Source organism: Podarcis filfolensis (genome assembly GCF_964270895.1).
Source record: "Podarcis filfolensis genome assembly, chromosome: 8".
In the NCBI taxonomy this organism is placed as follows: Eukaryota; Metazoa; Chordata; class Lepidosauria; order Squamata; family Lacertidae; genus Podarcis; species Podarcis filfolensis.
Genome location: NC_139611.1, coordinates 55,986,704 through 56,054,473, shown reverse-complemented (window position 1 = coordinate 56,054,473; position 67,770 = coordinate 55,986,704). Strand labels below are relative to the sequence as shown.

Below are 67,770 nucleotides of genomic sequence, written 5' to 3'. Positions count from 1 at the left end.
TGTGAGCATCATATAGTGAAGATGGGCTAGGCACCCAATTCAGAAGCATGGCTGAGTAATCACACCACTGTGGTGTGTAGTGTGTTACAGTGTGGTATAGTGGTTAGTGTGTTGGACTAGGACTTGGGAGACCAGAGTTTGAATCCCCACTCAGCCATGAAGCTCACCAGGTGGCCTTGGGCCAGTCACTGCCTCTCAGCCTCACCTACCTCAGAGAGTTGTTGTGGGGATTAAGTGAGGAGGGGGAGGACAATGTACATGTCACCTTGAGCTCCTTGGAGAAAAAAGTATGTTATTATTATTATTTATTTTATTATTTATTAAATTTATATACCACCCTATACCCACATGTTTCAGGGCAGCTACAACATAAAATCACAAATAAAAACACGAAATACATTATAGAAATAAAAACAAAAACAACCCAATAACCCCCCCACACACACACACATTTTAAAAGGGCATTGGATGTCAATCAACCAAAGGCCTGGTTAAAGAGCAACATTTTTGCCCGGTGCCTAAAGGTGTGTAATGAACCAGCCGAACCTCCCTGGGGAGAGCATCCTACAAATGAGGATATAAACACAATAAATAAATAAATTTTCTGAGATAAGGGGACAGGTGACTTGGTCACAGGCAGGCGCTGGTCTCTCTGCAAGCAGAATCGTCATTGCATGGCAAGAAAGGGAAGGAAATGAACTGGGTTTTTTGAAAGCAATTATCTCCATTGACCGCTTGCATGATATGGGGTTGGTGTTTGGATTAGTTGGGCTCCTTCCAAGGGCTGATGGGCTTTACCTAGCTGTAGAAATAGGATCCACCTGTTCATTGGGCAGGCCTTGATTTCAGTGCTAAGGACCTCTTCTGATGCTCTGAGGGAGCTTTTCAGTTGTGGCCCCTTGGCTGTAAAACACTTTACCCAAAGAGACCTACCTGGCATTTGGAGGGGGTCTTTTTGTTGCCAGACGTCATTCTCCCAGGCTTTGGGGCCCTTCAGGCTTAGAAATTGTTACAGATATTACATTGCATTCTATCACTACATCATTGTGTCTGAAGCTCTATTTCGCGAACTCCCCAGAGAACCTGCAGGAAGGAAGCCAGCTGATAAACAAGCGCTGCCGGTCCTTCCTTGAGCCCTTTTGGAAAAGGGGCCCTGAAGCCAAGAGAGCATTCTGCCTGCCCTGTGGCTACGGAGACCTTGGAACCACCAGGGGCACCCAGGGCAGGTGTGGCTTCCTGAGGTTTCTCCTGTTTCTCTCTTGCTTTGGAAAGGCCAGCTTCTAGAAACCATGATCATAACAGGAAGCTCTGGGAAAGACATCAGCGCCCCATGAAAGTTTAAGACACTCTCTTAATAGAAAGTCATATTTTCTTCCCATCAGGAATTCTGTCAAGGATTTGTTTAGCTGTGATTATTTCTACGTTGCAAGGGGTCGGACAAGATGACCCTTGGGGTCCCTTCCAAACCTGTGATTCTATGATCATCCCCACCTGGCCCCTAATTTAAATCTTTTGGGCCGTGGGTGATCAAAAAGCTATGGGAACATTTCTTTCTGCCAGAAGGAATTAGCATATTCAGCCTGTGCAAATATTACTTGCATTATGGGGGAGCATTTCTCAGCTTCACTGCTGCTGGGTCCTTTTTTTCCTTCCTGCTTGGCGCACGTGCTAATTGCACAAAGGCCTTGGACAGGAAGTGGATTTCACCCTCTGATGAAACTGCCCAGGGAATGTAAGCTGGTGGTGCTGGACTGTTGGCCAGAGAGGAGCATCTGACCTGGCTGCTTCTTGTGGGAGAGGCTGGGATCTGGAAGTTCTGCCCCCTCCATGTCAGAGTTGTGGGCGGGGAAGAGGTTTGCCAGATGCAGTGACTCCACAGGGAAGAGGCTGTGCTCTGTGCATGCCGAAGGGGAGACCACCGTGTACTAGTCTGGGAGGGATTGAGCACTCCTGGCATTCAAAGCTGCTTTCCTTGCCTTAGGTGGGGTTAGAAAACTTTGCACTGTGTCGATGTGCATGTCCTTGAGCCCCCAACTGGAAAGATTGGCATTGGGAAGGACAGATTCCTCTCCCAACTCCCCCTTTCCACTTCCTCTTGGAAAAGGTACTTAGTTGGCGAGAAAAGTCTGCCCTGTGTTACCCAGACTAGTTCCTGCAGGAGCTCAATCCGTATCCACTGCATACCTCAACTTATCAGCGATGATGTTGTACATTAACCCGGAGACCGATTCCAGAGAGCTAATTTGAGCAGGAAGAGAACAAAAGGGAGGTGGGGGGGGGAGGCTGGTGCAAGTGGCGAAAAGGCAGAGCAGGCAGTGAAGGGCACACTGAGGATGAGATCCAGGGCTAGCAATGTCCAGCCTGGAGGCAAAAGTGCTTTAACAGACCTCTTCCACTCCAAAAAGCGGACTGTTAATGGCTGCTAGTCAGGATAGCTATGTTCTGCCCCCGCAGTCAAGAGGGCAGCAATGCTTCTGAATACCAGCTGCTACAAACCACAGGAGAGGACGGTGCTCTCATGCTTGAATCCTGCTTCCAAGTTTCCCATGATGGGTATCTGGTTGGCCAGTGCGAGAAGAGGATCCTGCACTACTTGGGCCATTAGCCTGATCCAGTAGACTTTTCTTGTGATTCCCCCCACCCCAGCAGGGGCAGCAGGGGGAAGGTCATGGGTGTTCAGCATCTCCTTGGCTTCAAATAACAGCAGGGCACAGAGCTCGCCCAGTGGATCTCCACTGAGGTTTCCTCTGCCTTCGTGACACACAGGTCATGTGGGAACCTGAGCACTGACCCTGTGAATCTTTGTATCTTTGCAGCCACGGGGACAAAGATGTCTTCTCCTGCCAGGGCATCTTTCTGGCGGTGAAGTGGTTCCTTGACCGAGGACACACAGACATCACTGTCTTTGTGCCATCCTGGAGGAAGGAGCAGCCGAGGCCTGACGTCCCAATCACAGGTATGCGTTGAGCACATGGACACAGTTAAGTAGGTTGAGACTGATAGCAAGGGGAGTGTCTGTTTTCATTTGACTTTGAGCTGGTGACTGAATGCACTGGATGGGATAGATCATGGCTGACTCCTCTGCCTTGCCCACCCTCCACCCCACATACTTTGAAATGTCAGGTGAGGCTTGGCTGTCCCATCCAAATAGTCACCCCGGTTGCCTCTTGGGTTGCCCTGAATTGCCTCTACCTGACCAGAAGGTTGTCGAGATGCACCAAGGTCAGAACTCCCCTCCAGAAACACTCCAGAATCCCACTCTGAACATTTTCCCGAAGCGCTATCAGCTTTCCTTGCTACGACAATGGCAAAGATTCAGGAAGGGTAAAAGAAAAGAAAGTCTTTCACACAGAACATTGTTAAACTATGGAACTTGTTCTCCCAACCTCCTGTGAGGGCTCTTGTGCTCCAGTCCTTCTTGTGAGCTCCCCGTTGGGGCTTCTGGTTGGCCACTGTGAGAACAGGATGCCAGGCTAGATAGGCCATTGGCCTGATCCAGCAGGCTCACCATATGTTCCTACGTTAAAGGTTCGTGACTCTGGACATTTCATCTCTAAGACTTGCTTTAATTTGGGTTCCCTCCACACACACCCGCATTGCATGTCCCAAGAGAAGGGTTCAAATCAGACAAATCTGTAGGGTGTGATGTGGCATCTGAGTGAGAGAGAGAAAGAGGGAAAGCTCTAATTTGGGTAGGGATGGAACAAAACTGCTTGGGAGTGTGAGCACCAAGCAGTGTTACCTAGGTCAGGCTGCGTCTCTCAGGTTCCTGCTCTAGAGAGTTGGCCTCCCCCAGCCTCCTGCCAGCTTGGTTTGCTCACGAATTGTTCCGCAAATGCCTGGCCCTTCCAAGAGCTGTCTTGGGCAGAGGGTGACCTTGGTGTGTCCTGTTGCAGACCAGCACATCCTCCGCGAGCTTGAGGAGAAGAGGATCCTTGTCTTCACGCCTTCCCGGCGCGTGGGGGGCAAGCGGGTGGTCTGCTACGACGACCGCTTCATCGTGAAGCTGGCCTACGAGTCGGACGGCATCGTGGTCTCCAACGACGTCTACCGAGACCTGCAGGCGGAGCGGCCCGAGTGGAAGAAGTTCATCGAGAAGCGTCTGCTGATGTACTCGTTCGTCAATGACAAGTAGGTCCCTTGAGTGCTCAAGGAAATTGGACTGGGGGGAGAATGTGGCTGGACACAGAATGGGAGAGAAGAGATGAGGAACTCTTGGGAGTGTCCAGCTGACATGGCTGCCAAGATAAGCTTTATTTGGGGCGAGGACAGCAGCATGCCTGGTGGGGCCTTGGAAGCTAGACTTGGTCAGTGGAGAATTGGGTCAGAAGGTGTGGTGGTGGCCAGGAGTAGGACCCCAGTGCCCTATTCATCTCCAGGGACAGCAGAACCAAAATACACTGCCCCATCCGTGCAAAAGGTTTGGGTGGGCATGGCAAGGAGCTGGGCTTTCTCAGTGATTACTCCTGGGCACAAGCCCGGGGGGGGGGGCAGGGGAAACACCTCCCCAAAGAAGTTGGAACTACAACCCTTTTTTTCTTTTCAGGGGCCATTTGGGTTTTCTATCTGTCGCTGGCTGTGGTGGGAGGGGGAGAATCATGGCCTCTGGGAACGACTGCTCTTGACCAAGGTGTGTGCTGCCTGCCTCCAGGTTCATGCTTCCCGATGATCCCCTTGGGCGTCATGGACCCAGCCTGGACAACTTTCTGAGGAAGAAGCCGGTGGTTCCTGAGCACAAGAAGCAGCAGTGCCCTTACGGTAAGGCTGGTTTTTTTCCACTCTCCATTCACCCACCCCTGGCACCAAACTCTCTCCCTTTCTTTCTTTCTCTTTCTGGGCCAGGAGGGTTTTCCATTTTTCCTGCGGTACTTCTGCTCCACATTCAACCCCCTTTCCCTTCCCTTTCCAGGGAAGAAATGCACCTACGGCGTCAAGTGCAAGTTCTACCACCCGGAGCGCCTCAACCAGCTGCAGCGCTCCGTGGCCGACGAGCTCCGCGCCAACGCCAGGCTCTCCCCGACCAGGGGCGTGCCAACGTCCAAGGAGGAGAGGGGGAGCCGGCGACCCTCCCAGGTGGAAGCCTTGGGCTCTCTGCCCCCCGAGAGTGAGAAGACCCCCTTTCAGAAGGCTTCCGTGGACAAGAAAAGCTCCACCCACAAAGCCAAGCACGGGGAAGGCCCCACACACCTCCTGCTCAAAGGGGCCCCTCATAAGAGCAGCGGCGGTGGCACCTACCGACCTGCAGAGTGGTACCAGCCGCCACCGCCTGCCTCTCCCCACATGGACTCCCTCTCTTACGTGTCTCAGGAGCAGTTTGACTCTGGCATCGGCTCCCTGGAGAGCCAGCTGTCCGAGATGTGGCCCAGCCCCCCGGGCAGCCACAGCTCTCACCCCCACCACTGCAGGGGGCAGAGGCCCACCTACCCACACCCTCTGGGCCCTGAGTCAAATAGCTACAACTGCTACCAGCCCCAGGGCTACCACAAGTCCGTTGCGGGCTCAGGCGCTGGCTTCTTGCCCTACAACCCAGAGGTGCCTTCCTCCTCTGCCAGGGCCCTCCCTCCCTCCCTGCCTGGGTACAGCCTGCCTGCTGACTCAAGGGCTTCTCTGGGGCCCAAGTACTGGTCCGAGCCCTACCAGCCAACGGCCCCCAGGGAGGGGCTGAGGGGCCACCAGCTGCCCTACGACAAGGCCTCCTGCCAGTGGGCCGCAACAGACCACTTTGCCAAGGAGCGGGCCAACGTGCACACCCGCCTGTGCGGGATCTTCCACCCTCACCTGGTGGACGCGGTCATGAGCCGCTTCCCGCAGCTTCTCGACCCCCAGCAGCTCGCCGCCGAAATCCTCACTTACAAGTCCCAAAACCCTGGGGTGTGAGGTGGAGGGAAAGCAGTGGTTCAGCCCTGGAGGGAGGAAGTCCTCTTCTGGTATTGCAGGGGGTTGGACTAGATGACCCATAGAGTCCCTTCCAACTTTTATAATTCTGCAATTCCCCTGGGAAGGTCCTTCCCAAACACCAGCTGAAGCTTTGAGGCCTGAACGGAGCAGTGAGCAATTAGGATGAGGAGGGACAACCTTTCCCTCCCCTTCAAGCATTTGTTCAGAGGCAAGGCTTGTTCTTCACATAAGAGCAATGGCACATCCGGGCAAGGGTGAAGTTGGCAAAAGGGGATAACAGCCTCTCCCATAACTTTGCTGTGATTAAACAAAAAACTTCTGACAACTGGAAGCCGTGAGAGCACTGCCTGTGCTCTGACTGCCCTCCTGCCTTCTCCCAGCTTTCAAAGGGCACCCACACTCCCCTGACCTCCAGAACTGTAGGAGGAGGCATCTCTCGATATGGGGTGGAGAGTTCAGTCCTCGCTACTCCTCTAGCGGCTCAGTCTTGGTGACTGGCAAGTCCGATATTAACGGTTATAGATACTTTCGGTAATGAATATATAGCAATTGCTCCTGGTTCCTGCTTATATATTTTTTTAAAAATAAAGTGTGTGATTCACTTGCAGGCCAGGAGCAGTTGATCTGTTGATGCATATTGTATCCCTCTGTATACGTTATGTATTCTTCCGTGTGGTCCTTCTAGTGGTTGACGCTGAAGCCATCCCAGGTGGCGGCTGGCAGAAGGGAGAGAGCAGAGCACAAGACCCCCCTGCCCCATGAGTGGGTTTTTCTGGGGGGGTGGGGGTGCTGTGACCTGCTCCTTCCTTCTCCCACGTGCCAAAGGGATGGGTCAGCCAGGCTAGCACCGTGTGCTGCAAGAGCCACCTGGACCCAGAAAACCCCGTATGCCTGGTTATATTATGATACATCACTTAACAGTGGTGTTTCATGTTAGTAAGCAAAATGCTTTTTAACTATTGTTTGTAATCTTATAACTTTGCACATTTTGTAAATTACGTGAGAGTTTGGTTTTTAATGGGATGGGATTCCTGGATGATGCTGGTTTTCCTTCCTTCTGAGGTCGCTGTCCCATAATTAGGAGTGGGCTGTTTTAAAGTGCATGGAACAGCAAAAATACTTTGGAATGTCTTGTGATCTTTCTTCTTCTTCCTTTTCCTCTTCCTCTTCCTCCTCCTTCTTCTTCTCTCTCTCTCTCTCTCTGAAGCAATAACAACTGATTGTGATGCACAAATAAAAGGCCCTGGTTGTTCACATCATTCTCGTCCCCTTAATTTATTTGTTGCAATTGTATATCCCACTTTTCCTCCCAAGGGGCTGAAGGTGACATATGTGATTCTCCTCCTATTTTATCCTCACAGCAACCCTGTGAACTAGAAAGGCGGTGGCTGGTGGACGTTTACCCAGTGAGCTTCATTGCCAAGAGGGGATTTGAACCCCGGTCTCCCAGGTCCTGGTCCAACACTCTAACCACTACACCACACTGGCTGTCAATGGTTGGAACCCACTACTGCTGAAGCAAGGTGCCTTCAGGTAGAAGCAGGAGGGAGAGAGGCGATTTCTGTGGCACCCCTCCTGACACGCCAATGCTGCCCCTAGGGCTTGTTTCCTCTGTCATGGAAGAGGGAAGGGTGTGGCTGAGAAATCCTGGACTCCTGTATCATTCCAGGCGTGGCCCATAAAGCCCCTGTGAGGCCAGTGTGTGTGTGTGTGTGTGTGTGTGTGTGTCTGCTGCAAGATGCTAAGAAAGACATTCTCTCCATTTCCACCCCAAACTCTAGCAGCAGATCTCGAGTCATGAAATGGAGCCCTGCCTCTCCTGCTTCAACTTAAACCATGGAACTCACTCCCACTGGAGGCACTGAGGGCTGCCAACTTGGATGGCTTTAAAAAAGGAATGGGCAAATTCATGTAAGAGTGTCAGTGGCTACTAGCCATGATGGCTACACTCTGCCCTCCACAGTTGGAGGCAGCAATGCTTCTGAATACCAGTTGCTGGAAACGTAGGAGAGGAGAGGGCTCTTGTGCTCTTGCAGATTTCCCACAGGCATCTGGTTGGCCACTGAGAACAGGATGCTGGACCAGATGGGCCATGGGCCTGACCTAGCAAGCTCTTCTCAGGTTCTGACATAACAACTGAATGGCTTCAAAGTTCTCCAAAAGCCACTTTTCTGAGTTTCTGCTGCGCATGGTGAGAAGGGTCCTGCCTCTGTTGGGCTCGTCACTAAACTTCTGAGTGCCCAGGACTCCTTGTGTGCCTCCAGTGCCAGTGTGGTGTAGTAGTTAAGAGCAGTGGACTCGTAATCTGGTGAACCGGGTTCGCGTCTCCGCTCCTCCACATGCAGCTGCTGGGTGACCTTGGGCCAGTCACACTTCTCTGAAGTCTCTCAGCCTCACTCACCTCACAGAGTGTTTGTTGTGGGGGAGGAAGGGAAAGGAGATTGTTAGCCGCTTTGAGACTCCTTCAGGTAGTGATAAAGCGGGATATCAAATCCAAACTCCTCTTCTTCTTCTCCTGCCTGCTCAGCTACAAAGAGCAGAATTGGTTAATCAAGTTTTATCCGGACAAATATTTTCTGTCTCTCCTTACTTCATAAATAAACATAATTTAAACCCAAGAGGGAAACTGTGTGAGGTGTGCCCTAAGTGCAGAGAGTTGTTTTCAGCTGAGGGGAGAGTTAATTCCCCTCTCCAGCTGGACCCCCAAGTGCCCCCTCACAAGTCTGAAAAAAGAATAGAAATAGGAACCTGCTTCCAAGCCTAATTTCAGTGCTGGGGATGGGACTCTGGTTGCCAGGCAAGGCCTCTTGAGGCCTCCTCTGTGTGAACCCATGGGTGCCATGTTGGTGACCCACGGCCTAGACGACGAAAAACTTTTGCTGCTGCTGCTTCTGCTGCTACTAGTGGTAAAAGCATAATTAAAAAATCACACTGTGGTTTTGGGGGCAGGAAATAAGCTGCTCTCTGTCTTGAGGTGGGAGTTTCCTTGTTTGTGTCTCCGCTTCGTGCTCTGTACGCCGAGCTGAGCTTTGAACGTTGGACTTTCCTCATCATGGGATGTGCCCAGTTTTGTTCAGTCTCGGGGGGGCGGGCACTGGGCTTTCCTGTGACTTCAGAGGAACTTCAGCTAAACTAAAACTGCAAGCACACCTCCACCCAAGGCCTGTCAGAGGTTCAACCAGAGGCTTTCAGGACTCCCGCCTGCCTGTCTGATGCATTTGAGCGAAAGACTCTGCATTTAATTCCTTCACCACCAGCTCAAGCCCAACCATTGGCCCATCTACTCTCACAGTAGGAGGTGACATAAGTTTATAAAATTATGCATGATATGAAGAAAGTATATAAAGACATTTTCCCCCTTCTTATAACTCATCGACATCCACCGAAGCTGAATGCTGGAAGATTAAGGACAGACAAAAGAAAATCTTGCAGCTCACAGTTAAACTATGGAACTCACTCCCACAGGGAGCAGTGATGGCCACTTTAAAAGAGGATTGCCAGTTGCTGGAAACCAGAGGAAAGCAGAGGCTCTTGTGTTCAAATCCTGCTTCCAGCTTTCCCACAGGCATCCGGTTGGCCACTGTGAGAACAGGATTCTGGGCCGCATGGGCCACTGGCCTGATCTAGCAGGCTCCTCTTATGCTCTTAGGACCACAACTGATGGGAGTTGTGGTTCAAAACACCTGGAGGCTGCCAGGCTAGGGGAGCCTGCTCTGCAGAGAGTACTTTCCTAGCCCTGAAACCTGCGATCCCAGAGGTTGGAAATTTATGCAGGCTAAGCAGGTGTTCTGCAATGCAAGACTAGCTAACATGCCATGTAGGGACAGGATGGGGTAGGGGAAAGATTCCTGCTACTCTTTACGGATATAGAACATGGGTAGGCAAACTAAGGCCCAGGGGCTGGATCTGGCCCAATCGCCTTCTAAATCCGGCCCGCGGACGGTCTGGGAATCAGCGTGTTTTTACATGAGTAGAATGTGTCCTTTTATTTAAAATGCATCTCTGGGTTATTTGCGGGGCACAGGAATTCGTTCATTTCCCCCCACAAAACATAGTCCGGCCCCCCACAAGGTCTGAGGGACAGCGGACCGGCCCCCTGCTGACAAAGTTTACTGACGCCTGATGTAGAATCTCCCTGCTCCCCTCCCCTGAGCCTAGGCTGGCTGGGTGGGTACAGAGGCAATGAGCAAGGCTCTTTTCATCAGCAGATCCTGCCTGAGACTACAAGGGGTGGGGAAGGCTGCCTCCCTCTCCTCCTGGCTCCCCCCCACCCCACCCTCAGGCCTGTCTGGTGGCTCCCACCCTCCCAGAGGACTCTCGGGCCTTCTCCTTTGGCAGTGCTGAACTTTCCCTTGAACCCAGCCAGTTGCACTGTGAGGGGTTTTCCCAGCCCCAGAAATCACCTGACTTCGAAGCAACTTCCTGGAGCCTCTGTGCTGTTGCTCTTGCTGCGTGGGTGAGCAGCAGGGCAGGGCTTGTTGGGACTGGTTTCAGATTGTGTCTGTGGAGACGTGAGGCAGGGAGCTCAGCTCATCACTCAGCCTCTTGGCTTGGAGCAGCTCAGTGGGAAGGCAGAAGAACAGGGCTTGCAAGTACCTGCGATTTGGGTCTCTCTCGGTCTACCCATTGTGGGGAAAACCCCACACCCATTTCAGCCGGAGTTTATGTAAGCGCTCTGAAATGCATTTGTTTAATTTATTGGTTGCACTTTTATACCACCCCTTTCCTCCAAGGAGCTCAAGATGGTGTACATGGTTCTCTCCCCCCCACTCATATAATGCACACAACAACCCTGTGAGGTAGGTTAGGCTGAGAGGCAGCGCCTGGCCCCAGGCCACCCAGAGAGCTTCATGGCTGAGGGTGGGGGAGGGATGTGAACCCTGGTTTCCCCGGTTCTAGTCCAACACACTAACCACTCTAGGAGCCAGTGTGGTGTGATAGGGTGTCAGTCTATGACCTGGGAGACCAGAGTTCGAATCTCCACTCGGCTATGAAGCTCACTGGGTGGGGCCAGTCCTCATCTCTTAGCCTAATCTACTCACAAGGTTGTTGTGAGGATGAAATGGTGAGGAGAACCAGGTACACCACCTTGAAATCCTTTGGAGATGAAGGTGGTATATAAATAATACTTTCTTTCTTTCTTTCTTTCTTTCTTTCTTTCCATACATACATGCCACACTCAGTCAATCAGCTCCACAGGTCCAGCTGTATGGACAGCCATTGATCTGCTCCCTGGAGCTTCAAGGAGGGCAGCAGCCAAGTAGACATGAGTGACTCTGATGGCTTCCAGGCTCCCTAAGAAGCTGCCTTATACTAAGTCAGACCATTGGTCCATCTAGCTCAGTATTGTCTACACTAACTGGCAGCTGCTTTACAGGGCTTCAGGGGGGAGACATTCCCAGCCCTCCCTAGGGATTGAACCTGGGACCTTCTGCACGCAAGACAGATGCTCTACCCTTCACTGTGTGAGGGTTGTCACATTGAAGGCAACAGAGGAGGAATTGCAGCATTTAAAAATTCTGCTGTCACACCTGTCCATGGGGCGATAGCTCATTCCATCTGCAGCCTTATCTTCTGCTCACCTCTCTCTCCCTTTCCAGATACAGCTCCCTGTAGAGACCAGGAAGACAGAGCAGCCTCACCCAGTCTGAGCCAATGTGGAAGGGGAATCCCCTCCTTCCCTACCTCCCCACTCCCCCCACCCCACCGTGATTATAGATCAACAAGGAAAGAGTTTCCTCTGGCCGTGGGGACAGAGACTGGGCACTGCTGAGCTCCAAGCCCAACAGGAAGCATAATCGTAAATAGGCAAAGGTTGTCCGGCTTAGTTGGGTTCCTATGATACAGGGCTAGTGTGCTTTGTAGTCCTTACCTTGGTTGACCTCTAAACAACTCAGAGTGCCATTGTTCCCATTTTGCAGATGGGGAAATAGTTACTGGTGGAGACAGATTGTAGTGAGAACAGGATGCTGGGCTACATGCGCCTCTGGCCTGATGCAGCACCCAGGCTCTTCTTATGCAATAAGTTGAGTTTTGAACGGATGTTCCCATCCCATCATTTGATTCTCTGGACTACAGTGATATGCGGGGGGCGGGGGGGGTTCCCCTCTCCTTCTACTGCATAGAAGGACCCCAAGGAAGCAGGCGGGTTTTTCCAGAGGAGAGCAGCAGGACAAAGAAAGCACAGGGCAAGCCGAAAACTGCTTGGAGTCCCGTTCTTTCTAGGCACAGGGCAAGCGGAAGTGTGGACAAGCCCAAAGTCTTTCTTCACGTAGCGCATAGTTAAACTATTGGAACTCGCTCCTACAGGGACAGGGACTTGGATGGCTCTAAAAGAGGGTTGGACAAAATCGTAAGGTTATTGATGGCTACGAGCCAGGATGGCTATGCTTTGCCTCCACAGTTTGGAAGCAACCATGCTTCTGAACCCCAGTACAGGATGCTGGACTAGACTGGCCACTGGCCTGATCCAGAAGGCACTTCTTACATTCCTATGTTCCTCCCTCCCTTGTGCTGCCCGTTGCCCCAGGCTGGCATGCTCACCTCCCTTCTGACATGGCATCCAGCTCATCCCCATTCCCAGCAGCCTTTCCACAGAACGAGATGCTTCCTGCCCTCTCCTGCATGACTCATCCTGTGCCTGGGGAAGGCAGCTGCCATCAGGCTGCACCTTGCCTAGCCTTTCCTCTGGAAGAGACCTGGGCAGGGAAATGCCCGTCAGAAGATCAGAAGCAAAGAGGAAACCTCTCCTCTGATGGGGTGTGGGAGCCAGTGGCTGAGCCCTGGGCAAGCTGGAATAATAAATCGTCATCCAGGGGACCATGTGTCTGAGCATGTTCAGAGTGCATTTCTTTCTCATCCCACCTATCGCAGTGTCATGGTTAAAGTGCTGGCCTAGGGACCTGACAGACCAAATCCCTACTCAGTCATGAAGCTCACTGGGTAATCTTGTAAAGGTAAAGGGACCCCTGACCATTAGGTCCAGTCGTGACTGACTCTGGGGTTGCACGCTCATCTCGCTCTATAGGCCAAGGGAGCCGGCGTTTGTCCACAGACAGCTTCTGGGTCATGTGGCCAGCATGACTAAGCCACTTCTGGTGAACCAGGGCAGCACACGGAAACGCCATTTACCTTCCCGCCGGAGTGGTACCTATTTATCTACTTGCACTTTGACGTGCTTTCGAACTGCTAGGTTGGCAGGAGCTGGGACAGAGCAACGGGAGCTCACCCCGTCGTGGGGATTCGAACCGCCGACCTTCTGATCAGCAAGTCCTAGGCTCTGTGGTTTAACCCACAGCGCCACCCATGTCCCTAGGGTAACCTTGAGCGGTGACCAATCTCTTAGCCTTACCAACCTCAGGGTTGTAGTGAGGATGAAGAGTGAGAGACCATGCATGTCAGCTTGAGCTTCCAATCTGTGACAGCTATGACAGCAAGCAGTACCTTTAAAGTGGGGTTTTAAATTTACTTGAGAGAGTTTTTATTATGGCCTTAACCTGATTTCCTTTCCTGCTTTTTTACAAGTCCTTTGAATTTAGGTGCATGATCCACTACATTACTGGCTTGCTTTAATGCAAGAGTTAAGCACACATGCTTCTCTCCTTCTCACTGAAATGGGCAGGGCTAAGTTGCCCTTAGCTTGGCTAGGTGGCATCCCAAATTTGCAAGAGAGGGGTGTCCCTACCCCTGTGTACAAACAACAGCTCTGAGGGGAAATAATACTACAATTATAAGCAGATGGTGGAAGTTATTTCACAGCTGCTGCCTGTGATCTTTGAGAATTCTCGGAAGGGGAGGGTTGTCCCTACCTTCAAAAGAGGAGGAAAGGTGGATCCAGGAAATGACAGACTAGCCAGGGCTGAACTCTGCAGCAGCACTACTAAGGGGTTGGTCTGTGAGTATCAAGAAAAGAATGCATTGATTACTAGGAGCCAGGATGAGTTTACCAAGAATAAGTTGTGCCAGGGAAACTTTATCTCCTTTGCTGATTGAGTTACTAGGTCATTGGTGGGCAAGGCATGCACACACTACATCTTGGTTTCAACAAAGCCATCCACAAGGGTTCCCACAATCTCCTTGTTGACAACATGGTAAAAACATGGGCTGGATAATAACACTGTTAGGTGGATCCACGGGTGGTTGAGCAACCATAGCCACCGAGAGCTCGCTGTGAATGGCTCTGCGTCAGCCTGGAGGGAAGTTTCAAGAGGACTGCAACAGGATTCATAGAATCATAGAACTGTAGAGTTGGAAGGCCCCCCAAGGTTCAGCTAGTCCAGCCCCCTGCAATGCAGGAATCACAGCTCTAGAATCCCTGACAGATGGCCACCCAACCGCTCTTTAAAAACCTCCAATGAAGGAGAGGCCACCATCTTCTGAAGGAGTCCGTTCCACTATCAAACAGCTCTTAGCATCAGAAAGTTTCCCCTAAGGTTCAGTCAGAATCTCCTTTGCTGTCATTTAAATCCATTGGTTCACATCCTTCCCTCTGGAGCAGCAGAAAACAATCTTGCTCCATCTTCCCTGTGACAGCCCTTCAGGTATTTGAAGTTGGGTATCATATCACCTTTCAGTTTTCTCCAGGCTAAACATCCCCAACTCCCTCAACCATTCCTCATAAGGCTTTGTTTCCAGACCCTTTGTCACTTTGGTCTCCCTCTTCTGCACACATTCCAGTTTGCTGAAGACGTCAGAGACTATCTTGACTGAGACTGACTGACTCCAGCTACAAAAGATGAGGCTGCTGAACAGACTATTGCACTGCGGTATTATTTAGGGGGGTGTTGTTGCAGGAGGCTGTTCCTGTTACTGGTATTATTTTTGTGTGGGAATTGTTCAATTATTTCTATGTGAAAAAATTTCAAATTTGGAACTTTTTGATTTGGGGGGGTTATGTTTGTAATTATTTGATATGTTTGTAATTTCCACCTTGAGCATGTTTTGAACTATGGAAAGGTGGCATACAAATAAAATAACGCATCTACGTATGTATTTTGTCAATATGGTTGGAAAGTACAAAGCATTCTGCTGCTCATCAATTTTCTAAATGACTTGTCTGAGCGCGTAGAGAGGGTGCCTATCTAATCTGCAGGTTGAATGAAGCTGGGAGGAACAGCTTAAACCACAGAAAGAAGAATCAAGTTTCAGAATGATATTGACAGGCTGGAATGCTGGACTGAAACCTACAAGATGAGATTCAGAATAGATAAACGTAAAGTCCTGCATTTAGGTACCAGGAATCAGGGACGCAAGTATTTTCTCCCTCTCTCACAACATCTCTCTTGATCTCCCACATCAAGTATGGAGATTAGGCTAGATCACGGCCTATAACCTCCACACCACACACCACCAGCTCTGACTCAATCCCTGTCACCCCATCCTTCCTCCAGAAGCTGGTCTCCGTGCCCTTTAAATCTGAAAGCAGGGAGACCTTTTAGAATTAGCCAGCTAGCCAGCAAACAGAGAAGGCTATGGGTGCCACCTAGTGGCAGCACCCTCCATAGCACCAAAAGCACCACAGACCATGGTCAGAATGCAGGCAGAGAGAGGTGCCAACCCACCAGTCAAGGACACAGACAAATGTTGTGTATCCCCCCGCCCCATTCCTGTTTCATCCATCTGTTTGCCTCTTGGAGACCCTTGGAGCTTTATCTGATCAAAGCCCCTATAGCCTAGAGTTTCTTTTGAATCTCAGGCAAGAAAATTCTCATGGAGGACGTGACTCCAAATGGGCCTAGTTACAGACCCTCCAAGTGTTCCTCTTTTCCAGGGACGTCCCTGATTTAGAGAAGCCGTCCCAGTTTCTGATTTGATCCCGGAATGTCCCACTTTTCCTTAGGATGTCCCTAATTTCATTGGAGAAATGTTGGAGGGTATGGAGTTATCTGACCCCCCTCCCAAGGCACCTGAAGGCAACCCGGTATAGCCCAGAGGCCCCCTTGTCACAACGGTTCTGGCTTTGGGATTATTTAGGGTTGCCATACATCCGGAATTTCCCGGACATCGCTGGGATCTGGCCATCGGAAACAGTGTCCAGTGTCTCTGGACTGTCTGAACCACAATGAGCAGTATGGCTGCCTTTCTCCACCCCTCTGCTTGCCACCCTCTGGGATGCTGGTGTTTCCACATTTGAGGAAAGTCAGAAAGGAAGCTCAGAGCCTGCGGCGTCTACACTCTGGAACTCCCTGCCTATTGACATCAGGCAGAGGCCTTCATTACACTCTTTCCCGGCACCTGCTCAAAAGCTCAACAACTTTTGGGTCCAGATTTTCACTTTTTGAAATATAGCAACCCCTAGATTATTTAATCCTTTTATTTTATCAGTGAGCCTGTGCAGTCCAGGGGGCTAGGAACAGAGACGTGGGTTCCAGTTCTCCTTCCACAAGGGACTCTTTGTGCAACTTTGAGCATGCCTCTCTTGTTTTCAGCCGGCTTCTGTTCGTAGTCTGTAAGACTAGGGAGAGGGAAGCTCTGAAAGGAAGCAGAACAATATACAGGTGGTGAAACATATTGCAGGCTGAAACTCACAGCAGCAAAGCCCATTTGGGAGAAACCAGCTTCTTGCCTACTTCTACCACCCCTCCGGCATCTCGCTACCCTGCAAGTTCTCCTTCTCTGCCACCCTGACCTACCAAACCACCATATAGCTTCCCCTTCCATCACCAGCTTTAGATCCCCTGTCCTTTGGGCTCACTTGCCTGCTGCAGCCTGTGTCCTCTGGCCACCAGCCTCTGTGTAGCATCCCAGGGCCTCTTGGGCATCACTCTTCCCTTCCATGTCCTGCAGCCACAGAGTCTGGTCCTGCCTTTGGAACTGCACCAAACAGAGGGCTTGATTCATTCATTTATGATTTTACTTGTTGAATTTATATATCACTTTTTTCCTCCAAGGAGCTCAAGGTGGCCTATGCAGTTCTTCCCCCACCCCTTCCATTTTATCCTCACACCTACCCTGTGGGGTAGGTGGAGGCTGAGAGGCAGTGACTGACCCACAAGGTCACCCAGTGAGCTTCATGGCTAAGTGGTGATTCGAACCCAGGTCTTGGCCCTATACTCTTAATGCTACACCACATCGGCTTGGCTGACATTGATGCTCTGCTGTGGAGCCCGTTCTGCTCAGGAGTGGCCTGCGTCTCCCACAGCAAAGCCATGAAGGGAGGTGGAGGAGAGATCAGCCAGCTGGGGAGGGGCTGGGCTGGCTGCTGCCAGTTGAGCGAGTGTCACTTCTGTTGCCACGGATGGACACCCAGCAGGGGCAGGGTAGACTGAGAGGTGGGAGACTGGACTCAGGGTTGTTGCAGAGGGAGAAGGGTGGGATATAAATTTCAACAAGAGATGATCTGTAGGGCAGGGGGGACCAGTATGAAGTTCTGCTGCCGAAGCCCATTAGCACAGCTTGAACGCAGCTCCATTCTCTCCCTTTGGTGGGGCTTCCCCAGAGGACCTTCCCGCTGGCATTCTCCAGCCTGTCCTCAGTTCAGGATGGCCTTAGCCCTTGGAATTTGCAAAATAATAATTGCAAAAATAAACTCTTGTCTTGGGGCACAGGTACATGGTGGCCCTTCCATTAGGAGTGGCCCTCCAGATATAGAATCATAGAATTCTAGAGTTGGAAGGAACCTCAGGGGCCATCTAGTCCAACCCACTGCACTCCAGGAATCACAGCTAAAGAATCCCTGTCCATCCACCCACAATGAAGGAGAGACCATCACCTTCCCAGGTAGCCCATTCCACTGAGACTCCAATTCCCATCAGACCGAGAACAGCCAGGGAGAATAGCAAGAGCTGCAGGTCCTGACAGCTTTAGGGGCGGGGTACAGATTTGCCCCCCACCCCTGCCCTACCATCTTTCCCGCTGAAGAGGAGCCTTAAGGAAGTGACTCCTGGGAAACGGGGGGTTTCCGCTCCAGGCCCACCTGCACAAGCAGTTCTTGCTGCTCCCTGAGCAGCTCCAGGTAGCGGCTGCTCCACAGGAGCTTCTCAGATCGCAGCTCCTGGCTGATGTGCTGCACCTCAGCCTCCAGACCCACAAGCTGCCCCAGCATGGTGCTGCTGGACTCCTGGAGCATCTGCACCATCTTCCCCAGTTTCTCAGCACCTGGAAACACCAAGATCATAGAATCGTAGAGAAGGAAGAGTTCAAAGGGTCATCTCTAGTTCAACCCCCTGTGATGCAGGATGTTAGATACCTTGCCCCAACTGCCTCTGCCTGTGAACTTCAGGCAACCCTCAGACAAGAAACCCAGAGGTTGGTGGCAACAGAGCCTTTGCAGAAGGTCCCAACCTCAGTCCCTGGCATCTTCTGCTAACACAATCCCAAATTGTAGACCCTTCTCTCGGCCTGAGACCCTGGAGAACCATTTGCTCCTAAGGTGGACAAAGCTGGTTTCCATGGACTAATGGGGTGGAATGGAAGGAGATGCCATTGGATCTGGCCACACAGGGCCCCATCTAGCCCATCACCCTGTCCTCACAGTAGCCAACCAGATGTCCCCAAAGGGAAGCCCACAAGCAAGATGTAAGAGCAATGGCCATCTCTCACTCTTGCTCACCACCATTCCATGATTCTGTCCATGGAAGTTCCATCTAGGAATCATTAAAAAAAACAACTAAGAAGAGGTCTGCAGCAGCTGGATCAGGAGGCCCATCTAGTTCAACCCCTTCATCTCACTCCCCCCCCCCAAAAAAACCATGCCCATCATAAGTCTACAAACCTGCCTCTTGGGGCTCAGGGGTTGTTGGTGAGGAGAGGAGCCCATCTCCTTGGTGGGCTTCACTGATGTCCTCCAGCCATGAAGTCATTGACGAACAAGCCTAAGACAGCAGCAGAGGGTGAGAACATCAAACTCAAGGTTTTATTGTGGATTGGGGGGGTCAGTCTAGTCCCTTCCAATTCTTGGGGTCCTGTACCCAGTGAGGGTTAGTTAGTTTGCTAAACTAGTCAGACAATTTTTTTTGTAAAACAATGACCTTAGCTGGCCACTTAAGTGTCTTCATCAGCATCCCAAAAGAATGAGCCAGGTAGCAAAAGCTACAGCTGAGTGATGGTTCCCACTGGGTTAATGGGCGGGGCTCACATCCACCACCATTCCTAGCTGCTGGGTAGGAGAACAGCAGCCAGAGTGAGCTGGAAGCTGGAGACACAGAGACATGCTTCCTCTATGCTGGATCCAAAGCTGTGACAAATGGAGAAGCAAGATCTGTTGGGGTGTTGACGTTGTGAGCCCCTCCATCTTCATCCTCAGGTTGTATATATGTGTAAATAAAACTATGTACTCTAAAGACACCACAGTCTACTCTAACCTTCATTCCAAGAAAACCAAACCCTGGGTAAGCTCCTGGAACCCCAGGATGCTCTCATGATTTGGAGACTGGGGTTGCGTATAACAGTATTTTAGACCCCCAGCCTTTATAACACTCTGACACCCCGAAGGCTGAGATGTCTATTTAGCTTGGATAGAGGTGGCATTGGGGTGGGGGGTTACTTGCAAGATTCAGGGCTATTACCTCCTGCACAAGGTCAAAGGCGGCTTCCCAGCAGAGCTTGTAACAGAACAAGATAACCTGTGGAGGTGGAAAGAGAGCAGTTAGAAGGGCAAGGAAATCCCACCCACCCCCTTTCTCACCTGAGGGTGCATTACCTGCCCTACCAAACTGCCTCACATTTACAGCATTATATCTGCCAGGGCTTCCCCAAAAGAATCCAGGGCATTGCAGTTTGGTGAAGTGCAAACCTCTGAACCACAATGCGCAGCATGGCTGCCTTTCTCCACCCTCTGCTTGCCACCCTCTGGGATGCTGGTGCTTCCACATTTGAGGAATGTCAGAAAGGAAGCTCACAGCCTGCGGCGTCTACACTCTGGAACTCCCTGCCTATGGATATCAGGCAGGGACGTTCATTGCACTCTTTTCCGGCACCTGCTAAAAACATTTTTTGTTTAGACAAGCCTATGCAGATGCTTAGAAAGCTGATGTGGGTTTTAATTTATTTTATTGGTTTTATCTTTCGAATGTTTTGTGTGTGGTTTTTTTAAAGTTGTTTTTCTGATAAATTTATAGCTTTATTCTCTTTGTAAACCACTTTGAGGGTTGTTTTTTTACAATCAAGCAGTAGATTATTATAATTATAAATGAGCATCTTGCATAGAATCATAGAATTCTAGGGTTGGAAGGGACCCTGAGGATCATCTAGTCCAGCCCCCTGCAATGCAGGAATATGCAGGCTGTGCCATGCGGGGATCGAACCTGCAACCTTGGCATTATCAGCAACACGCTCCAACCAACTGAGCCATGCTCTTTTTAGATAGGTATTATGAAACAAATAAATAAGGAGTAGGAAGCAGAGAATTTAAAAAACAAGACACAATTAACAAGGGAGTTTAAAACCCACACACAAACCCACAGAACCTCCCCCAATTCACTCTAACCCGTACCCTCCAACATTTCTCCGATGAAAATAGAGACATCCTAAGGAAAAGCGGGACATTCTGGGATCAAATCAGAAATGGGGATGGCTTCTGTAAATCCAGGACTGTCCTTGGAAAATAGGGATGGTCTGCTAACCAACATGCAAACTTTTCAAAATTTAAAAGTGAAATGTATGTACATACTCTAACTCTTTCCCCACCAAACAATTTTAGAAGCCAATGTTACTCTGGAAAAGCCATCACTAAATGGAATGTTGTTTCTTCTTGAAAAACGACAAACCCTGTCCATATTGCATCAAGGGGTCAGTTGCGAGCCCACAACACTGGCAGAGATGGGGGTGTAGCCGGTGCCTAAATGGTGCCGTTTTACCCCTGCCTACGCCACTGCAAAAGTTCAGCAAGGTCTGTTTGTGCAAAGGCAAAACTCAGTGATCTCCTGAAAGGCTCCTCCCCTTTGGCTGACTGATCCCAGAGGGGAAAACATGAGCTATGTTTCACCCAGTCACAAGGCTACTCCCAGCCTGCTAATGAAGTCCTACACTACTCCACATATACTAACCCACACGACTCGCCAGAGGAGAAGAAGCCCATCCAGGGCCTTTGGCACCAGCGCCAAAAGCAACTTGAAGCCAGCTCTGGGGTGGAGCAGCCTCTTGTGGGGCACCATGGCGCCTCTGCAGAAGAAAGAGGAGAAACTGTGGGTCTCATAAGCACCAAAAAGGCAGGAAGTGCCTAGGATCAGCTAATAACTACAGCACATCTTCTTTCCTGATATTTGTCATGGATGACATTGCATCTCTCTCTCTCTCTCTCTCTCTCTCTCTCACACACACACACACACACACACACACACAGGCATGTTGTGCAGAATTTGCCTCCTGCCCCCAGGATGCCTGCCTTGACCCACCCACCCAGCAGAGTGCCATCTTCACCTGCTCTTGCTCCACTGCTGCAAGCAAAACCAGGTGCCCAAGACAGAGACTGGGATTGTGGCTTCCCCTCTGGGATGTTGCCTTGGGAGGGATAAGCGCCTGCCTGACCCAAGAGGATCAGTGCAAGAGAGGAAGGGGGATTAGCCCTTTCATTAGGTCTTAATCTCGCCTCTCCTTGCCTCTCATTTCCAGGCATTGCTGGTGCTCTGGGAACAGGTTACCGGGCTCCCAAACCTCAGGTCCCAGCCACACCTGAAGGCCCACACAGCCACTCGCTTGCTGAAAGCTAAGCAGGGCTGGCCAGTGGCTGGCTAAGAGACCTCCCACGAACCACACAGACACTGCCTGGGGCTCCAAGATAGGAGCAGTTCTTGCTGCTAATGCAGACTGAAGTTCTGCACAATTTGCAACTCTTAAGGGGCACAGAAGGGACGCGGGTGGCGCTGTGGGTTAAACCACAGAGCCTAGGACTTGCCAATCAGAAGATCAGCGGTTCGAATCCCCGCAACGGGGTGAGCTTCCGTTGCTCGGTCTCTGCTCCTGCCAACCTAGCAGTTCAAAAGCATGTCAAACTGCAAGTAGATTAATAGGTACTGCTCCAGCGGGACGGTAAGCGGCGTTTCCGTGCACTGCTCTGGTTCACCAGAAGCGGCTTAGTCATGCTGGCCACATGACCCGGAAGCTGTACGCCGGCTCCCTTGGCCAATAAAGCGAGATGAGCACCACAACCCCAGAGTCGGCCATGACTGGACCTAATGGTCAGGGGTCCCTTTACCTTTAAGGGGCACAGAAGTCCTCTCAGCAGGGCAGCAAATCTCCCTTTGGGCATCTCTGCAAAGGAAGCCTTCATGAGGGATGCTCACTGATATTACCGTATTTTTTGCACCATAACACTCACTTTTTTCCTCCTAGAAAGTAAGGGGAAATGTCTGTGCGTGTTATGGAGGGAATGCCTACGGGTGGCATGCCTACGGATTTTCCTCCTCTAAAAACTACGTGCGTGTTATGGTCGGGTGCGTGTTATAGAGCGAAAAATACGGTAGTTCTCTTTGGTGCAGATGCCTGACCTCAAGGAGAGCTAGCCAGGTTCATACCTCCCCATTGCAAATCCCAAACACGGTCACTCTACAAGGAGCCACACAAGGAGGCCTGCCAGTTTTTTTTTTGCGGGGGGGGGGGTGAAGTCTCCACACCCTTGTCCCAGGAAGAAGATGCCTCCACTTCCTTGTAGAGGCAAGCAACAGCTCACCCAGAATCAATATTTAAAAAGCTTAATACAGTAGTTCCCAAAGTGTGTGGTAGTTTTTATTGTTGTAAACAGCTTTGATATACTTTGGATGATATAGCGGTATACAAATATTTTTACAAATAAATAAGGATTGATCTTCCTCTTCCTGGCTGCAATACAAAATGGCAGTAATAATAAATCAACTGAAAATATGCTGCCTTTACTTAACACCCAAGATCTTTTGCCTATGTGGGCTGCCTTCCTCTGCACCTAATGTCAGGGCCCAGACCTAGAAATTCCCAATACTTCCCTTGGGAACCCCAGGAACCTACTTAGAAGCCAGGTGTCCCAGTGCATTTTGCCTAACTTGTTATCCACCTTTCAATGGCTTTCTTGCCGTCTTCACTGCAACGTAAATTTAAATGCTAAAGGGGTTCCAATGTGGCAAGGGGAGGTGACTTGTAATTTATCTTGGTGTTGGTGGGAGGTTTAGTTGTAGGGTCTGATTAACATCTAGGCTGAAGGCACTCTTGGCTGGCTACTTCCTAGCTGGAAGTAGACTTCCTAGTCTGAGGTGCCTTTGTTTAAATGCTGATTGGCAGGGGAGAAGAGTGGTGAGAAAAAGGGATGGGACAGAGGGGAGGCGAACAGCAGACTTATCCATGAAGGTGGTTGCACACATTTCACACACCTGCCCAGGTGATGCTCCTGCATCTTCGGTCACCATTCCCGTAATTTTGAATCCTTGAAATTCAGGGAGGTGTGACAACAGAGTGCAAAACTGGAACAGCCCAAATGATGAAAGCAGAACTGGGTGAGTTTCAGGTGCTTGTTTTGGAAATCTGTGTCTCTGGTTCCTTTGCTCCCTGCTAACAAGAAGGTGCCCAATCCCACGACCACCTGGCGTCCCCACGTCTCAGAAGGCCTCTCCCAAGTGCTTCAGGCTGGATACACAAACGGCCACAATCAGGTGAGCCGACAAAACTCGCCAGCACAGACATCAGAGAACTCCCTCCCAAGCCCCCCTCCCCAGCACTTGCCCAGGTGCTCCTGCTGGGGCCTGCTTGCCTCTGCCCAGAGCTCTTGGCTGCAAAAGGGCTTCCCTGTCTTGATGCAATGGTGCCTTGCAGAGCACCACCAGCAGGATCTGGCCCTGACCCAGGCTGGCTGGCCAGCTAGGTCTCCCACCCCCACCCCCAGAATAAGACATGCCTCCTCCTCAGAAACAAGCTCAGTGAGATGGAAGTTTGATGGCTTTATTTACAAACAAAAGACAGAAGTGTTTTTTAAAAAGAGAGAGACTCTGCCCCCACCGCCTTTATCCCTCTCAAGCATCAGGAGAATTAAATAGTCACCTTCCTGCTCCAACCCACTGTCTCTTTGAAGTAGTTCCCCCAGCATCACCACAGTCAGGCTCCAACAAGAGGGAAGAGGACCTACATAGACAAGGGGGCAGCACAGCTGGACCATTTCTTTTCTTTCTTTTTTATAAAAAAGTTGTAATTTAAATATCAAGGTTTGTTGTTGTTGGTTTTTTTAAAAAAGCAACATCATGAGACAAAAAAGGGGGTTATAATCAACCAGAAGAAACAGAAGGAAACATCAACAAGAGCATTTCCTGATGGTTATTTTACACATGATGGAACAGCAGCAGTGAGGCTGGCCAATCCAAGGTGGGCGTCTGTTGCCGAACAGCTGAGAAGGAAGGAAGCAAAGAAGGAGCAGCTGCTGCTGCTGTCACAGATTGTCCCCATCAACATCATCTGAGCTGAGCTGAGCCAGGAGACCTGGGCAGTCTGGGGTGGGAAAGAGCTGGCCTTGTGCTTATTCAGTCTCCTGGGGTGGACTGGGATTTGGGGCAGGAGGCAGACAGGCTCTTGGAAGATTCAGCATGGAGGCATCTAGTAATCCTGTGGCAGGAAAGAATAAGGTGGTAGGGCATCAGTACAGCTGCTCCCACAAACTGCTGCTTCAGAATCCCACCCCACTCTTTGCATTCAGTGTGGGGAGAGGGAGGAAGATTTAGCTCAGCAGGGGCAATGCCAGAGAGAAAGGCAGATTCAAACACTGCCTTTGGTGAAAACACGAGAACGTAACTGCCTGCTGGTTCAGGCCAACGGCCCAACTAGTCCAGCATCCTCTTCTCACAATGGCCAACCAGATGTTGCAGTGGGAAACCAGCAAGCAGGACCCAGGCATAAAAGCAGTCTCCCCTCCTACGGTTTCCAGCAACTGGGATTCAGAAGGATTACTGGCTCCAACTGTGGAGGCAGAGCACAGCCATCACGGCTGGGACAAGCCTTTCCATGAATTTGTCTAATCTTTTAAAGCCACCCAAGTTGGTGGCCACCCCTGCCTCCTGCTGAAGAGAGTTCCATAATTTAACTCTGTTTAGCTGTGTGAAGAAGCTTAACCACTTAGACACTCCATTCATTAAGTGGAGGATGAGTAGAGGAAGGATTTACCCCTTTAGTGAAAAGATGGGATTTGTCTTAACTCCTCATCCACCCTCCCCATCCCAGAATTCTGCCACTGAAAGGAGAACTGGGTGGAGAGGGAGGGCAGGGGATTGAAGGTAGGGGGCAGAGAATGGCATCCCAAGGTCAGAGGATGATACTTACAGCTCGGGGCTTTTTGTTCAATTTGAGATCAATCCTGCAAGGAAAGAAAGAGAAAGGAGCTTTCAGATGAGATTCAGGGAAAAGTCAGATCCAAAAACCAAGCCACAGAATGTGGTTAATTTGTCCCCATTTGCCAATTCAGCCAGGCCAAAGCAGAATCTGCCCCCACACCAACAACATACCCCAACCCCGCACAGAAATGCAGTTTTCTACCCACACAATCAGAAGGAAAATGAATTAGAGAGTTAGCCAGCATCCATAGACTGAGTTAACATGTCATGCGCTATGTTAGCAGGTTAAAGAGTGCAGCTCTTTTGAGGAGAGAGCGGATGTCAGATTGAAAGAGGATTTGGCTACCCCAGCCAAATCAAGGCCTTGTGTTTCTCTGCTGCGGGGTGGAAAAAATGCCAAGTCCAACATGGGCCATTGGCTTCAGAAAGCAAAGCAAGAAAAATCAAGTTTTCAAAACCCCAACAGAAGTTTATCTGCTTTTTAAAATGATGTAAAGGAAGCGGAAGAAGGAAGCCGATTGAATATTGCCAAGGTTATTAAATAAAAAGTTACCTCCAATGCGCTTTTGTCTGTATTTTAAAAAACTTGCCAGCCTAACCTAATATACATACCTACAATTAAACAGATAAACTATGGGTTAGAATAGCTTTGACCAGGCATGGCGGGAGGGAGGAGTGGGGGTGGGGAGGGAGGGAAGAGATGAAAGCAGGGGGGGAGGGGTTGGTGTGGAGAAAGGTCTACGGACTATAAACACAGCACAAGAACTAAGTCAAGTCAAACTTACTCAAAGTCATAATCAAACATGCCAGACGGGCTGAGGGGGCAGCATTTGAAAGGAAGAAAGCAACAGACATTAATATACTAAGGAATTAAAATTAATTAGTCGATTAGCCACCCTAGCAAGTTTATTCAAAAATAAAAACAGAGCCAGTGGCAATGATCCAAACTTCAGAATAGGGCATCTGATGACCAAGCACCGGCCTTTAAAATCCCTCCCTCTCTCCCCCCCGCCCCACTCCCAGCCTCTCAGCCTGGCACCCCACAGATTCCACCTCCCACCCCACAAGCTCTGTGGAGCATTCCTATGGGGCTCAAGGGGAGAAGAGCTGCAGGGGGAGGGAACAGGCAGGTGAGGAGGAAGAAGGATGATGGGGAGGGGGGCAAAGGCAGCTCTTAAGGGCAGAGTAGCAGTGGGTGGGAGGGAACTGACACGGGAAGGTGGGAGAGCAAAGGCAGGAATAAGCAGCACCAGAATGGATTCGGTCCCAGACATTCACGCACATGCCAGCCTCACTCATAAACCCCGGTCTGGAATGTCGGGGGGATTGGGATTTTCAACAGACCGGTCAAACACAGCATGGCTATGAGACTCCCGGTCCGGAGCACCCAGGAGGAAGGGAAAGCCAGAAGCACCCCACAACATCAGTGGTTTTAAAACACAGGTTGGAGGGCCATCATCTGTCGGGGATTCCTGAGCTGCGACTCCTACACTGCAGAGGGTTGGAATCCTGTCCAGCTCTATCAACTCTGCAAATCTGTGATTCTACCCAGCTGCCAGATATTCTGAATGCCCACCTAGGATGTGAAACTGTGGCAGACTCCCATTTTCCACCCCTCGTCCCCCTTTCCCACCACTACTTTTTGCACTTTCCTAGATTGCACTTTCTCTATGGGGCAGGTCCCTGCCCTCTCACTCTTACAGAGCAGCCTGGACCCAGATGGGGCTATGCCAATAGCCATAACATGCTGCAGTTAGAGGTGACATTTCACCTGCATTTTCCATCTGACATCTGCTCAACGGAGGCCTCTTTCCTATTTGGAGTTGGGCCCTTGGCAACCCCCCACTAATTTAGGAGCATCCCTTGCTGTGGACCTGAACTGCACCCCTGGGACGGCTTCTTTTCCCCCCTGCAACCCATAAATGGGTTTGCTCAAGAGGGTCAGCATGGAGCAGTGGTGAATCAAATGCCCGGCTCCAAACAGTGAGTCGCCGGGTGAACCATGCCTAACCTACTCCCAAGAGCCGCTGAGAGGATAAGAAAGAACCATAATTGTCACCCTGAGCTCCTTGGAATGAAGAATCAAAATTTACTAAAATAAAGCTACCTCCCTCTACATTATTGGTGGGGAACTTTTGGTCCACCAGGTGACCCACCACGGTGTTTTGGGTGCCATTACAGCAGTGGGAGAGCTGAGAAGCAGAGAATGATTGGCTCTGCTGGGACAGGCCAACCCCATCGGGCCTCCTCTGCCCTCAACTGTCACCTGCAGGCAGCCATTCCCCCCAGGCTGCCTCTGTGGGAGAGATGGGTACCAGCAAGGCTCATTTCATCAGCTTTGCTAGAGGCCTAGCTCCATCAGGCACCTCCTGCTCCTGAACTGTGCCAGCTGGTCAATATAGGAACAGCTGTGCAGAAATTGGTACCCGAGTTTTGGTTTTCATTTTCCTCTTTCCTCCCTGTTCAGTTTCCCTTGCGTTTCATGGTTTGTTTGTTTTTAATAGACTGTAAGCCTGCAGGTAGGGATTGTCTTGTCTTGATCATATGTACTCTAGTGGCCAAAATTGTGGAAACCTTTTGGGAAAAGTGCATTTCCGAGGTTTGATGGCTCATAACACCACTTCTTTTTTGGAGTAATACCATAAAATTATGTATCAATGGAAAGATAATTTAAAGAAGAATGTAATGCAATAACTTTTATGCAGGATTATTTATTATCACAGCAGTTATAAAGAAGAAACGTGAAACACATAGAAAAAATGAGATATGCAAGAATTCTCACCATGTCAGTTAATACTTAGTTGGGTAAACTTTAGCTTTAATTACGGCATTACGACGCCTTCCTATGGAATGAACCAAGTTTTTTAGTTCTGCAGCTGTAATAATGTGAAACCAAGATTGAATTATTGCCTCTATTAATTGGGTTTTATTGCTGGGTTGCTTCTGACTAACAAGTTTCTTTAGTTGGCTCCATAGATTTTTGATTGGGTTAAGGTCTGGGCTATTCCCAGGCCATTCCAGCAGTGGAATATGATTATCTTGAAACCACCTTTTGCACACAGCAGCAACATGACATGGAGCTAAATCCTGCTTAAATATTAAATAAATATTTATCTAAATGCTTCATTGTCTGGGAAAAGATCATGTCTGGAACGCTTCAGTTCGGGCTCAAGTATTTCATTTATGTATTTTGGGGGCATTTACATTCCCATTAATGATGCAAATTCTGCCCACAGCTTTTGCTGTCATACAACCCCAGATCATAACACTAACTGGGTGTTTCACGGTAGGTGTAATGCAAATCTTCTCTGATTCTTCTCCTCACGTATTTCATGCCATCACTATCAAGCAAGGAGATTTTGGTCTCATCACTCCAAATAACACTGTCCCACTGTTCTGCTGTCCAGTTGGGTTTTAGCCCAGTTTAATCTTTTCAGCCTTTGAGAAATAACTGTGGCTTCTTCCTTGGAATTCTAGCATTTAGAAGATATTCCTACAGTCTGCGCCAAACAGTCCTTGCACTCAACTTCACATTACATTGCGCCATGTCATCTTGTATACACCCAGATTACTTTTCTGCCACGTAGCCACAGTCTCTCAATTCTTCTGTTGTTACTTGCTGTTGTGCACCTTTTCCTGCCTTTACCAGTCTGATTTTGCAGTGACTGAGTCTCCTTATACCTCTTCAAAAATTTAGAAATGCCACCTTTAGTTAAGTTTCCACCAATTTTTCTTCTAATTTCTTCATAATTGTAGCCTTGTTCACTTAACAGTACTATTTTACGTCGCTTTCTGGGTTACCAGTCAACTCTTTGCACCATTTCTTTAATTTTATTACGTTTTACAAGCTCACTAAATGAAAGAACACAAAAAACCAACCAACTTGATAGCAATCACCTAACACACTGACCAATGTCTTCCTCTCAGCTCCAGTACATAACATCAACAGCTGAATCCTACTGTGACCTGATTGGATCATTGCCAAAAGAAGACGACACCTGATTGGTTCTCTAAACACTCATGCTCATTGGCTACATTCAAATGAAGGATCGCTACTGCATATCAGCCTAAGGAAGTTGTGCTTCCCTTTTCTGGTTATTTAGGTATAACTTTTTACAGAATACAGGTAAGTGAACTTAATGTTGCATTCTTCATTAAATTATCTCTCCATTGATATATAATTTTATGGTATTACTCCCCAAAAAAAGTGGTGTTATGAGCCATCAAACCTCAGAAATACACCTTTTCCAAAAGGTTTCCACAATTTTGTCCACTAGTCTAAGCTGCTCTGCGAGTCTTTTGGGCTGAAGTGTGGGACGCAAATGCTCCAAACGAAACAAACAAAATAAACCACGCCTACCTTTCCCAGCCCTGATGGCAGGTGAATCAGATGTAAGAAAATTCAAGGTAAGGCTTGAGACCTCAAGCTGGAGCCCCCTCTAAGTGCTCTCACCCCCGACTCTTCCTTTACAGGCAAAATGGGCTGCTTTTTAACGGAACATCTTCGTCTATTGCCCTGCACAGTAACAGGAAAAGGGCAGGATTTTGCCTGTAAAGGAAGAGTCAAGAAGGCACCTTCTCCTGCTTCCTCTTCCTTTGCAATCACACCTTGAACATCCTATGACCTGTCATGTACAGTGGTGCCCCGCAAGACGAATGCCTCGCTAAACGAAAAACCCGCAAGACGAAAGGGTTTTCCGATTTTTTAGCGGCTTCGCAAGACGAATTTCCCTATGGGCTTGCTTCGCAAGATGAAAGCCCATAGGGAAATCTCCGGGGGACAGCGGGGAAGTGCAGCGCGCCTTCCCCTCTGTTCCCGGACCTGTCCTGAAGGCTTGCGGTGGGAGAAAGGTTTTCCTCCCCACCACCAACATTCAGAAGGCTGTTCTGAAGACTGGCGGTGGGGGAAAAAGCCCTTCTCCCGCCGCCAGCCTTCAGAAGAGTTCCCCCAGGGCTGCCTAGGCTGCGGATAGCAGCCTGCTGCCCCGCGCGAGGGGCGCTCTGCTTCAGAGCGCCCCTCGCGCGGGGCAGACATTGGCAGCTTGGGGAGCCCTGCAGGACTTCCCCGCAGGGCTCTCCAAGCTGCAGATAGAAGCTGCTGCCCCACACGAGGGGCGCTCTTAAGCAGAGAGCCCTGCGGGGAAGTCCTGCAGGGCTCCCCAAGCTGCGGATAGAAGCTGCTGCCCCACACGAGGGGCGCTCTTAAGCAGAGAGCCCTGCGGGGAAGTCCTGCAGGGCTCTCCAAGCTGCAGATAGAAGCTGCTGCCCCACACGAGGGGCGCTCTTAAGCAGAGAGCCCTGCGGGGAACTCCTGCAGGGCTCCCCAAGCTGCGGATAGAAGCTGCTGCCCCACACGAGGGGCGCTCTTAAGCAGAGAGCCCTGCGGGGAACTCCTGCAGGGCTCCCCAAGCTGCGGATAGAAGCTGCTGCCCCACACGAGGGGCGCTCTTAAGCAGAGAGCCCTGCGGGGAAGTCCTGCAGGGCTCTCCAAGCTGCGGATAGAAGCTGCTGCCCCACACGAGGGGCGCTCTTAAGCAGAGAGCCCTGCGGGGAACTCCTGCAGGGCTCCCCAAGCTGCGGATAGAAGCTGCTGCCCCACACGAGGGGCGCTCTTAAGCAGAGAGCCCTGCGGGGAACTCCTGCAGGGCTCCCCAAGCTGCGAATGTCTGCCCCGCGCGAGGGGCGCTCTGAAGCAGAGCGCCCCTCGCGCGGGGCAGCAGGCTGCTATCTGCAGCCTAGGCAGCCCTGGGGGAACTCTTCTGAAGGCTGGCGGCGGGAGAAGGGCTTTTCTTCCCACCGCCAGCCTTCAGAAGGCTGTTCTGAAGGCTGGCGGTGGGGAGAAAAGTCCTTCTCCCCCCGCCAGCCTTCAGAAGAGGTCCGGGGACAGACTGTCCCCGGACCTGGTCTGAAGGCGGTCTCCATAGGAACGCATTAATTGATTTTCAATGCATTCCTATGGGAAACCGTGCTTCGCAAGACGAAAAACTCGCAAGAAGAAAAAACTTGCGGAACGAATTAATTTCGTCTTGCGAGGCACCACTGTATTTTTATTTATGTACAACAGTCCTACCCCACCTCCTTCCATCCAAGGAATTCAAGGTGGCATTGGTTGGTTCTCCCTCTGCACATCTTATCCTCACAAGAACCCTGTGAGGTAGATTAGCCTGGGAACAGGGACAAGAGCCCCCAAGGTCACCCAGTGGGAGCTTCATGGCTGAGTGGGGATTTGAACTCTGGTCCCCCAGGTCTTAGTCAAACACTCTAACTCTGCGGTTCCCAAAGTAGTGCCCCTTGGGGGACAGTGTGATTCCTTAGGGGGGCACTAAGAGGCAAAGGGGTGGGGGGGGGAGGCCGCTAGAGGTGTAAATAACACTCAGACTTCGAAAAGCTGGTATCAATGTATCAAGTTCATCAGTTTTCTTGAAATAATTAAGCTAAATAGCGTTAACTGGATTTTGAATAAATGTGCAATTAGCTGTTACTGTTTTGAATTCTAGTGTGTTATTATCTACCTTAACAGGTCATGCAAACCACTATTCTGAATAATGCTTTTTACAGAGTAGGGGGCACTGGGGATGAGGCTATGGAACCAAGGCAGCGGTGGCCTGAAAAAGTTTGGGAAGCACTGCTCTACCTGCTGCACTGCACTCGCCCTGTCCACCTGTCAAAGTGGCCCGAAAATCCAGTCCCCCAGCCCTGCTCTGTGCCATCAAGAGTCCTCTTCAACACCCACCTCAAAAGAAAGATTTGGTAGGGTGAGACACTCCTTCACGGGAGGTTTTTAACCAGAGGTTGGACGGCCATCCCGCAGGGGTTCTTTAGCTGCGATTCCTGAGTCGCAGGGGGCTGGACTGGATGCCCTTTGGGGGTCCCTTCCAACTCTACAATTCTATGATTCCAAGACCAAAATATGTGCCAAGCCAGAGGGGGAAATCCTCTGGCAGGGTATTTGCCCTTCAAGAGAAGGTGCCCTCTAAAACCCCCAACTCCAGCTCAGCCCACACACCTGGCCCTCGCCCACCTCACCTGTGTCGATTTTTGTTCTTCCGTTTTTTGTGGCTACTGTGGTGGCTGCCCGAAGTGGAGGATGCCGCCTTCTGGGGCTTCACCCCTTGGACGGAGCCGTCCAGCTCTTCCGCTTCTTCTTGGCTCGGTTCGTTCTCCTGGTTGTGGAAGTCTGGGGAGGTGTCGCTCTCCGTCCCGCTGCCAGGCTCCCCTGAAGGAGAAATCCAGGCACGCCTCAGGGCTCAGAGAAACAGCTGTTCTCATTGGCTCTGGTCAGAAGGCCAGCCCCCAGGGGTCAGGAAGGAAGCCCCCACAGCAGGGGGGAAATGCACTTTTTGCACCCAGACCTGAATCAATTATCAGTTTTCTTTTCTTTAAAAAAAATAAAATCATTATATTTCTAACCTATTCTTATCTTAGAAAACTCAGAGCAGGATGGAAGAGTAAATAAGTAAGAAACATGGGCTGATCTGGGTGATGCAAGGGTTGCCCTTCTCCTTGATGGAGAAGGAGCTTTCCACATGAAAGGCCTAGTGTCAGCCAAATGCGCCAAATTAGTAGATATTCTCACTGGCCTGTTTTATTACGCCTTACACAACAGAAAGACCTGCACATGCAGACAATGGATTCTATGTGCTATGCTCATCCAAATGATATAAATCAGCCTTGGCTTACATGAGGGAGTGTTCTATGAAAAGCCTATGCAGATGCCAGATATGCCTATGTGATGCCAGAATTGTTAGTGGGGATGTGGGGAAAGAAGTGCCTTCCTCCACCTGTGGTGGGCCTGCCCACAGGCATTCAAATGCTGGACAATTGATCAAAAAATGACCAAAATCCTCAAATACCCCAACACCACTGCAGCTTTATCTACTAAATCTGTAGGAAGAGCAACTCAAAGTTTTCAGCTCTCAGGGAAAACCTTGCAGGACTTGTGACTTCTGCTTTGGTATAAAAATATGTGACGTTTAGCATTAGCTGAAAAATTACTCCTAAATTACTTGGTGGCAAAAGCTTAGAGGACCCTGGAAGTTTTTACGCTGTTTGGTGAAGTATTATATTATTTATAACAAGCACACGGGACTCTCTCTCCACAGCACAATATGAAATTCAGCTTTTCTAATGGTCTTAAGTATTCTACCAGTCTAATATTGGGTCTCACCTAGATATACTGCACTTATTTTGATATTTCTATTATTTTTATTGTATTGGGTTTTCTATTTATAGTACTTCAATAAAATAGTTAATTATTTCCTTTTTAAAAAAAGTTTTCCACGTGCAGGGAGCTTTTGGCATTCAATCCTGCTCTCTTCCAGAAGCAGGACAGTCCAACTCTGCACCTTCTGAGTTGGATTTCACAACATTTGCGAAGTGAGCAGTGTGGAGACAAGTTGACAAGAAAGGAAGGGGGCTCAGCAGGAAGGAAGGTCAACTTACGTTTTTCAATGAGCTGGTCCTGAACTCCTGCCAGTGCGCTGACCGCCTAGGAAACCGAAAGAGACCAGATGGAGGAGGATTGTGGGAACTTCTGGGAGACTCCACCCCATCGCCTCTTCACGCCACTCAAAGAGGTGCCACATTTGGCTGGACTTTCGGGATTGTGCCATAGGACAGGCACAGGATGCAAATCTCACCCCACCCCAAGTACCTGCCCTACTTTCTATGCTTTGGCAGTATCTCCCTTGACAGGATCTCAGATATCTGGTGATGAGGGAAAGCTTCCTCTGCCCCAGAAGGGATGGCATTGGTCCTCCCTCAGTGCTCGGAGGATAAAGAACAAACTACACCTGAATAAGACAACGTGGGAAGGAAGGAGACTGGGAGGACCCAAATGGTGTGTGTTGTGGGAGAGGGCTGGCCAAAACTGGACAGGGAGAACTCCAATGCTTTCAAAATAACAAATAAACATAGAGTTTGCTCAACCTGAAAGATGTCTAGAGAAGTTGAGGGATCAGTTCAGTGACTTCTTCCTGTCAATAGGGGAGGATACAGGGAGACTACCTAGAGGAGGACCGAAAGTTGGAGGCAGCAATGTTTCTGAGTACCTGTTATTGGAAATCATGCAATATGCTTTCCACGTGTTTGGGTGGAAGAAAGGACATAGGAGGGGGAGGCCTTAGAGAAACAACACAGGCCTCGCCCCCAGGTTGCACTCACAGCAGCTGATGTGACTGAAGACTTGCTGAAAAGGCGCTCGGCTTCTTTGAACTTGCGGTTCCGTCGGTCATTCTTGCTGTTGGAGTTCCTGGAAGCAAGAGAGGAGAAAATAGATAGAAACAAGTTTTTCTCCCTGATTCAAAACACTAAAATTTGTGGACCTTCAACTGAATATTTAGGACAGCTACACAGCACATTGTTAAACTATGGAACTTGCTCCTGCAGGAAGCAGTGCTGGGCACCAACCAAGACAGCTTTGGAAGAGGATTAGGCCAGTTCATGGAGGAGAAGGCTATCCACGGCTACTAGCCAGAATAGTTACACTCTGCCTCCATGGTCGGAGGAGGTAAATACTATTGAATGCCAGTTGCTAGAAACTACAGGAGACGAGGGGGCTCTTGACCTTACGTCCTGCTTGTGAGTTTCCCGTTGGGGCATCTGGTTGGCCACTGTGAGAACAGGATGCTGGACTAAAAGGGTCACTGGCCTGATCCAGCAGCCTTCCTATTGGCTGGTGTAAGTCAAGGGCAGACCTGTGAAATGGCATCTCCCCACCACCACCACCTCAAACGGGGAAGCCACCCCTCCAGTGGCGTAGCGTGGGTTGTCAGCACCCGGGGCAAGACAAGTAATTTGTGCCCCTAACCCGTGGATTTGCGCCCCCTAACCCGTGGATTTGCGCACCCTAACCCTAACCCTCAGATGTTGCGCCCGGTGCAGCCGGCCCCCCCTGCACCCCCCATGCTACGCCACTGCACCCCTCTCTCTCTTCTCAAGAAGAAGTGGGAGGGAGTGCCCTTTTGCAGGCTGCCTTCTGGACTCTAGAATAAACTGTGGCTGCTGTATGGCAATAGATTAAGGCCCAGGCCTAGTGGGTGACACACACACAGGACCCCAGAGAGGTGGCTGTAGCCCCTGCCCAAAATCAGGGAAGGAGCACTGGTGAGGCAGGAGATGGAGGGTGGGGAGAAGGAAGGAGTAGCTCAAAGTGGAAGGGGGGCAGCAGGGAGTCACCCACAGCAGTCCAGGCCATGGGACAACCCCCAGAGGAGAGCTATAGGGTTTATCACTTAGAGCAGGGTGGACCTGGCGCAGTTGCAAAGCGCTTTGCTAGAGGTCTCCTGTTGCTACCCATGACGCCAGTCCTCTTTGAGGGCAGCTTTCCGTTTTGCACCCCGCCCTCCACTCACTTCTGGTTGGTCAGGTAGCGGTCCCAGCCTCGGATGATGTTGCCGTACATCTGGGTATCTTCCAGGTAGCTGCCCTCGAAGGCATAGATCTGCCGCTCCAGGTTGGCCAGCGTCTCCTGCAAAAGGGCAGAAGGGAGAGAGGAAACATCGAGCGCGCGGTGGGGAGGGGCGGCAGGGGAGCCTCGCGGTGGGTTGGGGCTTTTGGAGGAGCAGGGGCACAGAAGGCATCCCTCCCCGCGCCCGCGCCCACACTGCCCGGGCCAGGGGCATCATCATCATCTTCGCCCAGGCCTAGCCCGCCCCTCCCCTCCCCTCCCTCGGCGTCGGGGGGCTCCTACTCACGGCCAGCTCCTGCTTGCGCTTGACCAGCTCGGCCAGCTCGCGACGGGTGTCCGGGATCTGCGGCGGGGCGCCGGCCTTGGTGGCCGCCCCGTGGAGCGCCGCCATCGCCCGCGAGGAGGAGGAGAGCGAGCGGCAGGAGGAGAGGCGAGAGGAAGGCCCGACCCAGGCAGGCGAGCGGGAGCGCGATGCCGGGCGGAGCCGCTGGGAGCAGCAGAGGCTGGAGCCTCCTCCTTCCCCGCCGTCGGGCCAGCCCTTGCGCGGAGGCGGAGGCAGCCAAGCGGCGGTTGGGCGGCCCGCAGGCGGCAGTCCCCGCCCTGCCAGCTCCCTCCCTTTCGGCGGGGCTTCCACTCCGCCGAGCCGCTCTCGATAAGCAGCAGCAGGAAGGATGGAGGGGCCGGAAGGCTCCGCCCGCGCTTCCCTCTTGGATCTAGAAGCGCCCGCCGGTCCCAATCCCAGCCGATGGGTGGGCTGGGAAGGGTCGAGGAGCCGACGGACACAGGCCCACGGATTCCCGCCGCCCTTCCACCTGGGGAGGTCTCTCAGCCCGCCAGGAAGCCAACTCACAGTTGGACTCCCAAGCCTCTGCCTTTCTGACGTTACTCAGCAGAAGAGGGAATGGAGAAGAGTTGCACTATCGCCTCCGTTCAAATATATTTAGGGAATGTCAACAGGCCAGGTTCAAATATATTTAGGGAATGTCAACGGGGCAATGGGTGCAAGATGAAGCAAATATTTGTTAGGAAGCAGAAAGTAATTATATTTAGAACCAGGCCTGAACCAGGTGGCAGAGGCCCCTCTGTCTTAGGGAGTGAGTGATGTGTGACCTTATATCCCTTTTCCTCCAAGGAGTTCAAGGCGGTGCACATGGTTGCCCTTCTATTTTTGTTCTCACAGCAAACCGGTGAAGTAGGTTAGGCTGAGAGGCAGTGACTGGCCCCAGTTCACCCAGTGAGCTTCTTGGCTGAGTGGGGATTCAAACCCTGGTCTCCCAGGCTGTAAACCGGCACTCTAATCACTGTATCACACTGGCTGTCTTTTATCTCCTCTGTGCCAGTAGCAGATCATCCAAACCTAAGCTCATGGTTTGTACACCCCAGACAAACTGTAAGCCGGAAACTGAGAACGCATTAGGACAACACATTAAGTGAATTGCTAAGCTGACAGCAATTGTGATCTCCTTAGGGAGTCCACACAGTTGGGTCTGGCATTATAAAGTGGGTCATTCAGTTGAATGTACATGGGCAGAGCCACAGAACACATTCACCTGCCCATCTCAGACCAGGTTGTCTAATATGTTCTTTCATGGATTGGTTAAGTCCATTCTTTGCTGCTCTTCCTTTTTAAAAATTGGGGCTGTATGTGTCATCCCAATTTTGTGATTTTGCTGCCTGCAGTGTTAGAAACTGAGATATGAAAGCTAGGAGCTAAATGGCACCTTAAACCTAGGTTATGGGAGCAACAACAGAATGTCTAGGTGCAATTTGTTATAACTTGAATACAAAGGCGAAAATGAATGAACTGCAGCTCAAATATTCTGTTCACTTTTCACATGGTCTAGTCCTTCCCCTGTTCACCCCCCCCCAAACATTCTTAAGAGGGTCACAATGGCACTGTATTGAAAATAAATATTTCGGTATTGGATTATGGGGCACAGGCTCTAAACAGCTTACAGCCTGACTCCTCAATAGTACAAGGTTGCAGTGATAGAATGGTTTGCCATGCTTGCTGAATGCCATTTTTTAAAAATACACAGAGCTTTGTAAACTACTTTTGCTGCTTATCTGTAATATCACACCAACCCACCTGTTTTCATTTAAAAGTTAAGTAGGAAATAACATTATCAATTTGGAGAAAGGAAGAAAAAAACCACAGCAATATAAACATGTTCAAGCTAAATTTACAAATCCTTTATTTAAAAAAGAAAATAGGGACTTCTGGGAAAGGCGATACTGCTGTCCAAAACCATCTCCATCACCTAAAAGCTTGAAAATCTGCATTTTGGCCCCATATTTACATGCTAAACTTTATCCTAATATTCTTCTAGACATGCACACAACCCTATGCACATGGTACATTTATGCAAACAGGAGGTGCTCTCAGAAAGTGTGGGGCAGTAGGAAAAGTTACTACCCCTACACACAGCAAGTTGTGTTTCCTTTATTGTAAGGCAGCTACACACAAAACTGCAGCTACAGAACCTGTGCAAAAGTTTTCAGAGTGCAAAAGGGTTGTGGGCGAAGGTCTCTTCCACCTCCCTTCGTACAACACTAATACACCTCCTGCCTCTTGCTATCAGTAAGACAAAAATATAGTAGCATCCACATTGAAAGAAAGGAAATTAAACTTACTTAAATGTTTTTTGGAAACTATCCACCATGCTAAGTGCAAAATTATTCATGGGGTAATACAGGTGCCTGAGAAATGAACTTAATGCTCCCTTCCCCTCAGTGGTAAGAAAGCCAGACAGAGGAGACAGAAAACTTCCTTTTCACTCCAGATTCAACTGCCACGGATCTGGAAAGTATATCCCTGAAAATGTATTTTGATGCACAATTTCCTACATGAATCTCAGAAATCTACACAATTTTTTGCAAGTTCTTTTACCTCAACACATTAATAAATCAAACTGCTAGAGACATTACAGAACATCCAACAGGCTTTAAACCAAAATTCTTTTTTTCTTAAAAAAAAAGTTGCATCTATCATTTTTTAAAAAACTGTGTGCAAGCAAAAAAATAAAAGGGGTGGGGAGAAGCAAAATAACCTGTTTGTTTGGAAAAGGCATTTTTTGTACAGGGTGGTTTCTTGTTTCAGAGTCTTAAATTAAAAGATACATTGAGAAACTCTAGCAACACAGCTGCGATATCAGCTGGGCATCAAAAGTGACCTCGCTTTCCTAGCACCTTCTGATTAACCCAAACCATTTGAAAAGCAACAGTTGGCTCTACTTCAGTGCCCATAACCATCAACTGAGTGTGTGAGAAGTTCACAAATTAACATGACTAGCCAAAGGCAGCAGATTTTAAGGCAGTGAGAGGCATTGGGGCAGCAATGCTTCAGTCCACACAAAGGATCTGAGGCTCAGCTGCAGAGAAAGGTTAAGTCCACCCCCTGATGGGCTGTCAGGTGGATTCTTCCTCCTCTTCCTCCTCATCCTCCTCCTCTGCCTTCTGGTCCACCTCTGAGGTATCTGATGACTCATGGAGCAGAACATACTCCCTGCTACTGAACCCAAATTTCAGGACATCCTTCTCTTTCAGTTCGTAGTAGCGCTGAGGCTCAATGCGCTGGTTGTTCAGAAATGTGCCATTGCCTGAGCCAAGGTCAATAATGTAGGGTTTTACCTTCCGGCCCACTGTGCCATCAGGGCGGGTGTATTCCACGAGCCTTGTAAGAAACAAGAGATTTGTACTGATTAACAGCATAATATATGGGAGCCCAACTTCGTTAAGATTTCTCCCAGCTTCCAGCATCCCACAACAACCCTGTGGAGCACATCTTAAAACATAAAACTCCTCTGAACATAACTGACAGCAGAGACCTGTGTGCTTATTCAGGAAGAAGAGCTATTTAGTTGTGACTGCTTTGCTCAAGGAGATCAGCTGTGGCCCTTTCCACCTTGAGAAATTTGTAGCTGCCCTAATCTTTAGTAGAACTATTGATAATGAACTTAAAGCCCCATAAGGTCTGCTCTGGTTTTAAACCTTCAATATGCCCCATAATTGCAATTTCTGATCACTCCCAGTCCTTACACTATTCAGCATATCAGGAATGGGGAATAGGAACCACCCAGTGGGCCAGATCCTTAGACAGGAATTCAAAGTCATGCTCTTACGACTGTTCTGTCAGCACAAATATTTCTGCTTGCTAAGTACAGCTTGGCAAGCCCCATGTCTCCTGGGTGCTGCTCTGGGGGTTCTCCTGACCCTTAAGAGATCTGGAGGAGGCATAGGGAGGGTAAGCTCTGTTGCACTGGCTTCCATTAGTTTACCAGGTTTGTCAAGGCTGGCCCTTAATTTCCCCACCCTCTGCCAATGTCATAATATTGCCAGATGACTGGCACATGCACATGTTGAAGTTCAAAAGAGCATGCCTTCAAAGGGACTTGCTGTAACCACTGATTGGCAGTCAGAGGGAGCTCCTTTGAAGTCATTCTCAAGAAAGTGGTTTGGGTTCAGGCTGCTTTCTCCATAAACAAAGCATTTCCCCCCCTGGAGAGAAAAAAAATTCTCTGTTCCAAGAAGGTTTGAATCCACACCTCTTCCTGCAAACAATGCAAGTCCCCTCAGCTATGCTAGGGAGTTCCTATCAGCACCAACAAAGAACCTGCTTGCAAAGGAACAACTGGGGGCTTAAGTTAAATCCTTTATAACCGTGTCTATACCTGCCCCACACTTCACATCCTCTATGTAAGGCCAAATGCGGAGCAGGTGACTGTAGTCTGTGCTGAACAATTTCATGGACCAAACTGGGACCTGTGCCAGGCTTAATTAGGTCCTTGGGCTAGAAGCTCCCTGACACTTGCTTGGGACTTGTTGCTTGTTTGTCCCAAGTTGAAGGAATTAGAAGGGCTTTACTAGGAGACAAGGCTGACATCAAATTGCAGGCAAGGAGCTTTAAAGCAAGGATACTTTCACAATAGCGACATAGTGTACCAGGAAAGAGGAGCTACGGTCAAAACGACAGCAGATGAATGTATTTGGCATAAATTTGCTGGAGAGGGGTAGGACAACATGGAGGTAGCAATTACACGGCGTATTTATCAATAAAATGATGTATCCAAAGTCCTTAATACTGTCTCTTGCTGTATAGATCCCAGTCAGTAAGTGGGGAGTATTAATAGCTAACTTGAAACTAACAGCTACTCATAGCTCATAGAGGCTCCTAAGCAGCTACATATCCACACCCACACCTGGGCCAAGACTTACCGGTACTGAAAGACAGCGTGTTGTTTTGAGCAGGAGGGGTGGTCAATAGGGATATCAGCAATGCGTCGGTGCCTGCCCAGCAGGTAGGCACTCTGCCTGTGAATGTACATAACTGGGAGAACCTCGTCGTTCTTGAAAGGATACAAACGCCACCGCTTCTTGGGGATCCGTGCTTCTGGGGGCTCGCTGTATTTGATCACGACACCACGGAACGTATTGGAATCCTCCAGAAGTGCACCAGACAGTTCAAAGCTTGGTTTCTCTTTATTCCCTGGCTCTTTATCTGTGCTGTGTGACCCCTCTGCCCCTGGATTCTCTTCGTCACCGCTGGCTTCTGCCTGCTCCCGGCGCTCCCGACGTTGCTCATTATATAATTCCCTCTGTGCCTGCTGAACCTGGAAGCGATGACCGTCCCTCTCCCTTTCGTGGCCCCCAGGCTGATCCCGGTGGGGCTTCCTTCGGCCAGAATGGTCCCGATGTCTGTCTCGGTCATTGCTTCTTTCCCGCCTGTGGCCCGGCTCAGAGTGGTCTCGATGTGGGCGCTCCTCATGCCCCCTCTGGGAGCGTTCTTCTCGCTCCTACATTAGGGCAATAGCAAAAGGCAAGTTTTTAAAAGTTCTGTTCATGAGTATAAATAAGTAAAATGGTTTCAGCTTTTCATATATTTTCTAAAACTGTAAAACTGTTATCACAGCATGCTGAATTTAATAGCCACACTACAAGGTCTGTTTGGAAAAATTAAGCTATTGCACAATCTAATGGCAGTGCTAGTGTTTGTTTAGCTTTTTTTTTTTTACACCAGTAACTTTTGTTTCCTCAAGTTGTCCATACTTGCTTTAATCCCAAGTGTGCAATACAATACAAAGCTTCTGTCAATTTTATCTGGTATGCCCAGTTACCTGCTTTACTTTAGGTATCACATGATGCGGACTTCGGCTTCTTTTCTCTCGGGGGGATTTGCTTTTTTTGTTTGAGGACTTGTTTTTTCTTTTTGACTGTGACCTTTTAAAGATATGAAACCAAGGTTAAGCACGTGAATTACCATCAGCAAAAAAAAGGCACATGCAAGTCAACACACTTGATCCACTGTGGTCTGGTATACAGCAATTCAGAGGTGAAAGTGGGGCATCAATAAGGAATATATACCCAACATTTGCAGAATCATACAAGGCAGCTTAAAAGGTAAAGGTACCCCTGCCCTTACGGGCCAGTTGTGTCCGACTCTAGGGTTGTGCGCCCATCTCACTTAAGAGGCCGGGGGCCAGCGCTGTCCGGAGACACTTCTGGGTCACGTGGCCAGCATGACAAAGCTGCTCTGGCGAGCCAACACCAGAGCAGCACACGGAAACGCCGTTTACCTTCCCGCTATAAAGCGGTACCTATTTATCTACTTGCACTTAGGGGTGCTTTCGAACTGCTAGGTGGGCAGGAGCTGGGACCGAAAGACGGGAGCTCACCCCGCCGCGGGGATTCGAACCACCGACCATACGATCGGCAAGTCCTAGGCACTGAGGTTTTACCCACAGCGCCACCCGCGTCCCACAAGGCAGCTTAAATAAGGTTAAATCAACAAAGTACAGAAGATAAAAACGCAACCAGGAAGCATAGCAAAACAGCAAATAAAGCCAACAACTATTTAAAGAGACAGCAGGTGACACAAAGACAGGGGGCTGTGAGGGCTTCCTGTATCTTTCCACTGTCTGCAATTCCTCCTATGCTTAAGCAAGATCTGAGGTGAAGGCCAGTGGGATAAGGAGACCTTCACAGTTGAGGGGGCATACTGTACTTGCTGGGAGTTGCAGTGCAAAACATCTGGAGGGCACCGCGCCGGCAAAGGCTAGTATGTGTAGCACCACTCTCACAGTCAACAGGTGAAACTCAGTTTCCCTAATGTGTGTTATCTAATCAAAGCCCAATGCCACTACAAAAGCACTTAACCCACATTTCCCATAATTGTCATTCTGCCCTACCTCACCTTCTTGCAAAGCCAGTCAAGCCAGACTTGAATAGAAAAACGTTGCCCGGAGACCATTGTATTATTCGTTGTCTTCATATCCCACCTTTTTTAGGCATGGAGCTCAAGGTGGCAAACGTGGTGCCAGCTACCCTGTGAGGCAACTTAGGTTGAGAGAAGGCAGTGGCTGGTCCCCAAGGTCACCCAGGGAGCTTCATGGCCGAGCGGGGGGTTTGAACCCCGGTCTCTCCGACACTCTTAACCAGTACAGCACACCGACTCTCGGTCCTTCAAGGCTCCTTTTTATAAGGCAAAGGGCAAATAAAGCGAGTCGGCCCACGGCCTCGCGCCCCCCCTTCCCCACGGAGCGCCAGTGGAGGAGGCGGCGGCGCTGGGCCGGGCCCCTTCCCCTCACAAGACACAGGAGCTTCTGAGCCCATCCCCGCCACCCCCGGGCATCATCACCTGCCGGCCCCCGAGTTCCCCGGCGGCGGCGAGTGGCTTCCGCGCGGGCTCCGCTTCCGCCGACGCTGCGGCTCCTCCATAACACCGCCGGCCTCTTCTCCTTCTTCTTTTCCTCCGGCTTCCGCTTCCAGGTCGTCGCCGGTGTCACTATCGAGAAACACTTCCCAGCCAGGCTCGATGCCGCTCTACCTATTGTGCGCTCTATGGTTTGCCCTGTGAGCGGAGTTGTCTGGAGGACTAGTCGTGGTCAGACGCCCCCTGGCGGCCACTGATAAGACATTTACTTAATCATGCAGTGATGGCCAAACTTGCCCCCCCCCCCGCTGTTTTGGGACTACAGCTCCCATCATCCCTAGCTAACAGGACCAGTGGTTAGAGATGATGGGAATTGTAGTCCCAAAACAGCTGGAGGGCCAAGTTTCGTCTTCACTTAATGGGTCCATTTATTGCTTTTTCATAACGAGAGAGAGAGAGAGAGAGAGAGAGCAGGAAGCTCCCCCCACCCCAAAGCCGTGTGTGAAGCGCTGAAGCGCTGCAGACGGAGGGAGGCGCGATAAATACGGAATCTATCACTGGAGGAAAGGAGATGCTTCTCAATCCTTTCCGAAACAGCTCTAGACGTGACCCAGAAGTGAGGCTCGCGACTGCGGGGCCACCACGTAGAATGCCCCGTCGCTTGTGCTCGCCAGCCGCGCCTAACTAAGCTCACAGACCTCCAGGCGCTTTCCATGACGGGCAGGGACAGTCGGGGGCGGGGGTTGAAAACAAGGACAGGCTCATCCTGAGCAGGTGACCGCTCATCTCCTCTCTCTCCCCTTCTCCTCTCTTCCAGTCCCAGCCTCAGGGATTGTTGCTGCTAAGCTGCTTTGCAGGGCAGTTTTCGTGTGCAAAGCAAAATAGCAAGAATACCCGCACTGGACTAAGAAGGATTCAAGCAAGAACAACCCCGTGCTTAGCCGGGAGCGGCTCTTCTCTGCTTGCCTCTCGGGAGGAACGGGGCAGCGGTCCACGGTACCCGGAAGTCGGCGCAGGCGGCGCTACTCTCACGAACCCTTTCGGCTCCTGCGTGTCTCTAGACTGCCGTGTTGTAGATGGGACGGCCGCGGTGCTTTTCTGCGCAGGCGCGGGCTGGAGCGTGTCATGTGACTGGGCTTCCTGTCCGAGCCCGGTCGCCGTCGCTATGCCAACCTTAGCACAACAGGTCCCGGGGCGAAAGCCGGGCCCGCCCGGAGGAGGAGAGGAGCCGCCGCCGCCATCATGATCCCGCCCGCGGACTCCCTGCTCCGCTATGAGACGCCGGTGCTGGTCAGCCGCAACACTGATAAGCGCTCGCCCAAGGTACGTCCCGGGGGGATGGCGGCTGGGTCTGAGCTCCGTGCACCGAGCCCCTCCGCTCACCCCAGCCAGCCCCGCTCCACTTGCCTCTGTCTCCGTCTTCTCCTCCTCCTCCTCCGCAGGCGCGTCCGCTGAAGGCGAGCCCGCAGGTGGGGCCTCCACCGGGGCCCGTCCCGACGCCGAAGGGCAAGACCCCGCCGCCCACTGTAGACGCCACCAAGCAGCCCGAGGAGATCCTCAACGCCATCCTGCCCCCCAGGTGAGATGCAGGCTCTGTGAGTGGGTTGGGTCCGAAACCAAGTGGCTCCTGGGCAGGGGCGTCTCGAGCTCCCTCCTCCTGCTGGGGCCGGAGGGGCAGCTGAGCTACCAGTCCCGGAGGGCTCCCCACCACAGGAGAGGCCAGCAAGGAAGCTCTATTCTTTATTGGGGGGTGGGGGTGTTTCCAGTTCATTCCAGGCATGGCAAGCACCCACTGCCCAGCTGCCTCGCTCTGCATGAGAAGAAGTCTGCCTCTTCCCTATAGTGGCAACAGCAAAGAAACCTTGCTCTGCAGATGTATGCAGAACTGGCAGCTTCAGAGGGTTATAAACATCCACACCCACCCCAAATACAGTCATACCTCATGTTACGTCTGCTTCATGTTATGTTCTTTCAGTTTACGTCTCGCGGCAACCCGGAAGTACCGGAAAGGGTTACTTCCAGGTTTCGCCACATGCGCAGAAGCACAAAATGACATCACGCACATGCGCAGAAGCGGCGGATCAGAACCCGCCCATGCGCAGACGCGCCGCTGCAGGTTGCGTTCTTTTCATGTTGTGAACGGGCCTCTGGAACGGATCCCGTTCACAACCAGAGGTACCACTGTACTGAGCTGTGGCTCCATCCTGCAGTTACAGGTCTACTCACAGTTCACTCAGATCCAAGCAGCTCAAGGAGTGGAGGCTACAGTGTTCTTAATGCCCTTGGACATGGGGCCATCCATACCTCAGCTTAATGTGAATTATGAACCCCTCCCCCGTGCCCCCTTTGATTCCCCCTCCTCCACGGGCATAGCCAGGATTTCTATTAGGGGGGAAGGCTTTGTGTTGGGGGGACCTCAGTTAAGTATTTTTATTGATTTATGGGGTCAGCTGCCCCCCACTTGGCTATGCCCATGTTCTCCTCTACATGTTTTCCTCCAACTGCTGCTGTCACTCACTTTCTCTTCCCTAAAACTGGAGTCTCCCTATACAACTGATGTAGCTCTTGTATTCAAATTTTCAAAGCATGGGAATGTCTATTTAGGGAGGACTAGGTATGGGACAGCAGTAGTTTGAAGAGGACACTTTAGGTTGGGAATTATGGAGGCATGAGAAATTCACAATCCATGATAAACTGAGGTTTGAACAGGCTTCGGTTTGCTGTCTCCTTTCTAAGATTTAGAAGCCACTGGAAATGTCTCTTTCAGTACCAAAACATAAAGTGAGACTGCTTGGTCTCCTTGAATCCTAGCCTCTCTCTGCTTGCTTTGGTGTAGAGAATGGGTGGAAGAGAACCAGCTATGGATCCAGCAGGTGTCGAGCACCCCCAGCACACGCATGGATGTGGTGCATTTGCAGGAACAGCTGGACCTCAAACTCCAGCAGCGCCAGGCCCGTGAGACAGGCATCTGCCCTGTGAGGCGAGAGCTGTACTCCCAGTGCTTTGGTGAGTGAGTGAACAGAGCCAGCCCTCTCCGCACAAACAGAAAATCCAGAAAATGAGGACATGGCTCCCGGGTCCTCGTTTCAGTGATTTGTCACATCCTCACCCCCAGTTCTAGTCCTACACCTCTTCCAATTAAAATACAGTAGCACTTCGGGTTACATTACCCTCGGTCTACCGCCACGTGCATGCATATAACAGTGATCCTCGAGTTGCGAAAACGTCAGGATCTGGCCGGACCTCTGGAACAGGTACCACTGTAACAGAGGTACCACTGTAACACACTATAGTGTTATTTCCCATCCCACCCCACCCCCCAAAATACAGCTTTTTGCTTATCCATTTCTTTTTAACCGGCCTCCTAAGTAACTGTAGTTCATCTTCCTAGGAAAAGCCTCCCTGATCAACTTTGTTGCTGCTACAAGTACAGCTTTGAATCCTAAGTTAGAGCCATTAACTTGCTCGCAAGCTGGAACACCAAACACTGAATAATTATTATCCTTTAAGGCAGTCTTGAGTCCCTAGCTCCCAACCTCTGGAGGTGGGTGGAAGAGCATTAGTCCAGACTTTTCCCAGGCACAGCCTCATTTGCAACTCTTCCCTTGCAGATGAGCTGATCCGGGAGGTGACCATCAATTGTGCAGAGCGGGGACTGCTGCTGTTGCGAGTGCGAGACGAGATCCGGATGACGATTGCTGCTTACCAGACCCTGTATGAGAGCAGTGTTGCCTTTGGCATGAGGAAGGCACTGCAGGCTGAGCAGGGAAAGTCTGATATGGAAAGGAGAGTAAGTATGGAGGCCAACAACTCCCGCCGCTGCACGATCTTAGTTGGGGAAAGAAAGGCAGAGTTGCTTTGGGCCTCAAAGCTTCTTGGCAACCATGAAGTCTACCACTTGCTTAAAGTTGTGCAGATGTGTGTGTGCAGTGCATCTTATTGCGACTTTGCGAAGGAGAATCATCAGCTCCAAGGGTGAGCTGCCTAGGGTGAGCAAGCCGTGGGAACCACCTGAATAGTAATTACTGTCACACATCCTGCCTGCTTCTACTAGGTGACAGTAAAGACACTTCCAGGAGGCCTGGAGAAGTAACACTGCATTTGTTGTGGCCACTCATTAACCTGGTGGGTCTGTTTTTTGCCCCAAGATTGCAGATTTAGAGGATGAGAAGCGGGACTTGGAGAGGCAAGTGAATGAGCAGAAGGCCAAGTGTGATGCCATTGAGAAACGGGAACTTGAAAGGCGGCAGGTGGAAGAGAAGAAGCACACAGAGGAAGTCCAGTTCCTGAAACGAACAAATCAGCAGCTCAAGGTTGGTTAGAGGGGACAGGGGCTGGATTGGTGCATAAAGAAACCACTCTTTCTTGGACATCCAAACTCTGTTGGATTCCCAGCTCCAGTCGGCAATGATAGAAGTTATAGTCTAGCAGGTTCTCCACTCCTAACAGGATTCTGTATTTAGTCTTTAGGAGCCTTCCCTCCCCATCAGCTATTGATTTCTGACTTTGGGAGGGTTGCTACCTCTTTCCTGTTCATCTGTTATACACAGGACACACCTGATTTGGTCAGGCCAGTTTCTAGCTCCCAGTTTACATGGCCTCCCAGTAATGTATGTTTTGTTAGAAAATACCAGAGCCTGGCTTTATGTAGGCATGTCCCTAGTCCTTAACCTAGTCTGGAAGGCCAGAGTCCTTAATTCTAATCTGTTAGCCCTATCCTGACCTGCAGTGGTATCCTTAATCAGAGGACGTAAGACTTGCTGAGAGGATCCGCTATGTAGAAAGTTTAACACACTTCACTAGTAGTGAGGGGCATTATTAGGGGTCCCAGAAGTGCAACTGTACTCTTTAATCCTAGTCTGTCCGATCAACACCAGATCATACAGAGCTGAGTATGTCAGTTGACAGGGTGGGATATTTTACCAAGTTTCAAAGGGCTACTTGTGGGAAACCGAGGCCTGTTTGAATGCTTCACAATGGGTATTGTGTGCTTAGAAGTCTTAACACCCCTAAATTACCTAAGGGACAAGGGGAAGGAAACAAGTTATGATTGGGGTGGAGGGACAGAAAACACTTTCCTCTTACCAAAGATTTGCCTCCTTGGTGGAGCCTGCTTCTGGCATGCAGGGAAGAAAAACCAGCAAGAAAATTGGATGTGTCCCCCCAGTAACCCTTCCTTGTTCAGTAGTAGCCAGTGGTGTTTTTTTCTAATTGGGCATCAAGTTGCCTCTAGCCACTGCTGTGAGCCCAAGTCCCAGAAATGATGTTCATAGCACAGCCCTCAGACAGCCAAGGGCTTCACGGCCAGTCATGAAAGCAGAGAATGCAAACCACTGTTACAGCAACTTTGATTCAATTTCCTCTTTAGTACTTTTACATTATGAAATGAGACTTTTGTAGCCAGGAAACAGTGCCAACTCTCCACTTTCTTCTCATAAAGCAACAGATTTCCATGCCAAGAATGAAAGAAACTTAATTTATAAAACATGGGATGAGGAATGCAAGAACAAACAACACCCCCCTCTCCACTCCAACTTGTTTCAGCCCCCAGCACTGCAGCAGCCTCCAAGTGAAGCAGTGGATTGTTAGATGTGCACCTTCTGGCAAAAGTGAGAGACTAATTAATTAGCCTGTCTTTTTCTGCTTTTCAGGCGCAGCTTGAAGGCATCATTGCACCAAAGAAGTAGTGGACCTTTCCAGCAGCCCAGGGCTGGAGCGGGGAGTGCCTCCTGAGTAGCAAACAAAAGAATATCTTCCAAGAGTTCTTTAAAAAAGGTTCCAGATATAAGTTGCACCCCCTCTCTCATCTGGATCAGCTCCCCTTCTTTGCTTCTAGTGATTTCTCAGCTGGTTTGGGATTTGCCTCACCAGTTTACCCTAAGTGGAATTTTTTAAAGTATTTTTTTATGTAGTAGTACTTCAGTTTGTTATTACCGGGCAAGCCTCCACCCTGCAGCAGGACAGAGGTTCTACAAAGTCACATTAAACTAAACAATTCTGAAACTTGGTCTGTTTGCTTAATTGGCATGAGTTTCCTTGATATTTAAATATCCAGTCAGCCTCTTTAAGAACATAAAGGTAAAGGTACCCCTGACAGTTAAGTCCCATCACAAACGGCTCGGGAGTTGCAGTGCTCATCTCGCTCTACAGGCCGAGGGAGCTGGCGTTTGTCCACTTCCACAGACGTGGCCAGCATGATTAATCCGCTTCTGGCGAAGTACATGGAAACGCTGTTTACCTTCCCACTGGAGTGGTACCTATTTATCTACTTGCACTGCGTGCTTTCGAACTGCTAGGTTGGCAGGAGCTGGGACCGAGCAACGGGAGCTCACCCCGTCGCGGGGATTCGAACCGCCGACCTTCCGAGCGACACAGTGGTTTAAACCACAGCGCCACCAGCCTGCTAAATCAGGCCAGCATCCTGTTCTCATAGTAGCCACCCAGATGCCCCAGTGGAAACCCAGCAAGCAAGATTCCAGCACAAGAGCCTTCTCCCCTCCTGTGGCTTCCTGCAACTGGCATTCAGAAGCATTGCTGCCTTGAACTGTGGAGGCAGAGCATAGCCACCATGGCTAGTAGCCACCAATAGCCCTCTCCTCCTCCATGCACTTGTCTAATCCTCTTTTAAACCCATCCAAATTGGTGGCTATCACTGCTTTGTGTTTGGGCGAGTTCCATAGTTTAACTCAGGAAATGAGCAGTTTTACTTGCTGCTGCTTCATTTCTTAATTTCCTAGCCAGAGGTTTAACAAGGGTCACACTCTTCCCACTGAAGCAGAGCTAACTGATCCCATCTCCTTTTATGGCAGGTTTATTTATTTACATGCAGGTATGTGCTCTATCAATGATTTGTAGCTCCAATTACAGGAGCATCTGCAAGTTCAAGGTTCTATATAAAAATTTCTCCATCTACCAAAAACATACAGGAAACATATCCCTTAACATTAGACAACCTATAATTTGAGAGCACAGGAATACTACATAGATGCAACTTATGCAGGCTAAAGCTGAATCCCTATTTTCAGTCAGAAAACTGGACAGAAAGGCGTCTAGATCAGAAAAGTATTACTTGTGTTTATTTCTCTTAGTTTTTGATTTCTGCCCTGCTGAGTTGAGTTTCTTCTTGTTCCTGTTTTTGTTTTTGACATTATGTGTGTCATAGTATCGGACGCCAACTTTCTTTGAGTGCTGTTGCCGCTCTGCTCTTCTCCTCTGTGAAAGAAGCAAAGAAAGTTTGTGCTACCCTCTTTGGCAATTTGTTTTTAATTGGACAATCTCACCCATCAGATGCAGTGGGGATACAGGAGAATCTCTTTGCACAATGCAAAGAGGTCCTCCTGTGACTGTGGAAGAGGGAACATGCCTTGACCGCTCCCACTTTAGTCAGTCAAAGGAAAGCATCACCACTGCTGCCACAGCCCAGGTCATTTTGCCGTGTGCAAATGAATGGGCAAATTCTTGCTAAAGAGAACTAGAAACTTGTTATTTAAAAGGAACAAAAGGTGGGCTTACACAGTGAATATTTCCCCTTCTGCGTAACATGCTGTACAGATTTTTCTGTATAAGCTGCATAAGCCCCCCTTGCCCTGAAACTGTGGGAGCTGCAGAAAGATTCTGTTGGCACCTACCTCTTTGGAACTCTGTTTCTTGCAAACCTTCACCGGACAGGCACCCTGGTCCTGTTCACCATCCTCTTGCCGTCCTCTTTTCTCAGCTTTCCTCGGGCTCCCTAAAAGCAGCATTTCAAGAATGTGTGAGGCAAAATGCTCCAGAAACTTGTGGTTCTGCTCAGGCTGATGGCTGGAGCTTTTTCAAACTGCCAAGCACTGCAGGGTGATGAGAGGCTAGGGGTTGCCCAAAGACGTAAGGCCTTCCTGCAGCTACTTATGCTGATGACAGCCCAATCCATAGAATATAAGAGGTCCAGAGGGTGGCAACACGAGAATGGACCTTTTCTGCTGTGGCTTCCCATCTGAGGCATGCTCTTCCCAGGGAGACTCGCCTAGCGCCTTCATTATAGATCTTTAGTCGCCTGGTGAAAACATTCCTCTTCTCCCAAGCCTTTGACTAAAGAAACAATTTATGGCCTTATTAAATGGGAGTGGGTGGGTATTGTTTTGTTTGTTGTTTGCCTTTATACTGTAAAGCGCCCTGTGATCCTTGGAAGAAGGGCAGCATATAAATTTAATAAATAATATTAATAATTGACCCCTCCCTTGATGTAGAGCTTTCAAGTGTGTTTCCCAGCCACTCAGGATTGCGTAGTGGAAGAAGGAGCACAGCCAAAGACAGCCGGGAGCAGGCCATCCCCTCCCACCATGGGATTACAGGCAGGATGGGCCTCTTGTGGGTGAGCTCTCAGATGGAGACCTCCTAGTGCTGTCATAGAGCCAACCTACCTGCAGCTTCATCACCTGCAACTGCACCAGAGTCCAACTGTGATTTTGCAAATACTTTTTCACTCAGTCCTTTGGGGATTCTGCAAGGCAAGGAGGTGGGCATTTAGGCTCTTGCAAAAACCTGTGCACAGCTGGCATTCTGACACAGACACACACAGACCTTGCCATCTAAGCAGGCATACCATCTGCGACAGTCACAATTTAGCAATACCATCCACCTCTGCAGGAGTCGCACACATCACATACTCTGAGAGAGAGATACACTGAAGGTTGTGGCACAAGAGCACACTAGCCTTGTCGCAAATGCAATTTTGTCCCCAGAAGAGTACTCGCTGATGGAGCAAGACCACCTCCCCAAATCAAGGTGGGAGGGGGCAAGCAATGCCTGGGACAGCACAAGCCTTCCTCTGCAGTATGTGGCTGGGCCAAGTCATCTCTGCTCATGGCATGTTGTGGCCAGCTGGACTGCCTCAGCTGCCGCTGGGTAGGAAAGGCAATGCAATGGCTGGACAGAAGCTTAGCCTCCACTTTTTGGACTTTTACAGCCACGTAACTATCAAGCTCAACCAAGCTCCATCCCACTCCCAGGGACAGCGTGAAAGGCACTACCTTATTGCCGAGAACCTCTTGGCCTTGGCCTTGTCCAAGAATTTCTTGTACTTGGCAATCTTCTCATCTAGGGACTTCAGCACTGCCTTTGGGTCCTGCCTGGTGCTTTCCTTGCCGGAGGGCCTGTTATCTGTCTTGCCAAGCTGGGAGTGCCCTTCCTCCTCCCCATCTTCCTCCTCCTCCTCCTCTGGATCACTGTCCGTCCCATCAACATCAAGCACATCCACGGGGATCAGGTCCTCCTTCAAGAACTGAGGGGCCACGTGGAGCTTCCCAAAGTTCTGCCGCACATTGGACAAGGGCCATTTGGTTTCCTGCGGGGGGCCCTCCTCGCCCCTGGGCTCTGCTGCAGCTGTCTCCATCGCAACAAGGCTCTCCCCAGGGCTCTCACTCAGACTGGCAGCTGCGGGCACTTCCAAAGCAGCACCTGTGGGCTGGAAGATGAAGGGAAAGAAGCATCTCTGGGAGCCACAATTACCAACACCCACATCCACATGCTAATGTGTCAGTTCCACTCCAGAACATCTTACTTCCCACTGCTGGGTCTATAATTGCACCTCAGCAGGGTCCAGCTTTAAAAACTGGTCAGAATGCAGATTAGATATGCTCTTTGATTTTCCTTCCACATTAAACACATACCAAGTGCTCCTCCCCCTACGTCTGTAGGATTAAGGGCCAGGGATTCCAGATTAGAGAGTTTATCTTGACCCAAATCTCCTTTTAGAACCCATCCCTTTATATTTGCAAAAATCACCTGAACTTATTTTATTTGGGGGGGGGGGGAGGTCTCCTGATTTTCTCCATGGTTTTGGTTTGCAGCAAAGAACTACTAGTAAACAAAAGAGCAATGACTTCTGTTAGAATTAAAGAAAGCATCACCTTCTTCTGTGATTTTAGAAGTGGAAGTTGTTTGATGTAGGACCCCAAAACACTGAAACAGTGGGACTAGCCTGGTCTTAAGTGCCGTCTCATTTTCATTTGTCCTGTCCTTTTTACCGTGAGGGCAGATAGGAACGTTTTGCCCCTGCCCCCCTTTTGAGTAAAATCACTTGGCCAGTAAGATCATCCTGTTTTCTGTCATGGCTGATGGACAAGGGTGATTTATTAGTCCAAGAGTTGCTTGCCATCCAAATGAGGACCAGGCAAAATCAATTCTGCTCCACTTGCTTAGATATTGCTCACCAGTTTACGCTACATGTTCAAAATCAATTATTTTTTTGGAGGATTTATATCCCATCTTTTCTGTTTTCCAAAGAATTCCAGCCGCGACCGCACTGGGACTGAGAAATCAGATGGCACCTTTGCTCACCCACCTTACACATGCAGCTCTTACCTGGGGACCCTGCTCCATATTTGGGGGCTTCACGAAGAAAGGAATGCGGCCTCTCTGCCAGTCATTCAGCACCATTTTGCTCACTGTGCTCACATCAGGTTCTCCTCCCTGAAATGGCAGTGGGACAGTTCTTTCAGGCCCATAAAGCATAGACATTTGTGAAAAAAGGGGCCTCTCTGCTCAAACTCTCTAAAAGGAAAGGTGGAGTCTCATTATTGAGATTGCAAGAGGCAGGTTCTGGCTACATCAAGAAGGTGGGGATACTTATGGGGGATAGATTGCAACCCCATTTTCTCTAGAACCCCACAAGCATACCTTTCCCCATGTAGCCATCACCTGTCACTTGGATGAATGGATTCCTGGAACGAGACAAGTCACCAAAGAGTGCCTGCTTGCTCTTCTCATTTTTCCTCTGATGAAACACTTTCCTATTATTGACATCGCTTCCCAAGTATACGCCTGGCCTATTAATCACAAGAACCTAGGAAGGTGCCTTATATTCATTCTATCTAGCTCAGTACACTCTCAAACGGCTCTCCGGAGTTTGAGAGAGGACATCTTTCCCACGCCTACTTGGGAGATTCCATTGGGGATTGAACCTGGGATCTTCTTCTTGCAAGTGGCTTTGCCACTGAGCTACAGGGTTTCCCCAATCAAATTGCAGTTCAGCAGCTAGCTAGCCCAAGCAAGTGACTTCCTCCATGACAGCCTGGCCATATAACCCTCCACCCACAATCCCCAGGAAGAAAAGGCAGGCCTCGTCCTTCACCTTGAGCAGCTTCCCCATCTGAAAAGCCAGCTTCTCAAGGAAGTCCTCTGCATTCTCCCAGAAGTCCACTTTGTACGTCTTGCTGATGTATTCCGGCTTGGCCCTTTCTAGCACGGCAGCGATGTGGTCTTCCGGGCACTTGATTTTTTCCACTTGAACCTGGAGATAAGAAAAGCAGCTCATTACCACGGCATTGGGGCATTGGGGGCACAGCTGCAGCAGTGAGAACGATGGAGGGTGGCTCCAACGAGCAAAGGCAGGGGTTCTGATGGGCCTGTGTGTCCCCTCCGCCAGATGTTGAAGAGCCAGGAAGCCTCTGCAAAGACAATTCAAGCATCCTAATCCTCAGCACCTTTTTGATAGTGAAATATGGTAGACAACAAATATGGAGAGTCAAGAGTACTGTAGTGGTTAGTGTTGCACTAGGACCTTGGGTGACCTTGATGGCCAGTCACTGCCTCTCACAGGGTTGTTGTAGGAATAAAATGAGGCGGGTGAAAGCCATATATATGCCACCTTTAGCTCTTTAGAGAAAAGGTGGGATATAAATTCAGAGAAATAAATAATAGACCAGGGCTGGGCTAGGAGAGAAACACCTGCTCCTTTCAGCGCTTGTCCCTTCCACTACTCACCACTCCCTTCAGCACAATGTCCGTCTCTGTGTCACCGGAGGGGTACACCACACCTGGGCAGTCAATGAGGAAGATGCGGCGCATCAAGGTGATGTACTGCCACACCTGTGGGAGGAAAGAATGGCATCAACTTGGCCCTCCTTACTCACCTGAAAATGAATGTGGTAGCAGCTACTTTAAACTGGGGCTGCTCAGCGGAGATTAATTAATGCGCTCACCCTCTCCCTCCCACCTCAGTACTGCTGGGGGAAGGAGAATCAAACACCTTCAGGGGTTGCTTCCTGGAAATTAAGAGGCAGCATTTCCTCCTCGATGACAGTAGGGATTGATTGAAGGAGGAGGAGGAGAGCTACCTTTAGCAACTCGCCCTTGCCTTTGCCTACTGGAGATTAAACATGAGCCCCCACCCCCACTTTTTGGGGATGATGATGAAGGCCACTTGCCTTTGTCTCGCCAGCAATGGGTGCCACATTGCAGACCTTCTTGGAACGGAGTGTGTTGATCACAGAGCTCTTTCCCACATTGGGGTAGCCAATAAAGCCCACACTGATCTGCTTCTTGTCCACATGCAGCTGTTGGGAGAGAAGGACATGTGTGTGGGCATAGCATCCATTGAGTGTCCTCAAACAGGAAACGTCCAACCTGGAGAGGGCCACTGCTTTTCTGAACCAGCTGCTGGGGACAGCTGCTGCATGATCAAGCCAGTGGCCCATCTAGTCCAGCATCCTGTTCTAAACCAGGTGCCCCCAAGGGAAATCTGCTCTTCCCTCCTGTGGTTTCTAGCAACCAGTATTCAGAAGCATTGCTGCCTCTAATTGTAGGGGCAGAGCCTATCCACTGTGGCTAGTAGCCACCAATAGCCCTTTTTCTCTTAGAGGACACAGCAATCCTACAACGGAAGTTGCCCTGAACAGAATCAGCATCCTCTACACTAAGTGGCCACAATGGCTCTCCAGGGTTTCAGAGAAGAAGCCCCGCCCCCCCAGCCTTTCCTGGAGATGCCAGTGACTTTCTGCACACAAGGCAGATGCTGTAACGCTGAGCTATGCCCCTTCCTCAGTTTACTCTGGAGAAGAGCAAGGAGGGGAGGCCAAACAGCTGCCACCTCCTTTGCTGCCGCGGTCGCCGCTCTCTTCCAGCAGAGAAGCAGCACATCAGGTTCTTTGGGGCATCACTGCTTGTCTAATCACTGAAAGAAGGGGCGGCTGTCAGTATGGAACTAGCACAGAATCACAGAACTATAGAGTTGGAAGTGACCCCAAGAGTCATCTAGTTCAATCCCTGCAATGCAGGAACCAGAGCTAACGAATCCAACCTCTGTTCAAAAACCTCCTAGGAAAAGGAGTCCACCACTTCCGGTTCCATTGTCAAGCAGCTCTTACCACCTGAAAGTTCTTCCTCATGTTTCACTGGACCCTCCTTCCTTGTTCGTTTGAATTCACTGATTCAGGTCTACCCTCTGGAGCAGCAGAAAATAAGCTTGCTCCAGTGCAAGTGTGCAAGAACAGAGGCTTCTGGGCTTTCAGGCCGAGTGAAAGAGGTTCTCAATGACAATGGGCACACACAAACACCTACAGTCACCTGCTAGCCTAGCAGTTCAAGTAATCTACTTGCCCTACCAGCAGCAGCCACCATACCTATGCAATGCAGTCCCCAACAACTGAAGATGGTACCTCCTGGCATCTCTCATATGAAACTTGATGGCTTCCTCCTGGGGAGATGGAGGACGCTCCCAGAAAATCAGACTTCCTAGCACAGCAGGAACCAAGTCCCCCACCACCACCACCACCACAAAACCCCACGGGGATTTCTGAAACTGTATCTCCTGCAGAGGACTGCATCTCAGCAACCCCTCCCCCCCCCAAAAAAATGCAAGGCTCTTCACTGACAATGCACCAGTGGCGTGCAGTGAAATTTTTCATAGGGGAACAGTTAGGAACAGAGGTGCCAGCTTGCAAGGGAGATGGGGGCAGCGGCAATGTCATGCATGTGATGTGACGTCCTGATGTCGTGCATGTGAGCATCGTGCCTCCCTCCCTAAGCTAGTCAGAAAATTCCCAGGCTTTGCAAAAGAGGTACCAGGGCTCTGACAGGATCCTGGAGCCCTCCAGCCTCCTTTCAAAAACCAGATGGGCTTTGGGAAGGTGGCAGAACGGATCTTGGACTCATCGGAGCCTCGCACCTCCTTCCCTAAGCCAGGCAGAAGCTTTCCGGGCTTTGGGAAAAAGGCACCAGGGGAACATTTAGGGGACTAGCCTAGTCTTAAGTGACCGCACACCACTGCAATGCACCTTTGAAACAAAGATGTGCCTTACCTTTCCAAACTGTCTCAAGAGTTGAATGAAGGCCCCTTTTCCGAAGGGGTTTGTGAGGCTGGCGTGAAAGGCCAAAGTTGGGTACTCCTGGGAGAGAATAGCCACCCAGCGTTTCTAGGAGAAGGGAAGAGTTTGCCATTTAGCATCCCACCTCACGAGGCACAGCTGCTCATAGAATCACAGAAGTGTAGCGTTGGAAGGGACCCAAAGGGTCAACTAGTCCAACAGCCCTGCTACGCAGGGATCATAGCGAAAGACTCCCAGACATGAAAAGCCTGCTCTGCAGGTCTAGCGCTTTGGAAAAGTCCAAATCCCACTTCCAAAATTGGTTTCCTTGCCAAGAAGCCCCCACCCAGGGGAGCTGTGACCTAACCCTTCGCTCCGCTTCAAGGAACTATTTCAGACCTAGCAGCTTCCAGGGGTTGACAAGGCCATTTTCAGGGGAATTTGGCAGGAAGCCATCAAAGGGAGCCTTCTTTCCTGACTCTGCCAGGAAGCACCCCTCCTTCACGAGACTCACCGTGGCCCATGTGGGCACAAGGTCACACTTGTTCAAGACAAAAATTAGGTGCTTCCAGGGCTTCTCCTTCTTGAGATAAGTCTCTACGTGTGGGGAGCGGGTTCCCAAGGGGTCTCTGGCATCCAGCACTTGCACAACGACATCTGATGAATCAATGACCTGGAAGGGCACAGAGAGGGCAAGGGACACACATTAGACTAGAAGGAAACTTTCCACAGAATCTCAGTGACTAGGGCTAGGCAATATCTGTTTTTCAACATCATGATATATCACCAGCTAAACATCATGATATCTCGACATATCACAATATACACCTGCAGCGGTGGAGGGCCTTGCTGGGCCTCCCTTCAGCAGCAGAGGTCCCGCCATACCTCCATGCAGTGGCGGAGGGTGGGCTGTGGTTCCCTGTGACAACAGAGAGCCTTAAAATGTAAGGAAGTAGTAGATTTAATAAAAATATTAAATGAACTTCCATATAATATATTCAATTTATTTTCAACTTATTTAAGAGTAGACTAAGTGATTTACTAGCTAAGTTACATCTGCTTCCCCAGTCAAAGGTCTAAGTGGAATCTATGCATGCATAAACCCTAGAGTTCAACTAAGCTTATTTCCACTTTCCTGGGAGTAAGGCCTGTTGAATTCAGTAGGGCTTGATTGTGAGTAGACATGCATTTGCTTGCACCGCTTACTGAAAAACACCCTCCTCCATCATTCTCACATAGTACCCAACCTCCCATTTCAGCATAAGGCAGCCAGCTAAATATTCTGCCTTTCATTCCCCCTCCCACAGGGCTCCCCCAAAAGCCCCCATCCCACCAATCTCTCCCGTTTTGTTATCAGAGGGAGGGAGAGAGGGCAAGCAAGCAAAAAGATAGTCTACTTTAAATATATATATATATATTTAACCATCATCTTTAATATGGAAGGCCCTTCCCAGAAGCAAATGGATGGAGAGCAACTGAAGGGACCTATTGGGTCACGTTCCGGCCGAGAGATGGGAACTGCCCTCCTTCCCACAGTTCCACAGAGCCTACCTTGTACAGTTCTCCCCAGATGCGCTTGGACTGCCCCTTCTTGTAGATTTCCTCTCGCGCCTCCTCCCTGCAAAGAAGCAGTTGAAGGTGTCATAACAAGCCTGTGAGGTAGGTTAGACTGAGAGGGTGTGACTGGCCTACGGATACCCAGTGAGATGAATGGGGATCTGAACCCTGGTCTCTCAGGTCTTAGTCTGATGCTGTAACCACTAAACCACACAGGCTCTCAGCTAGTGAATTACCTAGCCCGCTCTGAGGGAGTGATCCAGCCCAGTCCATGAGACAGCTAGCCCTGCATTTGACAGGGTAAAAAGCTCCATTTCCTGTCTTGATAACTCAGCCAACAGGGCCCTTGAGGGGAGGGGGGGAAAGAATGAAAAAGAGAAGGGAGAGGGACCCCGTTTCCTAGGAAGATGCTCCAGGGCTCACCTCACTCCAGTATCTTCTGTCACCCGATCCCTGTCCTTTTCTTGGTCATAGCTGCTGGCTCCAGCTGTGGCGTTTTCCACCAGGGACTGCACATCACTTGCCAAGAGGTTGGGCCGCTTCCTTTGTGCTTTGGGGCCAAATGTAGTTTCAAACGTTTCTGTGTCGAGAATGTGGACTTTGGAATTCTGAAAGGCATGGGGGGGGGAGGGAGAAGTCACACCTCATTTGCCCTGGCTCAGAACAAGACGCCCAAGTTAAGCTGATTTGGACAACATACTGCCCCTGTTCTGTTGTTGTTTGGGGGGGTTTCTGAGAGCAGCAGCCCAGCAGACCTGAGCCACAGCCCTGGGGCTTGCCAGAAAGATCTGCTCCATTTCTCTTATTATTAAGATTACCATTCGCTCAGTCCAACGCAATTAAAGCTACAAGGGTGCAAATCCCACTGCTCTCTCTGCTCGGTTCCGTCAAAGAGGGCTCCAGATCCAGCCAGGGCCCAGATTTGTCAGGGAGAATCTGCCTCCCATTTTGCTTTGTTCTTTCAAAGTCCAGCTGCAAAGGCCAGCCCTTTTCTTGGAAGCGAGTCTCCTACAGAGAGCAAGGCTTGCTCATTTAAGTGATGTGCACTCAAGTTACAGAGAACTCTTTTCTTAATTTAGGATGTTTTCCTTTTATTGGAGACACATGGAAACTCGTGAGAAAACAAAATTGTCCTGCGAGAGCACAGTATGCATAGAAGAAAGAGCCCAGCTCATGGGCCAGAGCAGAGGGAATGTTGGGCTTGAGATGAAAGGCACAGGCTGTGGGGCGGACCTAAGAAGCCAGAGGACAGAGCCAAGCGGCCTCCTCTTCAGTGCCAGGCCTGGGCAATGGCCCGGAGTTGGGAATTGGTACATCTGGCTACCAGAGAAACACCACAGACCGCATACATGTTCCACATGAACACACCTGGCATGCAACAGAGGGCAGCAATGGCCTCCAACTTGGAGGGCTTTAAAAGAAGATTAGACAAATGCATGGAGGAGAGGGCAACTGGTGGCTACTAGCTATGATGGCTTTGCTCTGCCTCCACGGTTCAAGGCAGCAATGCTTCTAAATGCCAGTTGCATTTAAAGCCCTATGCAGCCTAGGAGGACCCACGTACCTACAGGACCGCCTCTCTTGGTATGCCTCGCGGAGGACCTTAAGGTCCACAAATGACAACATTTTGGAGGTCCCAGGTTGCAAGGTGGTTAGATTGGTCGCAACTAGGGCCAGGGTCTTTTCAGTACTGGACCCAACTTGGTGGAACGCTCTGTCACAAGAGACTAGGGCCCTGCGGGACTTGACATCTTTCCACAGGGCCTGCAAGACAGAGCTGTTCTGCCTGGCCTTTGGTTTGGACTCAGTCTGACCCTTATCTTTCCCTCCCCTTATGGTTTTGATCTATGGGCTACTTTTAAAATGAGGCTGCATTTTAAATTGCATTTTAACCTGTATTTTAAATTGGCCTTTTTCCCCCTATTATGATTTTCCTGTAATTTTATTGGTGTTAGTCGCCCTGAGCCCAGCTCTGGCTGGGGAGAGCAGGGTATAACTAAATTATTATTATTATTATTATTATTGCACAGGAGGGGAGAGGGTTCCTGCAGCTTTCCTCTTTGGGCAACTGGAAGGCCAGTATAAGAACATGGTGCTGGAATAGCACCCGCCCCCCAAGTTTACTGAGCCCTTGCATGTTGGGCACATCCTGGCAAAGAGCGAGCAGCCACGCTACAGCTCAGTTTACATCTATAAGTTGCAAACGTAATCATATTCTACAGGGCCCTCCTCCAGCCAATCAGGCTTGGAACCAAAGGAAGGCTCCTACTCCCTCGGAAGCAGCCCACAGGCACTGGGGAGTTTTGCGGGAAGGGAGAAGTCTAGAGGGGGGTTTACAGAGACAAGCAATTCAGCAGGTGCGAATCACAAAATGACACACCGTTTACATGAATGGACTAAGATGAGGAGGGAAACGGACACTCAGGCAACAAAGCCTAACAAAGGCTGCCCCCCTTCTGTCTTGGCATGTTGGCATCTGTGCACTGGTGGGCTAGAGAATAACCTTTACGTGGAGTTATTTTCCAAAGTCAATTTGCACACTTTCACTAGGCCTTTAATTGCACCTACTGCAATTACACCTACTGGAATATGCTTTTCTCTGCGAATGCGTGGGAAATGCAACCCAGAAGTCTTTCCCAGAGTCCAGCATGCATACAACCACACCCAAGAAAAGAACAAAATTGGGTCCCTGGATGCTGTGGGGAGAGAAGAGTCCCCACCACAAGGTGGTAAGAGGAGGACTTACATGAGGCTTAATTCGGTCATGGAGGAGAGAGAGTGGCAGTTTGGTTTGCTTCATGACAACTCTGTAGGGGTCCTTCATCACTGTCTCCATCTCCTCTTGGAACTTCTGGAGGGACGACTGCTTGATCACCCTTGTGTTTCCTGCATTGAGAGAACCATAAATGGGGGCACCCCAAGCCCAATGTGGTGCCTCCCACACCTTGGGCTTGATGAAATAAGCAGTTCTTTAGGAGCAGGTGCAAGGTGGCCTTTATTCAAACCCAGCTCTTTGACAAGGGTCCCTGCATCTCTGCCTTTCACCCAAGGAAGAAAGCCTAAGAAAAACTGCCACAGCACAGGCAAAAAACAGTCTCACCAAACCATTTGATGTTGGGCTCCACTCTTGCCACCGTGCCGGGTGCCACCGTGGACTGGAACTGCAGTGGCCGGATGACTTTCCCACGATTGTTCCTGCAGACAAAGAACAGCCACTGGAGAGCTGGCTTGTGCTTGATCCTGTCTGAGGGAAGCTAGTCCCTTTCAGCTTCCGTTTCCCCAACTCTGAATTGGAAACAGCAGTGGCAGTCCTCAGGGAGCCAAAGGCTCAGGAGCGGAGGACACACTTTGCATGAAAAAGGTCCCAGATTCCTTCCCTGGAACAACTCCGATCAGCTGGTGCCAATTAGTGTGGACAATAAAGAGCTAGGTGGACCACTCAGCCGACTCGCAGATTCCAATGTATTAAGAGGGCGAACACAGCTAAGATTGTAAAACGTGTTTGGAATTGGAGGACTGCAGAAAATGTACTTGACAGAAACAAAACCGTACCTATAAGGGCTCTCAGGGGAGTAATAAGCTGGTCCCTCCATCCTGCCCCTGCTCCTTGGCTTGAAGGGAAGGGCAAACGCTCAAGCGAAACACAAGACGGAGCAGAAGGGAGCTGATTGTACGGCTCCAGGTGAACAACTGGAAGCAATAAGGGCTCCTTGGCTGCATGTCAGGCGGGAGGGCAGGAGGGTTACCGAGGCGGGGGCAAGAATGCCTGTTACCCAAGGCTGACACTTTTCCACAGGCCGCGCCAAGCAATGGAGCAGAGCCTCTGAAAAACACATCACTAAGAGGTTCCACATTTTGCCCTTGGCCCCCTTTCACAGGCGGAGATGTTTGGGGAGACACAGCAAGGCTGCTTCCATTTAGCACCTGCTCAGGGGTACAGAGCACATGCCGGCTGCACAACGGGGCATGAAATCGACTTGTTTACAGACAGTACAGAAGCAGGCGCCAAGTTTGAGGAAAACAGGAGGCAGCAGTGACTTCAGCCTCGCAGCTGAGGAAGGGCAGCTTCACCCAGATCTAGGTTTCTGGCAAAGCGGCTGTGACTCTCCTTGACAACACTGGCGTGATGCTTGTCTGCCAATCCCATATTTCATGGCAACAGGTGAGGGAGCAGAGGGGATGGCAAGAGGGTCTTGAGCCCTGTTTTTTCAGAACCTGTATCTGAATCAGCTTACAGAGAAAGGACTTTTGAAAACACTGGCTCCCCAGGCTCAGTGATGGGGGAAAGACCTGCATGTCATGTGGCCTCTTCTGAAGTGCTGAGTCAGCATGAAACCCTTTCCTGCCAAGTGCTGAGGTGTTTGGATGGGCAACAATAGGTTAGTTGCTCTCAAGCTCAGCTCAGAAGCAGAAAAGCATGGGAACATGATCTTGAGGGAAGAGCAGGCAAGACTGGCACTGAGTAAAGGCGGGGTAGCAAAAGTTGTGTCTCAGCTAAGTGGGGTGGGGGAAGTGCCCTTTTAGCAGTGAATACCTGACCAAAGAAAAACACACGCCACAGTAACTAGCTTGAAGGAGAGAGCACCACAACCACTTCTGCTTACTAATCTCTTGCTGCAACATGAAAAGGATGCTAATTAAAGCAAAGTCTGGGAATAACTATTAATGCTAATGGACCACTTTTCATTTTTACTTTAAGAAGAGAAGAAACAGATTGGGGGTCTCCAGTTATTCAGCAAGTTAAACAAAAAGTAGATTTATTACTTACAGAATTTAAATAAGAAAAACTAACAGATCAACAGTTGGGCAGAAAACTTCTTTTCATAGAATCATATAACCATAGAGTTGGAAAGTAAAAAAAAAAAGTCATCTAGTCCAATCTCCAGTAACAACAGCTCCCTGTGATGCACTGATGGGTGTTGTAAACTTACAGGCAGAGTCCATATGCTGAATATTTACCTTGTTATAAGTTTGAACAAATCTATAATCTTTTATCTTGAGTATGTATGTGCTCTTGCTTAAGAGGGCACAAGGATCTACCTAGGGCAGCCTTTTAAAATACAAACACACAAAAAACAGGAATCCCAGCAGGAATAAGGCAGTCCACCCACAAATTGTGCTTTAGCTTATTGGACTTCTTATCAAAAAGTCAGCTGCCAGAAGTCTACAGGAATTCAGACTGCAAGATGTGCAATTTGATGTGCACATGCAGTTGCTTGCTTTTATTTATTTGCATAACCGGCACTGCTTCTTCCAGGAGGCTTTCATAGGGGGCAAAACTGAAAAATCACAGGGCTGCAACCCAGAAGAGGAGGAATGGCAGGCTTTTTGCTTCCACAGATGGCAGTAAGGGAAGCTTGTTTCGGAGTGGCCACTATTGTTCTCTCAAAATCAGGGAAGGACTTGGTTGTAAATATTTAACTTTTTTTGTTTCATCATTTGCTTTGTGCTTTTATACTTTGTAACCTGCAAGACCTAATGAACAGCCTCACACGGTATGAGCAAACCATACATGGTATGACAAGATATTGCAATATTCTTATATTACAAAAAGCAACCCCATGGAAGAGACAATTTGGATCCCGCTCATGCTGCCGAAGGCAGGAAGCAACCTAACTCTCTGCCTCATGTCACAGCCCTGATCAAAATTCTATCCCAAACCAGAGCTTCTATTAACTACGGAGAAAAAGACTTAAGGCCTTCAGCTCTTAAGACTGTACTTTTTCCCTTATGCATGTTATAGCAGCTGGCAAGAGATGATTTGGATCTAGGCCGCTGTACAGGGGCAAAGGGTTAGAACTTCCTTCTTCCTGCACAGACCCAATCCAAACTGTTCCCTCCTGTGGCTGCCAACAAGTTTTTTTCCTTTCTTTCCCAGAAACCTCCATGGAATTTGCTTTGAAGATGTGACAGAAAACCCTAAAAACTCGTTTTTTTCAATCAGGCTTTTGGTAAGAGGGGAGAGCTGAGCAAATACTTCACTAGCTACTAGTGCTGCTCTGCTGCAATCTTATCACTGCATTGATATTTGTTTTACTTTATGTTGTTAAAATAGCACTGCTTTATAGCGTGTTGATATGTGGCTGAGGTATAAATAAACAAATTGTTGTTGTTAAAAAAAACCTGCTCTGAGATCAATGGAACTGATCTGGAAGTGTAGGATGTAAACTGAACCAACTAATAAATGACTCCCTTTCCTTTTACTGACTAAAATGAATTTCTGCATCAAGCTTCCTCATGAAATATGATTGTGAAATATTTGCTGGTCTCAGGAAAAGTCCTCTTTAAATGCCATTTTACACAAGAACATATGAAGAGCCTGTTGGATCAGGGAAATGGCATCCTGTCCAGCACACTAGTTTCACAGTGGCCAAACAGATGCCACAAATGGGAAACCCATGAGCAGGACCAGAGCACAAGAGCATTCTCCCCTCCTGTGGTCTCCAGCAACTAGTATTCAGAAGTATTGCTGCCTCCAGCTGTGGAAGCAGAGCATAGCCATTATGGTCCTCTCCATGAATTTGTCATTTCAGGAACCGCAACGCCCTGACTAGGAAACCCTCCAGACAGTACTGTGTTTATTGCAGTTCATGGCATACACACACCCAGCCTCACCTGCGTTCCTTCTGCCTGTACATGTTGAGGCGCCGGATGGTTGCCCGGTCCCGCATGTTGTGGCCTCCAGCGCCATTTGGCCGATCTAGCATGATGGGGATGAGGGAAAGAGAAAATGAAAGACATGGTGACTAAACCGTGACCAAAAATTAAAAGAACCATCAGTCAGTTCTAGTGTAAGTGAGGAATTGTACAAATGAAGGAACCTGTGTCAGCTTGTGTGGACGCAAGTAACCCAAGATGAAGAAAAGGAACTGTTAAAAGAAAAACATTTTCCCCCTGTGACATCTATGCTACCATCTTCTGTCACCATGGACCTAAGCGGCTCCACAGAGTTTTTCAATGTACTACTTCATCCACCTGGTGCCTTCCAGAAGTTTAAGGCTATAACTCCCACCCACCTCAGCTAGCTGAGGCGGATGGGAGTTGTAGCCCCAACCTCTTCAGGGTACCAGGTTGGTTAAGGCCGTACTATAAAACCTGGTAGTGCAATGCTCAGACACAGCCTGAACAGCTGTGTCAAGATCCATAAGAATAGCTTGCTGAATCAGGCCAAAAGGGTTCCAGTGAGACCAGAATCCTGTTCTTCTCACAGCAGCCAACCATACAGGTGCCTATGCAAAACCCAAAAAGTAAGATTCAAGCACAAGAGCACCTCCCTTACTGTGGAATACTAGCAACTGGCATTCAGAAGCATTGCTGCCGCCAACTGTGGAGGCACAGCATAGCCATATTGGCTAGTAGTCATTGGTAGCCCTCTTCTTCGTGAATTTGTCTAATCCTTTTTGAAAGCCACCCAAGTTGGAGGCCATCACTGCCTCCTGTGATTGCGAGTTCCAGGGTTTAACTCCGTTCTTTAATAAATACTTCATTCTATGTGTCCCGAGTTATCCAACATTCAGCTTCTTTGGATGTCCATGAGCACTAGGTGTTATCAGACAGGAAGAAAACCTTTTCTCTATCCACCTTCTCCAGGCCATGTATACTTTTATTAACTTCTATCATGTCACCTCTTACTCACCTTTCCTAAAGTCCCAAATGCTGCAACCTTTCCTCTTGGGGAACTGCTTCATCCTCTTGATCATTTTGGCTACCCTTTCTTTGAACCTTTTCCAGTTCTACAATATCCTTTCGGAGGTGAAGCAACCAGAACTGCTCACAGTATTCAATGTGAAGTAACACCATAGTTTTGCATAATGGCATTATGAGATTGGCGGCTTCATTTCCAATTCCTTTTCTAACGACCCCTAGCATGGAATTTACCTTTTTCGACATCCTCATCGTGCTAGCCACTAGGACCCTGAGGCTCCTGGTCACTTTCCGCCAGTTCAGGAGAAATTAATGCCTCTCTTTTTTTTTGTCCCCATATGCATCATGACGCATTCTTCCAAGTGCGGCCTCACCTGCAGCTCTGCTGCGGACCAGCGCCGAGGCCCAGCCCCCCGTGGGGAGAGCGCAGGATCCAGCCCGGAGGGGCTACCCCCGCCTGGCGACCTTCCCTCCTTTCCCTTGCCCGCCCACCCCACTCACTCACCGGGGTTGGTGCTGGCCCGCGAGGGGTTGATGCTGGCGCGGCCTTTGAATCCCGGCTTCACCATCGCGGCGGTTGCAGTTCCTGCTGCGGCTCAGGCCACGTTCCGACGGCCGGAAGAGACTCCGCAGCAACTTCCGGGAAAGGCGGTGACGCACTTCCGCCGCCGGTGACTCGGGCACAAGCTCAATTTGTCAGTTCGCTGCCCTTCGCCAGCACCGCTCCGAAGCTGGCCGTGACGTCACGGCGAAAGGTTTGGTACGATTCCCCTCACCACACACAAACTCCCGCTCCTGGAAGTGACAGGCGGGAAGCGCTTGTTGGATGACGTCGGTAAAGCATGAAGGCGGCGTGGCTCGCCAGGGCGGGCCAGCTCCGGCCACGCCTCTGTCCTCTGTCCACTCAGGAGTAAGTCCCCCCTGGTCCGTCCGTCCAATGGGCTTCCTCCTTGCCTAGCACGTGGGTAGCGCTTGAGGAAGGGGCGGGAGGGGATATCCGATTGGACTCCAATTCCCATAAGCCCCTGCAAGCACCATGGGCAATTGTCGCGGCGGGGTGGGTGGGGGTGATGAGAACGTTTATGGGGAGAAGAGCCAGGGGATACAGGACTAGAAGGAGAAGGAGGAGATCTGGGTTCAAATCCTGTCTGCCCTGAAGCTCCCAAGGCGGCTTCGCTCCGCTTTCCATCATTCTAAGCCGAAGGCAGGGAAACAAACGTGATGCAAGCCATACTTCCTCTGTGCCCCCTTAAGACCCCCGTGGACAGTCAACTCAACGTATTTTAGAATAGTCATGCTCACCAGCACAGACCGGATGAGATAAGAGGCTACATC

The 67,770-nt window shown here is 49.9% G+C and overlaps 6 protein-coding genes across 10 annotated transcripts in view; 2 read left to right on the top strand and 4 right to left on the bottom strand.

Moving 5' to 3' along the window:
- Positions 1 to 7,157, top strand: part of ZC3H12A (zinc finger CCCH-type containing 12A) — a 14,375-nt gene extending 7,218 nt beyond the window's left edge. The window contains exons 3-6 of the mRNA XM_083625213.1: positions 2,817 to 2,956; positions 3,897 to 4,131; positions 4,652 to 4,758; positions 4,910 to 7,157. Coding sequence (XP_083481339.1) covers positions 2,817 to 2,956; positions 3,897 to 4,131; positions 4,652 to 4,758; positions 4,910 to 5,877 — 1,450 coding nt within the window. The 3' untranslated portion in view covers positions 5,878 to 7,157. The remainder of the gene's footprint in view (positions 1 to 2,816; positions 2,957 to 3,896; positions 4,132 to 4,651; positions 4,759 to 4,909) is intronic.
- An 8,884-nt stretch (positions 7,158 to 16,041) lies between these two features.
- LOC310768135 (uncharacterized protein) lies at positions 16,042 to 23,197 on the bottom strand (the record flags this gene model as incomplete). Its single annotated transcript, XM_083625849.1, has 7 exons — positions 16,042 to 16,368; positions 16,596 to 16,710; positions 17,813 to 17,994; positions 18,611 to 18,710; positions 19,404 to 19,460; positions 20,883 to 20,997; positions 23,175 to 23,197. The coding sequence occupies 7 exons, from the start codon at positions 23,195 to 23,197 to the stop codon at positions 16,352 to 16,354; spliced, it is 609 nt and encodes a 202-aa protein (XP_083481975.1). The 3' UTR covers positions 16,042 to 16,351.
- Positions 23,198 to 23,725: 528 nt separating this feature from the next.
- On the bottom strand, positions 23,726 to 36,443 carry MEAF6 (MYST/Esa1 associated factor 6). 4 transcript variants are annotated; one of them, XR_014551065.1, is made up of 9 exons: positions 35,810 to 36,070; positions 35,468 to 35,583; positions 34,278 to 34,365; positions 33,558 to 33,603; positions 32,142 to 32,331; positions 25,901 to 25,930; positions 25,669 to 25,727; positions 25,105 to 25,138; positions 23,726 to 24,393 (listed from the first exon to the last, which is right to left on the bottom strand). XR_014551065.1 is itself a non-coding variant. In XM_083625374.1 (8 exons), exons 1-8 carry the CDS (start codon positions 35,912 to 35,914, stop codon positions 24,385 to 24,387), a joined length of 618 nt encoding a protein of 205 aa, XP_083481500.1. In that variant the 5' UTR covers positions 35,915 to 36,069; the 3' UTR covers positions 23,726 to 24,384. The 4 variants fall into 4 exon arrangements, 2 of the variants coding, with proteins under 2 accessions (XP_083481500.1, XP_083481501.1); XR_014551064.1 differs by lacking the exon at positions 25,901 to 25,930 and having other exon boundaries at positions 35,810 to 36,443; XM_083625374.1 differs by lacking the exon at positions 25,669 to 25,727 and having other exon boundaries at positions 35,810 to 36,069.
- A 1,251-nt stretch (positions 36,444 to 37,694) lies between these two features.
- On the bottom strand, positions 37,695 to 44,150 carry SNIP1 (Smad nuclear interacting protein 1). Of its 2 annotated transcripts, none has more exons than XM_083625329.1 (4): positions 43,157 to 44,150; positions 41,637 to 41,739; positions 40,738 to 41,315; positions 37,695 to 39,196 (listed from the first exon to the last, which is right to left on the bottom strand). In XM_083625329.1, exons 1-4 carry the CDS (start codon positions 43,234 to 43,236, stop codon positions 38,932 to 38,934), a joined length of 1,026 nt encoding a protein of 341 aa, XP_083481455.1. In that variant the 5' UTR covers positions 43,237 to 44,150; the 3' UTR covers positions 37,695 to 38,931. The 2 variants fall into 2 exon arrangements, with proteins under 2 accessions (XP_083481455.1, XP_083481454.1); XM_083625328.1 differs by lacking the exon at positions 43,157 to 44,150 and adding an exon at positions 42,708 to 42,784.
- Positions 44,151 to 44,300: 150 nt separating this feature from the next.
- Positions 44,301 to 49,174, top strand: DNALI1 (dynein axonemal light intermediate chain 1). Its single transcript, XM_083625365.1, has 6 exons — positions 44,301 to 44,494; positions 44,614 to 44,750; positions 46,008 to 46,177; positions 46,783 to 46,961; positions 47,320 to 47,484; positions 48,823 to 49,174. Exons 1-6 carry the CDS (start codon positions 44,414 to 44,416, stop codon positions 48,856 to 48,858), a joined length of 768 nt encoding a protein of 255 aa, XP_083481491.1. The 5' UTR covers positions 44,301 to 44,413; the 3' UTR covers positions 48,859 to 49,174.
- Positions 49,175 to 50,221: 1,047 nt separating this feature from the next.
- GNL2 (G protein nucleolar 2) lies at positions 50,222 to 67,374 on the bottom strand. Its single transcript, XM_083625196.1, has 16 exons — positions 66,941 to 67,374; positions 65,407 to 65,491; positions 61,892 to 61,986; positions 61,538 to 61,677; positions 59,215 to 59,399; positions 58,786 to 58,852; positions 57,749 to 57,907; positions 57,229 to 57,342; positions 55,357 to 55,485; positions 54,914 to 55,018; positions 54,282 to 54,440; positions 53,513 to 53,620; positions 52,180 to 52,613; positions 51,571 to 51,650; positions 50,800 to 50,900; positions 50,222 to 50,383 (listed from the first exon to the last, which is right to left on the bottom strand). Exons 1-16 carry the CDS (start codon positions 67,002 to 67,004, stop codon positions 50,237 to 50,239), a joined length of 2,172 nt encoding a protein of 723 aa, XP_083481322.1. The 5' UTR covers positions 67,005 to 67,374; the 3' UTR covers positions 50,222 to 50,236.
- Positions 67,375 to 67,770: the final 396 nt, after the last annotated feature.

What these genes read in the sequence shown, in the direction of transcription:
- MEAF6 (XM_083625374.1), bottom strand. Translation starts at nt 35,914, where the DNA reads ATGGCGGCGCTCCACGGGGCGGCCACCAAGGCCGGCGCCCCGCCGCAG. An exon ending in CGCTACCTGACCAACCAGAA is followed by an intron (nt 34,366 to 35,467) that starts GTGAGTGGAGGG and finishes TCTTGCTTCCAG; the next exon opens with GAACTCCAACAGCAAGAATG. An exon ending in GGACCAGCTCATTGAAAAAC is followed by an intron (nt 32,332 to 33,557) that starts GTAAGTTGACCT and finishes TTTCTCCTTCAG; the next exon opens with GGGAGCCTGGCAGCGGGACG.
- DNALI1 (XM_083625365.1), top strand. Translation starts at nt 44,414, where the DNA reads ATGATCCCGCCCGCGGACTCCCTGCTCCGCTATGAGACGCCGGTGCTG. An exon ending in CTGATAAGCGCTCGCCCAAG is followed by an intron (nt 44,495 to 44,613) that starts GTACGTCCCGGG and finishes CCTCCTCCGCAG; the next exon opens with GCGCGTCCGCTGAAGGCGAG. An exon ending in AGTCTGATATGGAAAGGAGA is followed by an intron (nt 46,962 to 47,319) that starts GTAAGTATGGAG and finishes TTTTGCCCCAAG; the next exon opens with ATTGCAGATTTAGAGGATGA.
- GNL2 (XM_083625196.1), bottom strand. Translation starts at nt 67,004, where the DNA reads ATGGTGAAGCCGGGATTCAAAGGCCGCGCCAGCATCAACCCCTCGCGG. An exon ending in GCCCAACATCAAATGGTTTG is followed by an intron (nt 61,678 to 61,891) that starts GTGAGACTGTTT and finishes CTCTCAATGCAG; the next exon opens with GAAACACAAGGGTGATCAAG. An exon ending in TGCAGGTGATGAAGCTGCAG is followed by an intron (nt 50,901 to 51,570) that starts GTAGGTTGGCTC and finishes TGCTGCTTTTAG; the next exon opens with GGAGCCCGAGGAAAGCTGAG.
- SNIP1 (XM_083625329.1), bottom strand. Translation starts at nt 43,236, where the DNA reads ATGGAGGAGCCGCAGCGTCGGCGGAAGCGGAGCCCGCGCGGAAGCCAC. An exon ending in GGGAACTCGGGGGCCGGCAG is followed by an intron (nt 41,740 to 43,156) that starts GTGATGATGCCC and finishes TATCTTTAAAAG; the next exon opens with GTCACAGTCAAAAAGAAAAA. An exon ending in CACGCTGTCTTTCAGTACCG is followed by an intron (nt 39,197 to 40,737) that starts GTAAGTCTTGGC and finishes GTTTCTTACAAG; the next exon opens with GCTCGTGGAATACACCCGCC.